Source organism: Rana temporaria, chromosome 2, assembly GCF_905171775.1.
Source record: "Rana temporaria chromosome 2, aRanTem1.1, whole genome shotgun sequence".
Classification (NCBI taxonomy): Eukaryota; Metazoa; Chordata; class Amphibia; order Anura; family Ranidae; genus Rana; species Rana temporaria.
This window is the reverse complement of record NC_053490.1, coordinates 220,075,572-220,147,660: the sequence shown is the minus strand read 5'-3', so window position 1 is coordinate 220,147,660 and position 72,089 is coordinate 220,075,572. Positions and strand designations below refer to the sequence as shown.

Here is a 72,089-nt window from a genome sequence, read left to right as displayed (position 1 = left end):
CTAAACTGAGGAAAAAAAATGTTTTTTATATATTTTTGGGGGATATTTATTATAGCAAAAAGTAAAAAAATATAATTTTTTTTCAAAATAGTCGCTCTATTTTTGTTTATAGCGCAAAAAATAAAAACCGCAGAGGTGATCAAATACCACCAAAAGAAAGCTCTATTTGTGGGAAAAAAAGGACGCCAATTTTGTTTGGGAGCCACGTCGCACGACCGCGCAATTGTCAGTTAAAGCGACGCAGTCCAGAATCGCAAAAAGTGCTCTGGTCTTTGGGCAGCAATATGGTCCGGGGGTTAAGTGGTTAAAGAGGTATCAATGGTAATACCAAGAAATTCAATGACCGAGCAAGGAAGGACAGTTTTCTCAATAGATAATGGTACCCCAAAATATTCTGACATCTCCTGAAATAATTTTAACAGGTTAAAACAGATATCAGAATCTTTTGGACCTATGAATAGAAAATTGTCCAAATAATGGACAATTCCCTCTTGGCCAAACCACACCGACAATACCCAATGCAGGAAAGATGAAAATTCCTCAAAATAGGCACAGGATAATGAACACCCCATTGGGAGGCATTTATCAAAGAAATAAAAATTTCCGAAGAAAAAACCTAATGAATTAAAAGCCTCTGGTGCTATTGGCAAAAGCAGAAAAGCCGATTTAATATCAGCCTTCGCCAATAAGGCCCCATGACCGAAAGACCTAATTTTTTTAATCGCATCTTCAAAAGAAGCATACAACACCGAACAAATGGAATCATCAATGTCATCATTTAGAGATTTTCCAAAAGGAAACGATAAATGGTGAATTAATCTATATTCATTAGGTTCCTTCTTTGGTACTAAACATAAGGGGGATATCCTAAAGTTTTTAAAAGGAGGCGTAGAGAAAAGAACCAGCTATACTTCCTTTAGCCAATTCAGATAGTAATTTAGTCCAAACCATTCCAGGATCCTCATAGACGGATTTAAAATTTCTTACTATTACACATCCTTCACCCTGAAAAGACGGTAAAGGAAAACCTGAATAAAAATCCTGAGCCAAAAAATTAGCTTTCTCCTTGTCTGGGTATTTGCCCAGCCACTGGAGCAAATTTCCACAGCAGCTGGTCCAGGTATGTCTTCAGACCTTCTCGCTTGCTCTTCAGCCCTAGTGCCATCTTCTTCACCTTCTTCTAGCTCCAGGCACCTTCGCAGCCAGTCATCTCCCCCACCACTCTCTGCTCTCTCTAAAATCATCCTCAGGAGAGTCTTGATGTTCAAGCCTTAAAGTGGAGGTGTAGTAGCTCTTAGTTGAAGGCTTGACTAACTGCAAAAATTCCTGTCAGACAGGGATATTTATAGGTTCCTGGGTTTTCCAGAACTTTCTGCTGCTTTTAATTGGATAAAAGCTCACCTCACAATTTTTAAAGAGACAGTAACCTAAAACTATCTCCATAATAACTCTCCTATAAAAATGTATTTAGCAGGAAAAAAGGGGGGCGGGGCTACAGCAAGCCCATGAAGTGGGCCCAAATAGCTGTTCCCTCCTTTTACATTCTATAGAGTCTGACTGCCATGCCAGGGCAGATGCGAACTGAACAAAGCAAACAGATACTTGCAGTTTAACAGATAGTGTGGTTCAAAGACAGTTCAGGTGAAGGCAGGCTGAGTTCAGGTGATAATCCAGTCCAATCCGGGTCATACATAGGAAATCCAGCAGCAAGCAAGGCAGACTAGCAGTAGACTTGATGTGGGACAATGCAGGTGAGTCTGTCTCTATCACAAGCAAGGGATAGTGCGTTCATTTTGCTTACATCAGGTGACTGAGCAGATCAATCACCTAACAGGTAAACACAGACAGGGAGGAAAGCAACAGCCATGAGGAACCGGGGCACGAAGTGATCATGACAATATATATCCATTGGGAGGGAAATATTACTATTAATACCGGATCCAAAGGGAACAGATCTGTGGCATCACACTGAGAGTATATCATCAGGATATAAGAAGCCAGCACTGTGAACACCATTGATTTCTGCCATTATATTTATATGCTGTTACCTTACACCCGTAAGGTAAGAGGCCATCTTCACTGACGTGTGTCGCACAAGAGGAGAAATCACTTTTGCACTTTGCACATTGCATTTATTTGCACAAATTGTTTGCAGTGAATAAAAGACAAGTCACTTTATATGTCATATTTGCACTCAGCTGGAGAGTGAACACAGCACTTTATAAACCCTTTTATGTATATAAGGCTGTTGGTATTTATTTATTCAGCATCATTTTGCACGTACAGTATATACCACCACTTTTAGCACTTTAGTGAATTATTCACTGTTTGGACATTCTAACAATAGATTGTTTAGTTAGCATGAGTCTTGTCATAGCTGTATATATTTGTTCATAACAGCGCAGCATCATTTATTTTATAAAAATTGCCATTACCACCAGTAAAAACAATAAAAAAAAAAAAAAAAGTCCCATAAATCTATCCCCTATTTTGTAGATGCTATAACTTTTGCGTAAACCAATCAATATACTCTTAAAGCGGGGGTTCACCCAAAATTTTTTTTTGAACATTAGATTCAGGCGAGTTGTTATAATCACAATCGGTGTTTTTTTTTTAAATCGTTGCCGTACATACAGTTTTATAGATATATGTTCACCGCGGCTTCCGGGTATAATCTGCGGGACTGGGCGTTCCTAATTGATTGACATGCTTCCGACCGTCGCATACAGCGCGTCACGAGTTGCCGAAAGAAGCCGTACGTCGGTGCGCAGGCGCCTTATAGAGCCGACTCGCAGTCCGGCTTCTTTCGGCAACTCGTGACGCGCTGTATGCGACGGTCGGAAGCATGTCAATCAATTAGGAACACCCAGTCCCGCAGATTATACCCGATTGTGATTCTAACAACTCGCCTGAATCTAATGTTAAAAAAACTTTTTTGGGTGAACCCCCGCTTTAATGGGATTTTTTACCAAAAATATGTAGCAGAATACACATTGGCCTGAATTGATGAAGAAATTCTTTTTTTTACAGTTTTTTTACCCTTAGGCAGCTAGCTACTTATGAATCCTTTTTTTTCTTCTATTATTGTTATTATTATAATTACATAGTAGGTGAGGTAGAAAAAAGACACAAGTCCATCAAGTCCAACCTATGTTTTTGATTATATGTCAGTATTATATTTTATATCCCTATATGTTGTTCAGGTGCTTATCTAATGTTTTTTTTAAACTATTGATGCTCCTTCTAAAACCACCACCTGTGAAAGTGAATTCCACATTCTTGCCGCTCTTACAGTAAAGAACCTTCTACGCAGTCCATACGATCATTTTTTTGGCATTAAAAAAAAAACGAAGTTTTTCTGCATTTAGAAAAAACATTGTTTTTTCCAACTTCATCATTAAAACGGCATTGCCCACACACGATCGTTTGTAAAAATGCTCTAGCAAAGCGCGGTGACGTACAACACGCACGATAAAGGGGAAGTTCCATGCGGATGACACGACCCTTGGGGCTGCTTTAGCTGACTTCCTCATAGTAAAAGACTGTCTGTCTGTTACAGTGTGATGAATGTGCTTACTCCATTACTCCATTACGAATGGTAGTTTTACCAGAACTCTCCCGTCTCATAACTTGCTTCTGAGCATGCGCGGGTTTTTAACGTCGTTTTAGGGCACACCCGATAATTTTTTACAATGTGAAAAACGACATTGTTTAAAACGTCGTTAAAAAATGCAGCATGTTCGAAAAAAAATTGTCGTTTTTCAGAACCCGAAAAATTATGTGAAGCCCACACACGATCATTTTAAATTACATTTTTTTTAAAAAGTCGTTTTTTCCATGCCGAAAAATGATCGTGTGTATGTGGCATAAGGCTCTATTTTTGTTGAGGCCTGAATATGGAGACAGTTTTTAATTTCTGGCTTGCCAGAGCATGAAGAGTAGTGGAGTGTGCTTTTGGCCTCCTTTGTAATGTAGGTGGTGTTTTCTGCACACTTCAATCAACCAGAGTGCAGTCACTGCAGTTAGGGAAGCATGTGTCCTGCACTATTTTGTATGCCAGTGTGATGGTTTACTTTTTTATGTCACTTTCACACACACAATGGAAAGGGCGCATTAGACTGGAAGCCAAGGCAGGGACATTTTGGATCATTCTTCATGTCTCCCACAGGAGAACTCTCATGGCAGCTTGACGCTATTAAACAAATGTGAGATAAAGACTTCAGCTCTGCAGACTTGTTATGAATTTTCAGCAATGTTGATATGGAAAATAAAATTATCTCATTATCTTCCTCTAGAGTCATTCCCGCTTCCCTGGCTTGGCACATGTTAGGTCCCTAGATTGACACTACACAAGTGTCACCTATGCTGTCCCGCTGGGTCCCTAACTTGCTGATGCTTTCCCACTTCTTCATCTTCCACGGTTGACGAGAAGTCTGCTCTGGCACTGGCCTCAGCTTACTCACAGTGGTCTCCGGTAACAAGGTGGGTGGTCCCTTAGTGGCGACAGCTTCTCCCCTACCTCCGACCATGACTGGTTCCCGTGCCGGAGGAACCGTTATTTCTGGTTGGACTAAAAGACCGCAGTCCCAAACCTACGCTACTTCTGGATAGGCTCTCAGATAGCCTAGCAGCCAGATGTCCCCGGAATAGGCCTTAGGTTTCTGGCCTAACAGCCCAGGGCAATACGGCACACATCCACCTAAACAGCCATCCAGGTGGCACAGAACCCCGATCACCTGACTCCACCCAAATAAATAGGTTCTCCCAGCAGGCTGAAGGGATCCAAGAAAATCCCTGCCCATTGGCTGAGACACCCCAATCATTCATAATCTATCCTTGCAATGCCCTCGTCTTATCTAATGTCACCAGATACCGGGCCATCTAGCGACAGAAGAGAGAAGTGCAGCATTTCTAGAATTAGGGTGAAATTAATTGACCTCCTAACAATTGGCCAAGGCAACTATCACTTGGCAAATAAATGTAATAGCAACCCTGCCTAAACATCAGGGTGCTACACACAAACATTACAGGCAGACTTACAACTAGCAAAGCATGAGGATACACGTTGTTGGAGAAAACCCATTTCTGGCATATGTCTGCCAAATCTACAGCTGCATTGTTGCTCAAAAGTTACAGGCAGGATTACAACTAGCAAAGCATGAGGATACACGTTGTTGAAGAAAACCCATTTCTGGCATATGTCTGCCAAATCTACAGCTGCATTGTTGCTCAAAAGTTAGAGGCAGGCTTACAACTAGCAAAGCATGATGATACACATTGCTGGAGAATACCCATGGCTGTCTCAGATGTCTGCAATAAAAGCAGCGCCACAAGCAACACCAACTAAAGATAGCTGGTGTACAGAGAGATAATTTACCATTTTCTTGTTTCTGTGAAGACCTATAGGTATCCAGGCAGGAAATATTTAGGATGTAATGTCTTCCTAGGCCTTCTTCACCTCCTTCTGTTTATAATAGGGGTCCATTGGGTCACAAAGGAATACCATACATCAAGGCATTGAAGCTCTCTTGGTCAGAGATGACGTGGGCTGTCCTCCATCTTGAAAATATGTGGACAGTGGTGGAGTTTTTCTGCTTATGGGTGGAGAGCTACTGTTTTGTGACAAAACAATCATAAATTGCTCATGTCGCGTGTTTTCAGGCATTTCCAATAAAGTCTATGGGAACAAAAATATTTTAATCTGGCCAGAAAGAAGCTCATGTCATTTTTTTCCGTGCCAGGAGTTTTGCTACAGAAGAGAAAACACTCAGATGTGAACAGAGGTCGTGGAAATAAATGGGATTTTGCTTGTCTAGTGTCTTGGAGCTTCGAGCTACAAAATAACGCACTGAAAGGAAAAGCAGCACACTGATGAATGAATGCATTTCTCTTCTCCTATCAGCGTGTCCCCCCCCCCCTTCTAATGGTCTTAGTGCAGTACAAGGTAGTTATAGCACTGTACAAGAGGTTATTATCAAGTCAAAATCAGGACTTTACACTGCTTGCATTAAAAAAAAAAAATTAAGAACGTATTAATGAATACAGGGGTGCATTGATTTGTGTTTTTTATATGTGCCTGGAGTTTAAATTTAAATGTTGAAAACACTTTGATGCTGTTATAAAAAAAAATCTTCTCCCAAAGACCGATAGCAACAATCCCTGAATGTGGCAAGATCCGAGTGGTGTGGATTGACTACCACACCAAGGTAATGCTGCAGTCATCAGATGAGTGATGAATTTGCAATTTTCAGTAAATAAAATGGCATGCATGAACAGCCTTTGTATGACCTAAGCTTTAACACATAAATAATTAAACAATTTCTGAGTCAAGACTGAATGTAAAAAAAGTTTAATGTCTATATTATTATACTAACACATAATATTTTGTTTAATCATAAAATAAATATAAACTTTTATATTACATAGTTATATTTTTAACCCATTGGCACTATTTAATACAGTACTAATAGAGTTTATATATGTATTTTATCCTATCTCTTATTTCTTATATAACATTTCTTGAACAAACAAAAATATATATTTTGTAACAACAAAATGAAATGTCTGTCGACTGACAGAAATACAGTAAATTCACCTCTGCATGTACAGAAGATTTAAATCACCAAGAGGACAACATGAAAGGTCTTCTTCTGCTTGAGAGCATACAGTACAAGAAAACAACACACTAATCACACATGGAACAAGTATAGTAACCAGATAGAGATCTCACAGCACGTCATTGGTCAGAAAGAGACAAAAGTACACTGAAATTTTGAATATTATATTGTTATCTATAAAGCTTGTTAATATTGCTTCCATTTTTACTGATTTTTGTAATGGTTTTATATCTTCCTGCATTAACTGTCATAATAAATGGTCAGCCCACCCAAAATTGATATTTTTGAAGATATAGAATTAAATTACCTAATGAACTCTTAGGGATTGCAATAGTAAAGTATGAATGTATTTTCTTTACCTGACCGGGGGATGGTGCCATAAGTGTCTGTTTGTGGGGGCAACACTTATGTTGTGAAAACGTTTCTATTTTTTTTTCTTTTTAGCCCCTCTTTTCCTGCAGCTGCTGGACATCTTTGTTCAATCCCATGCTTGAGCTGAGGGGGTGTAGGGTATTCAATACTGGCTCCAATTTCAGGGATTCTGTATGCCCCCTTGCTGTAAAAAAAACTCTATGTCCTGTATGGAGGTGCCCAAATGTATATTTTAATTGGGGAGTGTGTGACCAAGCATGGTATGGGCCAAGTAGATATTGCCCATTGAGTGGCCTAATGTAGCTTCAGAGGAAACTAGAGGGAACAGCTAAGAACCAGAAGAAGCCCACAGACATTATTCATACTGTTGCTTTTGATGACTTGTTTCTTTGCACTTAAACCACAGACCTGTTATTTGTTAGTGAAAAAAGAGACGCAATACAATACATGTTTTGATCACAACCACAATCCAGTGCAGCTCACTTTGCGTTGCCATTTTGCCCCATCTTGGTGCTTTAGCATTCCAAGTTAATCAATTAAATTTGAATGTATGAAGTGGTGTTATCACTCTAAATAGAGCCCTGGTGACGAAGTCTGTGTCCTTGAGTTTTCCGACCTGTATCATGAACATTATGAGGGAAACCCTTTGTCCTCTTTGGGTTTTAGTTTATTTTTTTTAAATCCAATGGAATGCAACAAGTAATGAGAAGTGAGAACACCCAAAACACTAACCTAAACAGTTACATGGTTTAGGAACGCTTGCAGAGCTTATCACTAATGTTCCCAACAGATATAAGAAGGTATTTGGTAATTCAACCCACTATATTACAGCTACAACTGAAATATCACTTTTGGGTGGACATGTTCTGATACTGTGGAAATGTGTATGAACAGTTATATATCTCTCTAGTTATGTTTTCCTCTTTTCATCTATTTTATATGTGATCAGCAGGATTCATATTATTTTAAATAAATAAACTGAAGCGCAAAAGGAGAATTCATACTGTTCACTTGAAAATACTTTTCTTCAGCTGACCCCGATGACCCTACATGTCTACAAAATAGGGTTAAGGGGTCCTATTTTTAACATTATGCTGACTATGTCACACAATTACAGCTGTTTCTTTAAACGTATAATTTGGGATCAGACTTGTTTCAAACTAATCCTGTTGTGTTAAAATTCAACTTTATCCAACATTAGCCACTTGCCGACCGCCTACCACATATTTACTGCGCGAAGGTCGGCTCTATTGCACAAAATTATGCACCAGTATGTCATTTTGGGTAATAGCCACTGGACACAGGGGATGCCAATTAGTGGGTCAGATGGACCCGATGTCCGTTGGCCACCCGCGATTATTTTCCATGAGAGACAGAACAGCGATCTGCCTATGTAAACAAGGCAGATCACTGTTCTGACAGGGGAGAAAATGGAGATCTTGTGTTCCTGCTAAGCAGCAACACTGATCTCTGTCTTCAACCAGTCAGACCATCCTCCACACAGTTAGCAAGCACCAGCTAGGCACTCATTTAATCCTTTGATCGCCCCTGTTAACCCCTTCTCTGCCAGTGTCATTAGTACAGTAACAGTGCATATTTTTAGCACTGATCACTGTATTAGTGTCACTGGTCTCCAAAAAAGGGTAAAAGTGTCAGTTAGGTGTCCAATTTGTCTGCCGCCAAAAAACGATGATCGCTGCTATCACTTGTAAAAAATAAATAAATACAAATTCCATAAAAATATCCCATCATTTGTAGATGCTATAACTTTTGCGCAAACCAATCAATATATGCTTATTGGGATTTTTTTTACCACAAATATGTAGCGGAATACATATTGGCCTAAATTGTTGAAGAAATTACTTTTTTTACATTTTTTTATTGGATATGTTTTATAGCAGAAAAAATAAAGTTTTTTGTTTATAGCGCAAAAAATAAAAACGACATAGGTGATCCAATACCACCAAAAGAAAGCTCTATTTGTGGGGGAAAAAGGACATAAATTTTATTTGGGTAGAGCATCGCACGTTCATGCACTTGTCAGTTAAAATAACACATTGCTGTATTGCAAAAAATGGCCTGGTCATTAGGGGGAAAAACCTTCCAGGGCTGAAGTGGTTTAAAGATAGCAGGGTACTAATATGTGCCCCCTTTCTTGCCCAAATTCTGCACCAGATTTCTCAAAAAGACCCTTTATAAGATCACAGTACTTAGGTAATGGTATACACCGCAGTATAATGCGGGCACCTCAGCAACCTGTAATTAAAAGGCTATCCCGGTGCATTGTTAGGTGTTGGGTGGGGTCTCTAAGCGCTTATTTTCAGCAAAATCAGTTGTTGCATTCCTTATGTGTCTTGAGTTCAGTGACATCTGGGGCATGCTAAAGCAGAGTTCTGACAGGAGGTAGATATGTAAAGGTACCTTATGGTACTTACTAAGGTCTGGTAATGTTAGTTTTTAAAACATTTTCTCTTGACAAGTTTACCCTAAGTCAATGATAACCATTGGCCTACAATAGATAACACTGGCTAATGGTGTTCAGGAGAAAAGTCTGTAAACTAGATAGTAGAAGTTAGTCATATTTACAGTTGGACCTGAATTAACGTGGATGAGTTTACCTTGTAAATGCTGGGGTATATTCCCAATACTTATTTAAACCAAGGAAACCAATTGTATGAGCTGTAAAACATCTTAAATTGATTGTAAAGCTAAAGGTTTTTTACCTTCATGCATTCTATGCACAAAGATAAAAAACCTTCAGTATGCAGCTCACCCAGCAGCCCCCATAATACTTACTCGAGCCTGATCTAAATCCAGCTCAGTCTCTGCCTCCTCATTGGCCCAAAGACAGCCAATAGCTCCCACTACTGTCAATCACAGCCAGTGAGGAGGGAGCAGAGGCGGGGCTGAGTTCTATTTCGTGTGTCTTATGAACACACAGAGCGGGGCTTGGGAGCGGCTTGTCATGGGGGCACTCAGTGGGATGGGGGGAGCCTAGAGCATTGGCAGGGGACCCAAGAAGAAGTGGACCAGAGCTGCAGGTAAGTATGGCATGTTTTTTTTTTTAATGAAGCCATTAGTATCATTTTAAAATATGATGGAGTTTTAGTATTGTTCTCTATTGTTTCCCTGATAAAATGACTAAATATGCTGGCACTGGGTTGTAGCGGATGAGTGGAAGCAGATGGGGATTTGCTCCATGGGCCACAACTAGTAAGATATGTTGGGCATGTGGCAATAATTGGAGATACTTCAGCATTCAGAGATCAACAAGAGCAGAACTTGCAGTCAGTGGCACACGCTGAGTATTTTATAGTTATCTGCTTCCTGTTCAGACCTGCAATCACAGCTACTTCTTCTAGCACCAACATCATTTGTGGCTCTGAGATCTCATGCTACCAGTTGTTAAAAATGGCAAAGGAAGCAAGCTGATGCTTATGTTCGGATCATGCCTGCGTGTCCAATTGCTAACCAATATGTTTGCCTAAATGAATGCCCTAGCATGTTAATTATGAACCTGTCACAAAAGTCCACATCTTACACCACTCTAGTGACCCCATGTGCCACTTAGTTTTAACTTATTGTTCCTGGGCCTCATTTGTTTATCATAAGGCTCCAAATAGTTCATCAAATGTTACTGCCAATGCTAAACCAGTGCAAGTTGAACATTAATTAAATGGTGCTAATTTATTAAGGAAAGCCTACCTTCGTATTGTGGTAAATTACCAAGCTAAATTAGGAAAGGTTAAACAAAAACGTAGTCAATCATTAATATGAAAATATGTCCCCTGTCACAATATCCCCAGTCATAATCTTTGACCAAATCCATTGTCATTATTTTCTGTAAGCATCAACAAATGCTTTTTAGTTCTAGATTTAAGCCTCCTTTTAATGTGGTCTACTGCAGCCTGTTCCTTTTACTATGACTGTAGTGTAGGAATAGCTAATGTCAGAAATGTTCTTCTATCAGCATTATATTGCTGTCTCCTATATATTTATGTGCCAGTGTATCCTATGTAATGCAATGTGCTGCTGCGAGACAACATGCTGTTAGCTAAAGTTTCTATTGATAGGACCCCATTAATAAGTGTATGCTGATTTTATACTATTATTTGCAAGTGTACAAAGTATTTAAAAAAAAATAAAAAATTTACCCAAGCAAAGTGAATCTGTCGTCACTCTACATACTGGACTGAGTGCAAAGAAACTGGTCATTCTTTGACCCACCTGTGCTGCATATTCATATTCATATTGTGCAGATGACAATAGGAGCAATAATACAAAACCTGTATACTATGACCATTGAGACCTTTCATCCATTCTGGTGGCTTGAGGACCCAACAAACATATGCTGTATGAAAACTTCAAGAACAATCCATATCTAAGATCAGGAGTCTTCAAACTTTGTAAACAAACGACCAGTTTACTGTACTTCAGGCTTTAGGAGGACCATACTATGGCCAGTGGGAGTAGAAAATGCCCCAGAGTCACTGGCAGTAAACAATGCCACACCATTGGTTTTAGTGAATGGAATAGTGTTCCATTGTTGGTATCAGTGGAGGGAATAGTGCCCCAAGGACCAGATAAAAGCAAGCAAATGGCCACATCTGGCCCCCAGACTGCAGTTTGGATACCACTATGTAAAATCCTAAGTGTTGGAAAAAAAATTGATATAATTGTCTTGTTTGTGGACACATTTAGTACTCTATAAAAAATGTAATTTGTACTGAACACAGGGGATGCCAATCAGTGGGTCCGGTGGACATGTAACATGTAAGCTATCAGCAACCTACCTTTTCTTCTAAGAATAAAGCCCAATGCATGATCTAGAATTACTATTTTATTTGGTTACACTGTTTGTACTTATAATACATTTTTTAACAAATACCTTTTTCTAAAACACCAAGAAGGTATTCTGCTAAAATTACTAAGCTCAATATGTGTTAATTGAATAACCAAAGGCATATAGACTGTGCACTTTGCAAGTGCAGTTGCTCCAGAGCTTTAGCCAAGTAAATTAAGTGAAACTTTACTTTGTGAAGAATACCCAACCACATGCCCGGAAAATAAAATAATTTTTTTTTGCCCGCACATGATTGGCTGATGGAAGTCAGCAGAGCTTCATCTAATTCACTAAGCTCGGGAGCAATGCACTTGGAGAATGCACAGTCTATTTGCCTTTAGTAAATTCACCCCCATGTTTTCAGTTCCGATCTCTGACTTGACTAATCAGAGAAAGCTTCGTATTGAAATTGGTTGTGACTCCCTGTGGCTTCACAGTGGGCTCCCCACTGTGCATGCACGAGCCCTGCTGCACTTTCTGAATGGTCCTGCAACCTATGATTCAACCAGTGGGTTGCGGGTAGTGGGGGGGGGGGGGACAACAACTTCTGCTTGGATCTTCTAGGTGATATACAATACAGCCAACGGAGGAGAGGGGAGGAGGTCAATCAGGGGAACTTCCTTATTCCACCACTAAAGATTTCACTAAACTATAATACACAACAAACTCTAATCTACAAAACAAACACACCAGGATATGAATTCTTCTTTTTTTTTTTAAACCCACAAATATTCTTTGCTGAGCCCAAAGTATTTTGAAAATAAAGCACTGTATCCTTGTGTTAAAGCTTTGTACATTTAGCCCAATGCCTGAACATAGGGTTGTAAGGCTGGAGGTGTACATTATTACTCTTCTACTAAAAAAAAAATAAAAAAAATTGCTGATCTACTGTAAAGATTGAATTATGTTTCAGCTGGTGGTTTTGTAAAAAATAATAATTGATAAATACTGCTGGTGGAGCCTTTAGACTATGCTGGTCATAAGTTGGTACTGATAACCATCAAGAAAAGTGATACTGGAAAATATAATGTCAGATGAAATGATGACACAAGAAAGTGATAGATTCCTTAGTGGCAATAAAGTAAATGCTAGGTTGCAAGACCTGGCCTTTCAAACCACAGAGCCTTCGTGATGAACCTACACATTGGAACTATTGCACAAAGAATGTCACACTGTGCATGAATATGTGGGACATATATAGAACAAGGTGCTTTGACCAAGAAAATTTGCTATATATCAATCCAAATTCTTGTTAGATTTCTCAATCTTGCAAGCAATCTTCAAACTATGGATACCAAAATGTACTTGCTATTTTCAGGGATTTATGGTTTGCTACACTTCTAAAGCCCTGTACACACGATCGGACCTTTGTCTGACCAAATTCACATCCTAATTCTGATGGAATTCCATCGGAGGAAAAGAGAACATGTTCTCTATGTAAACTCTGACGGAATTCCTCGGAATATCCGATGGATGGATGGCATACACACGGTCAGAATTTCCGATCGAAAAAGTCCGTCTGACTTTTTCCATCGTAAATTCCGATCGTGTGTACGAGGCATAAGGGGTCCATTCCTTATAATAATTGCAAAATAATTTTAAATAATAAAAGTATAATAACTTTTGTAGGAAATTAGAATAGTACTGGATTTTTGTGAAAATAAAAACCTAATGTAATGTCAACAAAAATAAGTAAAATATATTTAAACGTGATAGTAATGAAACAATTATATTTAAAAATGCCAAAATATAAAGTAAATTACATCATGTAAATACATACAAATTAGAAGACATATTATTTAAACAATGTACCATATTTGCATAGTTTAATGGCTTTTTTGAATCAACCTTGTGATTGTCACTAATTATTACTGTGATTTGCAGGTCATTTTCATTGGTGGTTTATTGCAGCTAACATTTAAATGATACACAGTGAAATTCAGAAATGCAGCTGCATAGTTCGTGTATGTGTGAGTGTGTGTGTGATTGAGGAACCCCTACTACAAACCAGGTTCAAGTCCTAGAACTCAACTGCTGCAGTAGCATAGTTTAGTCCAAACACAGCCGCAGCGTGCTAATTGGACAATTAAAGCGGGAGTTCACCCAAAAATCAACTTTCTGCAGTTAGATCCAGCATACTGCTGACATCTGCAGTATGCTGGTCTTTTTATTTTATTTTGGTACTTATCGTTATAGCAGTATTTCTTCTATGGCTCCGAGCGGGGATTACTTCCTGGTATAGGTGTTCCCGAAGACAAGCAAGTTGATTGACAGCCTTCGATAGCACGTCACGGCTTCCGAAAATCCACACGAGTGACACTCGGCAATTTACGGCGCCTGCGCAGTCAGCTCTACACGGCAGGCGCAGGCGCCGTAAACAGCCAAGTGTCACCTCGGCTGTTTTCGGAAGCCGTGACGCGCTATCGAAGACCGTCAATCAACTTTCTTGCCTTCGGGAACGCCCATTCCCCGCAGGATTCCCCGCTCGAAGCCATAGAAGAAATACTGCTATAACGATAAGTACCAAAATAAGAATAAAAAAGACCAGCATACTGCAGATGTCAGCAGTATGCTGGATCTAACTGCAGAAAGTTGATTTTTGGGTGAACTTCCGCTTTAAGGAACAGTGGCATATTGAGTTGTTCTTGAATGACTGCCTTTTATGCTGTCTGCTCCTGGGAGCAAGCTCCCAGGGTTATGGCCCGTACACACGATCCGAATATCTGACGAAAATGATCGTCCGAGGAAGAATCGTATGATTTTTGGATCGTGTGTACACTTTCGAGAGCCGATCACGACAGTTCATCCGATATTATTCGATCGGACAAGCACGAAAGATCGTACGATTTTCATTTAGTTAGTATAGTTGTCGTCCAAAAATACAATACAAATACATTACAACACATGACATCACTTTTTTTTTCTGTCGTACGAGAATTTTCGTGATTTTAATAACCTATTCAATTTCTACTTGCGACTATTAAGCGAAAAAATTAGTACAATCTGTCGTACGATATTCGGATCGTGTGTATGGGCCATTAGTGTGACAGCACTTTGCAATGCTGTAGAGCATGTTTGGCTCCCTGGGCTGCCTCTCAGGGGAATTTAAAGGAATTTTTTTACATTGTTTTTTTAAGAATATGTTTAATTAAGAATTTTTTAACGGAATAACTGTTGTAAGGTTCGGAATCGCCTTTATTAGTACCTTATTCTATGAACCACATTATAATAACAGTTTTTCTTGTATTCTTTTTGGTTTTCATATTCATTTTGATTCAAAAACTTTAGTCAAAGAGTGAGATAGTAGACAAGGACCATTTGTTGCCAACATCCCTATATATATCTAGCATGTATTCAAAAACTTCAATGGGAAATTTCTAGTATAGATACTATATACAAATATAATTTCTTTATGGCTACATCACAAAATCCTGGCTGTTGGGATTTATATTGGAACATCAACAATTTTAATTTGGTCCCTCACTGGGTTTATCTTGGGTAATGATGTAAGATTATATATCACCAGGATGTAATATTTTATCAGCAATGAGGTGATTTTAAGTGTATTTATATTTTATGATGTAACAATAAAGAGATTATATTTTTATATATTGTTAACACGTACGGTTGATTTACTAAAACTGGAGAGTGCAAAATCTGGTGTATCTGTGCATGGTAGCCAATCAGCTTCTAACTTCAGCATCAGATTTTGCACTCTCCAGCTTTAGTAATGCAAAACTAGTTCCCATTGGATTTTTTGAATACTTTAAGTAACTCTATGCTCTGCCCAGAGGAGGCAAGCAAACACATGGTTTCCACAGCAGGCATCATACAAATTTTTAGGTTTCAGGGTGGCAGAGTACAAGGATGATTTAACAGAGCTTGCAGCCACATGGTTCATCGTCATTAACTTTCCACCATACACCAAGTAACCGAAAAGTTTGTGAATTATCACTTGCGGTTGGGCAATTTAAACCATACATTTTGTGGACAAATGTTACTGTAAAAACTGTGCAAAATAATAAAGTTTTTACCTATTATAGAGAAAGGGTAACCGCTCAAAGAGAACCAGATAATCAAGTTCCTATGGTCCGAACCTAGGGTGCAGGCAATGCAATCAGGATGCAGGTTTGAATGAAAGAAAGGGCTGGGACAGCCGCACTCCAAAAAAACTTCTCCTTTTAATAAAAATGGATCACAAAATACATGCCACGGCCAAAGACAGAACAAAAAAGCTGACGCGTTTCACACTGCATCTCAGTGCTTATTCATAGCACATGAATAATGAATAAGCACTGAGATACAGTGCGAAACGCGTCAGATTTTTTGTTCTGTCTTTGGCCGTGGCATGTATTTTGTGATCCATTTTTATTAAAAGGAGAAGTTTTTTTGGAGTGCGGCTGTCCCAGCCCTTTCTTTCATTCAAACCTTTTTACCTATTATAGCGTGGAAACTAAATGAAAAAAGCTATACCAACATGTTAAAAAATAAGTGTGCACTTAATATTCTTAGACAATGCATGTATTGGTTTGGCTATCTTTGAATATCCCACTTGTTTGTGTTTCTTTATCCCTTTGAACATATCACTTATTGCTAAAATCTTCAAAAAATAAGATCAAAGCCTGCAAATACTAAGACATCACAAACATTTGGGTAATGAAGGATTCACATAATATCCATCAATTGCGGAAGGACGGAGAAGACATAATACAAGTTTCTTCATTATGAGAAGATGTTATGATGCTTGTGGTGAATTGTGCAATGACGGCTTTCTAAAACCATAACTCCGTAATAAATACTGCTTACCCTTTGTGTTTCAGTGTACAATGTTCATTGCTTACTATGCAAGTGCAGCAGTGTTTCTATGGCTATATCACAGGTTCTTGTTTTCTATGTCGGGAGACTCTGGGCTTGAGTCCAAGTCACTGATGGCCTCCTTATTTACAAATGTTGCACCCAGTGACAGGCTTTGTCTTGGCTTTACTGGAGCTAACTCAGATAAATTAATATTGTCACTCTTCACTAAAGTTGTCTTGTCCATGTTCTCCTCACTGTGCTTAGCCACCACAGCATTAAAGAAATCGAATTTTGGTGGCAATCTTCCCGTTTCAAACAGATACTTTGCAAAGTAAGAGATAGATAAGTTTGCTAGAAATGAAACCAGCATGGAAAGAGTTTTGAAAGGGAATCTTTGCATAACGATGTTATTCTTGTCCAGGTAGCAGTCTCCATAACAGATAAGTGCCTGCAGGTGGAGATATGGCTCTCCACCACTTATTCTGAGGAATAGACCAAACACATATCCTACAACAGACCCATAAGTGTTGGTTCCTTTGATAAACAGAACACAAAGAAGTTGTGGGAAGATGACAATATAGACCAGGTCAGAACTCAGGTACCAAAGTCCATAAACTGACTTTGCCAGTAATGCCATAGCTGTGGCAGCAGCTCCAAATATAAACACAGTAATCCGCATCACCCAGACAATTTCATTCTCTGATGCCTTTTAAAATAAAAAAGAAATACAGTAATGGTAGTTTTAAGATATTACATTTTAAAAACACTTCATAATCTTGGACATGTCTAAATGACAATGAACTGTAAATCACAGAATTCTGTTTAATAAACAATCGTACTGTATATCAAGATGGCCATGATGCTAATGTGATCTGATCTGATCAACAACATCTATTGTAAACTTAGAACTATAAAAAGTAAAATCATAACTACATGAAAATGCGTTCCTTTAACTATAGGGGTTCTAAATCAACATCCTGTTTCAGTTACTACTGATATAGTTATGTTTTTGTTAACTGACAACTACAATTGGCCTGTTGTCCCTATTTTTACTTCACTTCACAGCAACTAATATAGAATGGGACAGTGTGAAGTATAAAACATACAATCAAGTGTATAGATAGGGGTGGTTAGAATATAAAATGGACATAGTGAGGCAGTGTGAAATGGAGAATGTATAGCATGCGGTACAGAGTGAGACTGAATGAGATAACATGGAATATAGCATGTACAACAAGGGGTATAGAAAAAAGATGGTATGAAAAAGGGAACATACAGCACGGAATATGAAATGAGGGTGTCTGGAATAGCGAAATGCATGGCGTGGTGTATGGAGTGAGACACTGCGGACCAGGGAAAGTGCAGCATGGTCATAGGGAATGAGGCAGTGTGGTACAGGGGACATACATAATGGCATGCATAATGAACTGGTTGATTAGTTAATGTACAGTATGACATATACATTGATCCAGTGTAAAATAGAGATCATACTGCATGGCATATGGAGTAGACATGAGCAATTTGTTTTGTTATGAATTTAAATTCGGATGTATCTGAATGCCTGAATCACAATAATAATGAATTTCAATGCATCTGGAATTTTACCGAATACAACAAATTCATTTGTACTCATTTGTTTTATTCGGATGACATCATGCAATCATTTGGGCCTTTTGTCAATGTTTGAAGCATTCAAAATAAGGTAACGACATAACGAATTATCCAAAGTAATTTGAATCCACTAGTTTTTACTCTATTGAGCGTAGCGTTAATATTCTAATAAGATTCTTTTTGTATTGGGAGACCAATCGTTTAGTTTGTATGTGCGCATCAAACAAAGTCAATTGAGAAATAGGAAATTATTTTAACTCAATAACATAATGAATGAATATTTATGTTTCGGATGAGAGCGTCGTGGTAGTCTTTGACTCTTGGATAATCAGCTCATTCTTTTTGCATTTACAATTTTCCTAAGAGCCCATTCACACAGGGGCAACACGACTTCTAGCACGACTTTGGGAGGCAACTTGGACACGACTTGAATATGAATCATCAGGCAACTTACAAGGCAACTTCAAGTCGCCTCCAGGACAGTACAAGGCAACTTTAAGTCGCCTCCAGGACAGGAGGCTTTACAGTGGCCAATCAAACAACAATCAGCTCTGTGGGAGGGAGGGGGAGGGAGGGGTTTGCCTGAGAAATGTATGTTATCTTCCTGTATTGTTGCTTCAGTTAAGACAGTGATCCGACTTCTGAGTCGACTTCCATTGAAATCAATGGGTACAAGTTGCCTACAAGTAGCCTAGAAGTCAGATTGAAGTAGTACAGGAACCTTTTCTGAAGTCGGAGCGACTTCAGTAGTGTACATTAAGACGGCTCCCATTCACTTCCATTCATTTTCTCGACCGCGCGACTTGGGGCAACTTGGGGCGACTTGAAGTCGGATCCCAGGTCTCCCCAGTGTGAACCAGCTCTTATTATTAAAAATTCACTACATATGAACTGGACATATGTTGCAATAAATATAGTAAGGTATACAAGTGAAATAAGTGATTCCTACTTTTTGTGTTTGGGTTGGATGGAGGTAGATCAGAATCTCCAAATCATAACATAACAAATTAATCCAAAACAAGTTTTGTTCCATTTGTTACTTTTGGATATATTTGACTACAGTCAATATCGTCCTATCAGCTCATTCCATTTCTCTTTTGTGGGTTGGACTAGCAGGGATGACTCACATTGCACAAGTATTCTCGCAAAATAACAAATTTAACACAATAAAACTAATATAGCCAATCTTCTGAAATAATTTTTGAAAATATGAATCAATTCAGAACAACGAATATACAAAAGAATCCGAATACACAAAACTAATTCCGAAAAGGAATCATTCTAACGTAACGATCATGACTAAACAAAATAATTTACTTAACGAATAAAGCCAAAACAAAACAAATGTTTACGTCGTGGAATAAGACGCATAATGCAGAATAGTGAATATTTAGTGTGGTATATAGAATGAGCTGGTGCGGAATAGGAAAATTACAGCATGTCATATAGAATGAGCTGATGCAGAAGAGTGAATGTAAAGCATGGCATAGAGAGTACACTAGCAGAGATATTTTCCTACCTTAATAAAAATAACTTGTAGCTGCTGCTCAGGCATCTGACTATAAAATGATCCCAACACCATTCAGACTTCCATCAGTGTGGACTTGCTATTGATCGCAGTTATAGTTAGGCTGATCGCTGCTGCCAGCAAAGGAATTCCACTCCTCACACCCCCTGCACCACTCCTCACACCCTCTGCACCACTCCTCACACCCCCCTTACACCCTCTGCAGTGCTCTGCATTACATGATCAGATCAGCTAGAGCTACATACGAAGTGAGTAGCAGAATGCTTCCTCTGCTGGCTGCTTTTTTACAGTTAATCAATCAATAAATTGTAGGTGCGCACTGACAGGGGTCTGAATGAGGCGCAGATGTGCCCACCACTCCCCATCCCTGGGGCTCAAGCCAGGCTTCAAAGCTGCCATATGCGTGAAATGCATGACATGAGAAGGGCACAGTTTCCCATGCAGATCAATGGCTAAATAACATGAAAAGCATGAGCAGGGTGACGACACACACACTCAATGAAGATAACCGAAGGCTGATAAAAATATACCCTCACTAACCTTTCCCTTACTATAAAGCTACCTGTTTAACAGATGAGATTAAATGAAAAACACTTACATTTTGCCTGAATGAAAGTTGGTAAATATTCCTGGCAAACATTGAACTGGCTGATAGGATGGAAGAATCGGCTGATGACATTACTGCAGCAGATACTGCACCAAGTCCAAAGAAGGAGATGTAAGGTGGACACAAATATTGAAGTACAATGGGTAGAATCATGTCTGTTTCTTCTCTGGACTCCGGATCAGGTAAGCCATATGAGGTTTGATTCCAGTCTGAAAAATAAATAACTTTAATAGGTCAGGCAAAAGTGCTGTCATCTTATTTCTGTTTTAATTGCTGGATGTAACTAGTGCACCGGGACCCCAGGATTACTAAATCTTAGGCCCAGTACACACGACCAAACATGTCTGCTGAAACTGGTCCGCGGGCCAGTTTCAGCAGACATGTTCGGTCGTGTGTAGGCCCGAGCGGACAGGATTCCAGCAAACATTTGCCCACCGGGCCTTTTCCCAGCGGACAAATATTCCTGGACTTGTTTTAAAACCGTCCGCTGGAATCCTGCCCGCTCGGACATGTTCGGTCGTCTGTACAGACCTACCGTACATGTCCGAGCGCCCGCCATCCCTCGCATGCGTCGAATGACTTTGACGCATGCGTGGAAGCATTTAACTGGCAGGCCCGCCCATGTCGCCGCGTCATCGTCGCGGCGACACCGCGGACACGCCCCGCGTATTGTTTATGCGTGGATTTCTGTACGATGGTTAGTACAGCCATCGTACAGAAATCCCCGGCCAGACATGTACGGTGAAAACGGTCTGGCGGACCGCTTTCATTGTACATATTTGGTCATCTGTACACGGCCTAAGATTTAAAACGAAGTAGACAAATCGTATACATTTGTATATACTACACCAATCTTCTGTTTTTATGAGCTATGCTATCTTAAACATACAGAACAGAACCACAGACTGCACCAGGGAAACAGGCATCTGACACTTAGAATGTGCTTGATGCTGAAAACGTTTCAGCCAGCATAGTTTGGGAAGCCAGCACAAGTAGCTGGAGTGATAAGTACTAAAGTGGAAGTTCCCCTTTAAGTCCCCCACCCTACCACAATTGGCACCTAATTTTTTTTGAGGGGGAGCAGGTATCTAGTTTTGACAAGTACCTGCTCCCACCTCTGCTTGAATCGCCAAGGCATTACTAGCGGAAGTTCGACCCCTCTCTCTTTACCCACCGTTTTCTGGGACATGTAATGCTCCAGCCAACCCCTGGAAGGATGCACCCTGAAGGTGGTTGGAGGGGGGGGTGACATTTTTTTGGGAAGCCTAAGCAGAGTGTTCTTTTCTCTCCAGGGAGGGTTCCACTTCTCCTGGGGATGCCCCAAGACAAAAGATTGTAGTTTTGGCCTTAGCAGGAGCTGGGCTGGGAGCCTAGAGTAGATTGCTAATGGACTTTTAGCTGAAGAGTTCTGACCAGAGGTCATGGTCTAATGAAAGATCTGTTATGTTCCTCACAGAGGATCTACCTGTGGATGCTGAGTGGTAGACTAGACAGCTCCTGGGACATGAGAGTAAGACGGTAAGACTTGATTTGGGACTATGGTGTGTGCTGCTCTTGTAATGATTTTCTACTAGTAAATATGTTCTCCCATTGATTCATTTAGCATTTTTGAGTATCCTGTGAACGTAAAGTCCTCTCCCTTTAAACATTTTCAGCAATAAATATTAAAAGACATCCTCTAGATTGAGCCTGAATTGTCGATATCTGAGGAAATGTGCTTGTGACTGGCAGCCTCTTTACTATTGTGGGAGAACGAGGTATATTCTCAGCAGTCCCAAATATAGCCCAATTTTCAAACTATAGCCCAAAATCAACCATTTTTATCATGTCCAACACCTCTGACTACCAGGACCATGTAGATCCATCTTTGACTAGGAATTCCTGCACCATAAATTCTATAAGCTGTGACTAACTCCTAATAGACGAAGGGCAACACAAATTTGTATACATATCAGGTTCTGCAAATCCTTTTGGCTGCTCTGGCACTGCTACAAATAGGTTAATGGTGTTAGTTACAATTACAGTAGGTATTTCAGTGTCTGAGCAGAGTTCTACTTTAACTAGACTAGGTCAATGGGATACTCTACACTAATTCATAACAGTCTGGGAGAGAGGACAGTATTATTCTGTCAGTACCAGAGTAATTCTGTAACTACTATATGCCCTGGCCCCTGATGAAACTGTTGTAATCAACTGTGGGTATAGAATTGGGTATATGGGATTGTATGATATAATTTTTTATTTATTTATTTTTATGGTTGAACTAGATGGACTTGCGTCTTTTTTCAACCTGACTAACTATGTAACTATGTAATCCAGTTACCTGTGGAGGCTCCAATGGCTCCAATTAGAATGGAAGGAATTGCCATTATCAAACAACCAAAAGCAGCTAAGAAAGAGAGTACTTGAGCATATGTTGCAGACGAAACAGATAAGACCCTCTGAAAATAGGCCTGCCAGGGAATTCCTCCTAGCGTCTGTAAATAGAAAAGAATGAGGGTTTATTGCTATATTCAGGCATGTTTAATGAAAGTTAGACACAGACACTGTCATTTAAATTATAGTAGAGATAATTTACCAGGGTGAACATAATTTCATGGTTTGGCAACTTGTGGCCTCAAGCTAGTGGCCTCAAGTTAGCTCATAAACACCCTCAGTTCTTGTCACCTATTCCTATTTGTAGGAAGACTATTAAATTTTTTTCTTTTATATCATAAACTTTATTATGATCTTCTGTGTCTGGCATTAACTCTTCCCATTGAGCTATCTGGGATGCTGGACACCTCCCTGTCTCATCTTCTGGACAAACCTACCTGATCCATTGGAATACTCTGCCTTGTGTCTTGATTGTTGTTGAACATTGAACCCCTTGTTCCTCCCATGAACTTCCTATAAAAGCCTTGTCTCAGCACTTCCCTATTGCCAGGTTATTGTGCCTTCCCAGCCAGTGCCTAGCTATTTGTCTGCTCTGCTGTCATTTGTACCTGCAACCACCCGTGTTTGACCCTCGGCCTGTTCTTTGACTACTCTTCTGTTTGATCCCAACCTGCAGCCACTCGTGATTGATCCCTTGGCTTGTTTACTGACCACGCTTCTGTTTGTTCCTTATCTGCTACTGGACCCCGGCTTGCTCACCTCCTGGTGGGGTGATCCTGAGGACCGCGACCTGGTGCTAACGCGCAGCAAAATCCATCTCCACCATCAGGAGCTCTGGTGAACACCGGTTAGCACTTAGACTCCGCACCTCAGGTGAGCCTGTGTCATCTGCCAGAAGTGACAGTCTGTATACCTGTCTTCAACTGCTATTGTAATTGGTCTTCGAGCCCGATGCCTGATCGTGACACAGACTTCTGAGAAAATTGGTGAGCCAATCACACAAGCAGGAAATTATGTTTCTGGGGCATGGTCAGTACACACTCTGTGTACAGAAGATCTCCAGGCAGTCATATTGCATTGCATTTATAAAAAAATACAGCGGCTGTAGGTTAAAAAGGAAAGGTAATTTTTAATAACATTCAATTACAATATGACATGTATCGCAATTGTGCACGCTATATTATTTTTCTTTATCCCCACAAAAGTTGAGTTACCCTTTAAAATGTTATTTAAAAGAATTGAAAAAACGTGCTATACAGCATAGTGCTAGTCATAACACAAGGACGATTTGAAGAGATACCACGCTGGAAGACATGTGTTTGTTTCCTAAAATTAGCATGTATTTGTGAATTATGTGAATAGATAGATAGGCATGCATTTAACTCAAAACTCAAGCTGCTTGTCCCTCTGGGGAATAGTGACAGGTTTGTAGGTGAGGTGTAGCATAGTTTTGCAAAATAATAAAAACACAATATGCAATACAATAACTTGTATTGAAATAATTCAGAAACAGTTTACAAATAACCCAGTTCCAACAGCGTGTAGAGAGCAGAGTGCAGCCAAACTGTCAGCGTCTGTAGAGAGGGGAAGAATGCGGCCTTGCCATCTTGTGCCTAACATGTAGGTGTCCAGAGAAGTTGCAAGCCCTATGCTTTCCCTCTTCATTGGGAACCTTTCCCTGTCGCTAGTACTGTCTCTACCTGTCTGTACAATGCCAACTCTCAAATGTGCACCAAAACTGGGAGCAAGGGACTTTAATAGGCTCTGCCTGACCCAAGATGGCAGCCAAGGTCACATGGGGTGACAGCATGGCTACCATAGTCTCATGGGGTGGCAGCATCCAATTTGATGCTTCACCAGTGACCCAGGAAACAATAGAGGAACTGTGCTCCTCTTGACTTGCTCTCCAACTGCAGTAAAAAAGTAGACTGCCCCTGCCTACAAGATAGATGGATTAATGCATGGATATATGGGAATCAATCAGCCATGACACTACAAATTACAGCCACAACATGTGAGGCCATCATTACAAGTTACGACAAAAAAAAAAACAGGGATTATAACTATACTAACACTTAGTTAAAACCCAATTTTTTTTGAAAGTGCACAATGCCTTTAACAGTGTCACCCAGTCTCACAGTTACAGAAGTGAGTGGAGAAAGGTTAAAAGATAAGATGTATTGTTTACCAGAAGCATGAAACTGTCAATCCAAGACCAGATATCTCCATTCTTAATGCTGCCCATCCAAGGCTCCTTGTAGACTTCTTCCACAGCTGTCACTGTGATGTCTGTAACTGAGGGATGCATCATTGCAAAAGGTACACTGATCCACTGCAATATAAAGAGCCATATTATTTGATATTGCACAGATCTTAAAACATTATTAGCATATATTAAAAGTACATGAATGTCATATTCTATGGTAAATATGGGCTGTATTTTATGACCCTTGGACAACTACTATATATTGTTTCAAAGAAAATACTGAACCCAAATATACAGTAAACAGATGTCCTATATAAAGCCAAGCATATGCAGCACGATCTCTCCCCCTATCCTAGCAATGGCTGAGCTCAACATTGCTATTTGCTAGGATAGGTGAAGAGAGCGATCTGCACGTGCGTGGTTTTTGAATCAGGAAACGCATTCATTCCTGGGGGAATGTACCCAACATCTGCCATGTCCTGAATATAAGTCGAAAATCGAAAAGTCGTAAATATTGGGAGTATTTCAGCCAGGCTTTCTGAGTGACAGAAAGGACCTACAGGTGCATTCAACAATATTTCTTACAATTGGCACAGTGCATTTTAAACCACTAGGGCTCCTTGTCTGCATGGGCCAATATATTTAAAGGATGACCCTATGCCGGCCATACACTGTTCGAATTTCGAAATAATTTTTGTACGAAAATCGCAACTAAGAATTTTCGTACGAATTTCGCACCATTAGTGGGCTGCAGCAACAGCCGATTTTCGTGCGGTAATTAAATTTGAGGAATCGGACATGTTCGAATTTTTTTGAAAAACTAACGATTTTCTAATCAGAGATGGGAGAATAATGCGAGAAATGTAATAGAAAAAAAATGTGCATGTGCAAGAAAAGAAAATTCATGGAGAGAAAAGAAGATTCCCGGCCACGAAAATTGGTGAAATTGAAGGTTTGGTCGGCCGAATTTTGAAAATCAATGGTGGCGTCATCGGATCACAAAAAAAACCGAGCGTTCTGATTTTGAAAAGGAAATTTGTTCGAAATTCGACCGTGTATGGCCTGCTTTAGTCTTTAACTACGCTGAGCATACCTCCCAACTTTCTGAGATGGGAATGAGGGACACCTATTAGCAAAAGTATGTAGGCATAGGACACACCCCCTGCCACACCCCTCAAAGGAGAATTGTACAAAGAAAATGTGTGTTTAAACCCACGATTACTTTTTTTACCACTACTATTCCTTTACATTTGCTTTTGGAATTTACAAATGCAGCAATTTAGAAAATGGATGAAAGATTTAGCACTGGAAAACACTTTTTGATAGATAAGTAGTGCTTTTTTATACAAAACATATATATATACAGAACACATTGAGGGACATATGAGGAGGAAAGGGGGACAGAGGGATTTTGTTGAGGGACAGTCCCTTGAAATCAGGGACAGTTGGGAGCTATGAACTGAGGTCTTGGTATGTGGAAAATAAAGTGTGTTTGACCACACTATTGTTGTTTTGGAAATAAGGAATATCACTGTTCTAGGTGCTACAGTACCATATAGATAGGAACAACATACATTATAAAACATACATTTGCAGTGAAGGTATATCTATTATGCTTAGGAAGGGAGGGAAAGGTAAAAGTATTGCAGCAATAAAATCACTAAACACACAGGAAAAATGAATATTGCATTTTGCTAGGAAAAGCCCATGCCTGTCATTCTGAACTTGATAAGGTCAAGAGCTCAGACTGGGTTTTTGAAGCAGCATAATAGAGGCAGAAACAAATATAAGTGACAGTGACATAAATATTAAAAAATAAAAAAAAATACTGGAAAAAAGCCTGATGCAAATGTCAAGGATGGCAGAAAATTAAGTGTGTGAAAGCAATTAAAATACATTTGTTCATGTAATACTGTATACCTAATATAATAAAAATTTAGCAAAAAGACAAATATAAGAAATATTAATTTGAGGAACATGCAATGTGTAAAGCTAATGATATTAATCTTGTGTTTGTTGAGTTATCAGTCCAGCTCTGGATGTTATTTGCATATTTTGTTTCCCTTATATGTGAATTTTTAAATATGCCTGTGCAAGGGTATAACCAACAGCTGGAGCACTGTAATGTCTCCAGCTGTAAGATCAGGGTTTTTCTCTAATTATTCCTAGGTGGAACCCATTAAATAGGTCTACATAATTAGAAAAAAGAAAACAGTCGAAGAATATGTACCAGCTGACCACCTTCCTCTGCTCTTGGCTCACGTCAGACGGGCTTTTTTTCTCGGAAAGTCCGGCCGTGTGTAGCCTCCATCAGACTTTTTTGGTCGGAAGTCCGACAGGCCGTAGATAGAGAACCTGTTCTCTATCTTTCCGTCTGACTTCCGACAGACTCACGGTGGAATTTTGCATGGTCAAATGTCTGACCGTATGTACGAGGCATTACCCATACCTGTCCTGTTTTTCCTTCTCTGTATCTTCGCCCTGTCTCTTTCCTGAGCATCTAGTTATCTTCTCACAGGGATTTGCTTATTAAAGGAAGACTACGCGTTCATTTAACAATGCTATACAACTTACATAAAACAAGTGTGTAAGTGTAACATTTATAGGGTTTAAATTACTTCTCACAGAAATTACAATACTCATCCTGACTTTCATCCACTCGTCTCCTCAGAAGGACACTACTGTTTTTGCTCAGGCACTATTTAGTGTAATCATTTACCTGGACTGAGGTACTGTTTCAGATATAACACAGTTGTGTAAATTCTGATACCTATGCAGTTCTTGGATGTGTTCACAAATCTCTGATATTGATCATACCCCTACTGTAGCCTCTCGTCTTGTAACCTGCTCCAATTATGCAGTCTGGTCATGGGGGGGGGGGGGGGGGGGGACTGATAAAATACCTCCTAGTGTCTGTAGCAGACTGGTGACATGATCTCTGCCTAGGGAAAGTCACTTGACTGAAGCTCGAGGAGTGCATTTGAATCATAGAAGGTAGAACTTTTTTTTTTTGCATTCCAGTCTATAGACCATTACATTGAAAAATGTCTCTTCCTCACTAGCATGGTAAAACTACTGTACACTGTACTGTACTACTCAAATATTTGATTCTCTTGGTCATATAATTGTATCACTGCTATTCTTTGCCCTTAGGTTTACTGTATAGAGCCTTTATTCTTTGGTCAGATGATTTTGAAGGATTAATGTGATTTCACTTCAATTATATTGGAAGCAAATTTTCTGACTTCACATCCTTTCAGTTTTTTCAAATTATTTTATTGTTTTTTTTTTTTTTATTATTATTATTATTATTTACCTTTTGGCTATCATAACCACCCTAATATTGCCTGATTCATTTATAAACTGTACAATATGAACACATAGTACAAAACAAACAAAACAGTATTTCTGACAGCATAATAATTGTCATAGCAGCCTATATAACTGCCCTGGGGACCTGTTTCAGGTAGGGCCAGTTAGTGAGCAGGGCAGGGGTAGTATGTGACATCTGGCTGTGGGTGAAGGTATGCTGCTCTGTGTGTGGAAGTGTGAGATTGGTGGAGAGCTGGCCATAGGGCTATGGTGATCAGATTAGAAGGCTGCATCCTTGATTACCTGGACCCATACATGCAGGATCTACAGTGCATCCAGAAAGTATTTACTTTTTCCACATTTTGTTTATTAACAGTCTTTTTCCAAAATGGATTAAATTCATTATTTTCTTCAAAATTCTACAAACAATTCCCCACAATGACAAAGTGAAAGAAGTTTGTTTGAAATCTTTGCAAATGTATTAATAATAAAACAACAACAAAAAAATCACTTGCACATAATAAGTATTCACAGCCTTTGCCATGCCACTCAAAATTGAAAACAGGTGCGTCCTGTTTCCACTGATCATCCTTGAGATGTTTCTACAACTTTATTGGAGTCCATCTATGATAAATTCAGTTGATTGGACATGATTTGGAAAGGCACACACCTGTCTATATAAGGTCCCACAGTTAACAGTGCATGTCAGAGCCACCAGCGGATCCAGGGGGGCAACAGGGAAATTGCCCCCCCCCCCCGAGACAATCATGTCACATTGGCTTTTAAAAAAAAACTTTTTTTTTTAATCATTTTTCTTTAAAACTGCTTTGCGGTGCCTGCAGCTGCCGCTGCCGAGTCTCTCACTCTCTCTCATCACCAGGGCCGGACTGGCCCGGCCCGGTAGGCTGCCTGTCCTGAGGCTGCTTTGAGCTGTAGCTGACTGTAGCGCTCCCCCTCTCTCCTGCGTGTATGACACCGGGCATCTCTCGCTGTGTGTGAGAGCTGGGTCTGTGTTCGGCTGTGCTGCCTGTGCTAGACCTGCTTGTGTGATAGTAGATATAGTGTGATCGAGGCAATGCCATGGTGAGTGCCATGCACAGTGGGGCTGCATTAATATACAAAGTGGGGCTGCATTCATATACAAAGTGGGGCTGCATTCATATACAAAAGTGGGACTGAATTTATATACAAAAGTGGGACTGCATTTGTATACAAAAGTGGGGCTGCATTTATATACAAAAGTGGGACCGCATTAATATACAAAAGTGGGGATGCGTTCATATATACAGTGGGGCTGCATTCATATGTACAGTGAGGCTTCAATGATGGGCACTGATGAGGCTGCATTGATCTCTTGTACCATGTCTTCAGTCTCTGACCATCTCTTGTACCATGTCTGCAGTCTCTGACCATCCCTTGTACCATGTCTGCAGTCTCTGACCATCTCTTGTACCATGTCTGCAGTCTCTGACCATCTCTTGTACCATGTCTGCAGTCTCTGACCATCCCTTGTACCATGTCTGCAGTCTCTGACCATCTCTTGTACCATGTCTGCAGTCTCTGACCATCTCGTGCACCATGTTTGCAGTCCCTGACCATCTCTTGTACCATGTCTACAGTCTCTGACCATCTCTTGTACCACGTCTGCAGTCTCTGACCATCTCCTGTATCATGTCTGCATTCTCTGACCATCTCTTGTACCAAGTCTGCAGTCTCTGACCATCTCTTGTACCACGTCTGCAGTCTCTGACCATCTCTTGTACCATGTCTGCAGTCCCTGACAATCATCTACAAACTATAGGATAGATTTATGGCATTTATATTTAAATATTTTTTACTAGTAATGGTGGCGATCATTGATTTTTTAGCGGTGCTGCAACATTGTAGCGGACACACCGGACACCTAATTGAGTTCTGTAAGCAACACCTTATTTTCTGGCAGTGCCCCTCCCGAGACTAGACTCTGGATCCACCCTTGGTCAGAGCTCAAACAAAGCCATCAAGTCCAAGGAATTGCGTGTAGACCTCAGAGACTGAATTGTATTGAGGCACAGATCTAGGGAAGGATACAGAAAATTTTCCAGAAGGTCCCAATGAGCACAGTGGCCTCCATCATCCTTAAAAGGAAAACATTTGAAACCACCAGGACTGTTCCTAGAGAAGGCCGTCCGGCCAAACTGAGCAATTGGGGAGAAGAGCATTTAGTCAGGGAGGCTACCAATAACCCAATGATTACTCTTACAGAGCTCCAGCATTTCTCTGTGGAGAGAGAAGAACCTTCCAGAAGAACAACCATCTATGCAGCACTCCAACCAATCAGGCCTGTATGTTAGAGTGGCTAGGCAGAAGCCACTACTAGTAAAAAGCACATAACAGCCCGACTGGAGTTTGCCAAAAGGCACCTGAAGGACTCCCAGACCATGAAAAACAAAATTCTCTAGTGAAACAAAGATTGAAATCTTTGGTCCGAATGGCAAGCGTCATGTCTGGAGTAAACCAGGCACCGCTCATCACCTGACCAATACCATCCCTACAGAGAAGCCTGGTGGTGGCAGCATCATGCTGTGGGGATGTTTTTTTTTAGCAGAAGGAACTGGGAGAGTAGTTAGGATCAAGGGAAAGATGAATGCAGCAATGTACAGAGACATTCCTAATGAAAACCTGCTACGGAGCGCCCTGGACCTCGACTGGGGCGAAGGTTCATCGTCCATCAGGACAACGACCCTAAGCACACAGCCAAGATAATAAACGATTGTCTAATTTCCCTGAGTGGCCAAGCCTTATGCCGCGTACACACCATCACTTTATGTGATGAAAAAAAAACAAATTTTTAAAAACGTCAATTTAAATGACCGTGTGTGGGGGAAAACGTTGTTTTCTGTCTTGTGAAAAATGACAAAAAAAATTGAAGCATGCTTCAATTTTTTGTGTCGTTTTTCAAAATGTTGTTTTTTGTTTCACAAAAATTGACCGTGTGTAGCAAAAAACGACATTTAAAACGCGCATGCCCAGAAGCTAGTTATGAAGCAAGCTTCATTGGAAAAAAGTGGTGAACGTAACCTCGCTTTGCTAGAGCATTGTGAAAAAACGATGGTGTGTAGGCAACGTAGGCAACAGCGTTTTTGAAAATTGAAGTTTCAAAAACGTTGTTTTTTACTTCACAGAAAATGACATTTTTTTCCATCACATAAAGTGATGGTGTGTACGCGGCATTAGCCACGACTTGAACCCGATTAAACATCTCTGGAGAGATCTGAAAATGGCTGTGCACCGATGCTCCCCATCCAACTGATGGAGCTTCAGAGATCCTGCAAAGAAGAATGGCAGAAACTGCCCAAAAATAGGTGTACCAGGCTTGTAGCATCATACTTAAAAAGACTTGAGACTGTAATTGGTGCCAAAGGTGCTTCAAAGTATTGAGGAAAGGCTGTGAAAACTTATGTACATGTGATTTTGCAAACACACTTTTTTTACATTGTCATTGGGGTATTGTTTGTAGAATTGTTAAGAAAATAATTTTGGAATAGGGCTGTAACATAACAAAATGTGGAAAAAATGAAGCACTGCGAATACTTTCTGGATGAACTGTAGGTGATATACTATATACTGACTGGTTTGTACCCTTGCTTCCCCCATAACCAGCTGCAGAATATTATGTGCCCAGAAGGCACATGATGAGATTGGTACTTGAGCCAGCATGAAAGTGTTGAAAATCTTTGTGGAGGTAATTAGCACTTCTGATGCTGTATACAAAAAACTGTACAAAGAAAGACCATTGCAAATGATGCTCAGAATTGTCACATCACTCGTAATGAGCCCCTCTTACCATGATATTATTTTTCCCATTACATTTCTTGTCCAACAAACCTATACTCTGTAATCCCTCTCAGCAGCACCCACACTTTAGTGTACTGAGCAACCAGTCATTGACTGAAGCACTCTTTTAATAAAGATCAGCGATATGTATTGTTTTCCATGGAACAGTAAGTAAAACTATAGGGTGGTAGGTGGGTGGTGAGATGGGTGGTGAAATGAGTGGCATACCATCAAAATGTTGCAATGTGGTCAAGCACTTCAGACTGCAGACACAGTCTGCATACAGTGTTTGTATTGGATTCCTTTTACAATGCAGAAACACACAGGTATGTGAATTGATTCAACACAGGATATGTGTGTCTAGTATAGAATTAAATTGTGATGGATTTTTCCAGATATCCTTGCTACAGCTTGCTGAATACAGTAGAGTTGCTGGGCAGCCATGGTGTTTTTGAACCAATATAAACACAATTTTTTTTGCAAATGTTCTTTAGAAATTGCTTAGTTATATAAAGTTATAAAATATTAAAATACACTCATCACTAATTTTCTTGAATTACAGTCCAACAAAAAAATTATAACACAAACAGGTCTACTTACTATGGCTTTTTACACCACTCTCTGACACCTATCTGATGCTAGGCAGTACTCAAACTATCCTTTAAAAGCATAACATAGCATAGGCATAATGAAAATACATTTGTGAAAATATTATTAAATATTAATAAAACTATTTTACTTACCAATCCCACAAAGATGCAGAATAGTTGAACAACATCTGTATAAGCAACAGAGTACAGTCCACCAACAAGGGTATAGAAGATGGCAATCAAAGCAGACACTACTACAGAAATGTTGATGTCAATGTCCACTATAACACTTATGGTGGCACCTAATTTGAAAGCATAGTAAAAATGAATGAATGTGTGATTTGTTAAACACAAGATAACAAACATGTTTACAAATCTATTCTGAGAAGGATTAGGTATCATATTTATACCTCCTAAAGTTAACCATAATGGTTTAAATGTGATATGCTCCAGAAACAGACAAAATAGGGCGAATAAAAAAAAAAAACAGGATCAAATGGCTTATACCCACATATCTTTAAATATTTAAGCTCTGTTATCTCAAAAAACAATGCTTTGAATTGTTTGTGACTCGACAGGTTTGGTATCAATGGAGGGTTCAAGGCCAAAGTGGTGTCTATATTTAAATTGGGACAAAAGTCTTCATTCAATAACTGCAGGCCTGTAAGCTTAACCTAAGGCTTTATTTCCATGGATATTTTTATAACCAACTTTTCTGAGCGTTTTTTGCAGCTTAAAAACGGCTCTCCATGTTAGTCTATAACATTTTTGAGCTGTAGATGGCTGAGCCGTTTTTAAGCTGCAAAAAAAACAAAACAGGACCAGTGCATTCTGAAGCTCCAGCTTTAGAGCTGTAAAAACGCTCAAAAACGCGCAAAAACACTACCGCTTTGTTTTTGAGCTCCAGCTCAAACCTTTTTGAGCTGTAGATGGCTGAGCCGTTTTTAAGCTGCAAAAAAAAACCAGGACCAGTGCGTTCTGAAGCTCCAGCTTTAGAGCTGTAAAAACGCTCAAAAACATGCAAAAACGCTCAAAAACACTAAAAAAACACACAAAAACGCTACCGCTTTGTTTTTGAGCTCCAGCTCAAAAAAAAAAAAAAAAAAAACATGGACAGGCGTTTTTAAGCTGTTAAAAAACTGGCTGTAAAAACGTCCATGGAAATGAAGCCTTATAGGAGGTAAGATATTTGGGGTTTATTTGAGGACTGCATGGATGAGATTCTGCTATAAAACAATGTTAAAATTGATAACCAGCAAGAATTGGTGAAAGACTGAAGTGGTCAAACAGGTGTACTTTTTTTCACTAAGAAGTAAACCTGGCCATATACTGTAGCTGGACAAAAAAAAACAACAAACAAACAAAATAAAAAACTGATTCGGTAGCTAGATTAAGATAAGAAAAAAACTGAAAATCTGCTGAATATCCAATTACTTTAGGGGATCAGGAGAAGACATTTTTCCATGTTGGAGCAAATCAGACCACATTTATAAAGGTTTTTTTGTCTTTCTCCAGGTTATCTGTGGCCAACTTTTTTGGCCCATTGATTACGTTAAAAAGTAAATATGCCTGTTTATTATTCAATGTATTTCCTTTTCATATATGATTAAAAATATTTGTATTTGAACATCTTTGGGACCTATCACAAAAAAAATGTATGTTTTTACAATTTGTTACAAAATGAATTTGTTTGGTTTGACTGGTTTTACAAATAGAAATTCTCAAATCCTATTTAGAAAACCCCCCAAATCTAGTAACCTAATATTACTGTGATTACTGTCATCATTAACAGATAGAACGTAAATAAGTACCTTACTGTTTCACGTCTAATCAGGACACAGCTGGAAATTAGACTAGATGATGTTTGTTGCAACAAATTAAGCTTGGTCTGAAGGAAAGGGAAAAGACCAGGCCACCCGGGGCAATAGCACTTGAATCAAATACAAGTGGCTGCTTGCATAGACAAATGAGCTCAAATTAGTTTTATTTTTTTTCTACATTAATGATTCACAGTATGGAACAAATTGTTGGAAATAAAAAACAAAAAACAAAAAATTAATTTCTATTATAAAGTCTTAGCTGCAAACGTCCTCCACATTATATATGTAACCATAAGATGAAAGCTTATTTTAGAGACCCAGCTTTCGAGGAAGTTAAATCGGTTAAATCTCACTTTCACCCTAAGATGTAAAGGCTCTTATTTGCCTCCACTAAATTTCCATTCCTAATTTATAGCCACATGAAAGAGTTGTTATATAATGATTATTAATGTCTCTACATGATGTCTACCTTTAATGTCATACGTGATTGAAGCTAACATGACTTGCTGTACTAAAAATTATTATTCAGTATACAGTATATAGTATATGTATGCGTTTAAACATTTATATATACATTTACGGTATATACATATATATATATATATATATATATATATATATATATATATATATATATATATATATATATATATATATATATATATATATATATATAAAAAGGTTCCCAAAAAAACTACAATATCCACAATACAATAAACCACTGGTGTTACATTCAATGCGTAGAGGGCCATCTCCAAGATTTCTGCCTTGGGCCTTTTTTTTTTTAAAGCCGACATACAAATAATGGATGTGTTTACTTTGCTTGACTAAACCTCTGCAGCATGTTGTCTATTCTCCATTTGAGAAAGCAGGCATTGAAGAGGTAGGTGGTACTTTCTATCTGACCTCCTTTTTCAACTATCTGCTGGAATCAAAATTATTGTGTAGTGTCAGTAAGCATCACTTTAGTTTTAGTTAATGTATTTAGCTTTATTTTACATTGTGCCTGTAACTCGTTTTTTTTTTGTGAACTAGAGCTTTTCCACCAAACTTTGTAGAGATATCTCCTATTAGAGAGAAATTACTTTTTAGGGTATATTTGAGTTTAGGTTAACAGTTAAGAGTTAATTATAGGAAATGAGAAGAAATGTCCCCCAAATGAAGGGCATTCCATTATTAGACAGGTGTCTCCAGAACATTTGTTCTCATTGATGATGATTTAATCTTAGCTATTACTTTGATTACAATTTTAAAATGTTGGTGACAATGGTCACAAGGACAAACAGAGGGGGGAATTTTCCCATTGGAGAAACAGAGAGCAATAAAAATTTCACAGAGGGAAATTCATAGCTAGACACACACACACACACACACACACACACACACACACATGCACGCTAGCAAGCAAGCACACACACAAATCCATGCCAATACATGTAGTAGAATTAATAGAATATTAATGGGTTATTTAATCTAAAAGGGAAGGGTGTGCTAATTCAATCAGTGTACATAAATATATTTATATACATAAATCTTTTCACTCTGAGTAAATGTTGAAGAAGCTGTTCTGAGAACACTTAAGGAGACAAAAAGGACCAAAGACATAGCGGTATTACCTGTCAGGAATTTTAAAGGCCATTATACCAGAAGTGGGATTGGACCCGAGGGGTCTTCATATAAAGTGATTGGGCAAATCACCTGGAGGTGGCGGTGGTGGCTTTTATTATTGAATTTTAGCCATAAGTCACACTTATTGGAGCAAGGTGTCTAAGGAAGGATCCTAGGATTCAGCAATACTACATGGGACTTTCTTCACCTCCATAATATATCACATCACTATTATGTGTGTTTTATCACTATTGTTTAGGGTTTACATAATTTTTGCATATGTAGTTTAAGTTTATAATTTTTGGTGAAGTATATAGTGTTTTCGATATATACACTGATTGAATTAGCTCACCATTCCCTATTATATAACAAAAAGTGAATAGATCGCTATTTAAATGGTACAGCTGTTCTAGTTTCACATTATATAAATTTTGACATAGCAGCGCTCTATTACTTTATACCTATAGAATATTAATATATGGTCCTTTTCACCTGTGCTATAGGATTTATTCCAAAATTCTGGTCAAATTACTCTCACAGGATTATTTTTTTTTTTTTAAATACATGGTACCTGTAATCAGTGGCGTAGTGTAGGTTGTCAGTGCCCGGGGTAGGGCAAGAAATCTTTCATCACCTAACCTACGGACTTTTAGCACTCCCTGAGTCCCTTCCCTTCCTACAATAATACTAACTATCTATATTCCTAGACTGACTTACCTGATCACTACACTAACCTACCCGATTCCTACACTGACCTACCTGACCACTACACTAACCTACCTGATTCCCATACTGGCCACTACACTGACCTGCCTGTCCACTACCCTGCCCACTACACTGACCTTATACCAACCTACTTGATTCCTACACTGTCCACTACACTGACCTACCTGATTCCAACACTGACCTACATGATTCCTACACTGACCACTACACTAACCTCTACACTGACCTCTACACTAACCTACTTGATTCCTTCACTGACCACTACACTAACCTACCTGATTCCTAGACTGATCACTACACTAACCTCTACATTGACCTACATGATTCCTAGATTGACCACTACACTTACCTACCTGTCCACTGCACTGCACTGCCCTACCTGATTCCTATGCTGACCACTACACTGACCAACCTGATTCCTATACTGATCAGTACATTGACCTACCTGTCCACTACACTGACCTACCTGACCACTACACCATCCACTACATTGACCATTACACTGTCCACTACACAACACTACACTGACCACTCCGCTGTCTACTACACTACACTGTACACTACGATACCCACTACACTGTCCACTAAAATACCCACTACCCTGTCCACTACACTACACTACACTGACCAATACAATATCCACTACACTACACCGACCACTACAATATCCACTGCAATATCCACTACATTGTCCACTACAGTACCCACTACACTACACTGACCACTACAATATCCACTACAATACCCACTACACTGCCCACTACACTGACCACTACAATATCCACTACAATACCTCATTCAATGTCCACTACAATACCCACTACACTGCCCACTACACTACACTATACTGACCACTACAATAACCACTACACTACACTGTCCACTACACTACACTGACCACTACAACACCACTTACACTACACTGTCCAATGCACTACACTGACCACTACAATACCCACTACACTACACTGATTACTACAATACCCACTACAATACCCACTACACTACACTTACCACTACAATACCCACTACACTACACTGACCACTACACTACACTGACCACTACATTGTCCACTACACTACATTATCCACTACAATACCCACTAAAATACCCACTACACTGACCACTACAATGCCCACTACACTACACTGACCACTACAATGCCCACTACACTACACTGATTACTACAATACCCACTACACTGACCACTACACTGTCCACTACACTACACCATGGGTCTTCAAACTACGGTCCTCCAGGTGTTCAGGAACTACAATTCCCATCATGCCTAGTCATGTCTGTGAATGTCAGTGTGTTACAATGCCTCATGCGATGTGTAGTTCTACAACAGCTGGAGGGCCGTAGTTTGAGGATCCCTGCACTACACTATCCACTACAATACCCACTACACTGATTACTACAATACCCCTTAGACTACACTGACCACTACAGTACCCACTACATTGACCACTGGAAACCTACGGGCATGGAGGGGTTAACAACATCCGGAATGAAAGAGTGCCATGCTGGGGAGGATGGAAACCCGGTCTGGAGGTGTAGCACCCAATGTCTGCAGGCTATGGGCAGAGACACGACTGTGTCCAGAAGATGGTGGTACCTGCGGTGTGGGGGGATGTACAGCCAGCCTAGGCCAAGCTCAAGGTCAGCCAAACGGAAGGAAAGGGGGGAGCCAAGGACCAGAGGAGCCGAGCTGAGCCGAAGGTGTCCGGTGCACCGGGGACAGAGGAAATAGAATGTTTGGAGAACAGATCCGGGATTTTGTCTCCCTAAATGTTGCGCTTGGGGCCACGGCCCCCCTCGCACCCCCCACGCTACGCCACTGCCTGTAATAGTAGAGAGTAAATACTTACTATTCCTAGTGCCCATGCCACAAGTGATGCTTCATTCAGTAGAAATGGTTTGCCTTTAGTGGCACAGGCTGCGGGAAAGATGAAATCTCTTCTTTTACAGGTAACAGAGCCGAAATATTTGCTTTTCTTGACAAGCATTTACAGTGTTTGTGTAACAGGCGCTCTCTGCGCCATCGTAATGCATTCCGGCGTGAAGCGCATGCGACGACCATGCAATGACGTCATTGCGCAGCGCCGTGTGCGCTCCACCGTGGAACGCAGAAGTGCGCCACAACTAACGGCGGTTTCTTTGACTTAGTGCTTATGCACTGCAGCTGCCTTGATGCTATAAACAGAGCGGTGTGCTGACTGCACACCATTCTATTGGTGTCAGCCGTAGCTCGGCCACGCTATAATTATTGGTGCCATCGCTCCCCATGCTGCAAAACTTCACCAAGCTGCAACTCCAGCATTTCTGCTGTTACCTTGGCTACTTCACATTGCCATTGCTGGGGACAACCTTCAAGACCTTCCTTGCCGACACCCTACACTATGGAATTCCTTGTCGCTACACTCAAGCCCTGCAAACGGATAAGTAGCAATTGTTTCACTTGTAGTACTATAGGAAGAACTGCTGCATATATTCCACCTAAAACAATTGCTGTTATTTATTATGGCGTGTAGCTATTAAAATACCGCTTGGGACTAACTGTTATGTCTATGGCTTTTTGCTGAGGAACATCTTAAAGGGACATCTACTCTCAAAATTACCTGAGCTATATTTGCCTCTCACATGCAACTATTAGTTGTCTCTACAACTCCTATTTACTACGTGCTTGGCTTAAGTGTCATTTGTTTATGGGCCTTGCCCTAACTTGCTGAACATGTTCGCTCTAACTTTTCTATGCTAAGGGTTGATGGTATTTTCATACCAACTCCCTTAGTGGCCTAATGCTTTTCTATATGTTTAAGTGGTATGATGTAGAGAACCCCCAAACTCCTGTTTGCGTGGAGTGACACCTGGGGTCCCCTACTGATAATCACTTGCATATAGAAGTGCATCGGAATCTTCAAGTGTATGTTATAATTTTAAACGCTAAGCTCTGGTCGCATGTTGTAATGCGTCCAACCTTAGTAGATCAACGCTTTTCTTTATGTGAGAGAGACATGATGTAGAGAACCCCCAAACTCCTGTTTGCGTGGAGTGACGCCTGGGGCCCAATACTGAATTCTCACATAAAGAAGTGCATTGAAATCCTGGCTAGCCGCAGTTGTGGTTCACTCCGTTCACCAGAGCTGTTACAGTTTGTGATATATATATATATATATATATATATATATATACACAAAAGGCTTTTGGGGTATACAGAAATCAAGAACAGCTCCCTACCACCCTCAAGGAAACCATCAGCCAAAAAGGACTAATTACACCCTCTTACATATGCTTGGGGCTTTTACTTCAGAGCAGAAGTAGTTTTGGAGTAAGCATATTGCAGCCATCGCACATGCCTACATTACCAAAAATTATGCCACAGGCCACTCACTTTACAGGCTGATATTTGAAAGAAAAGCTCGACTGGCAGTTGACTTGGCATTCAACACATTCCTGGACCATACTTTGATGATGTTCCACAGATGATATGTTAACCTCTTAAGGAAAAGTCTAAAAGCAGCATATCAGAGAGTTCAGGCTGCCTCAGATGCCCGAGGGCAGCGAAACAAAATACAATTTGACTTGAAAGTGAGGGTACATGATCTGCATCCTGGTGACAGAGTGGTACTGAGGAACTTAGGTACCCCTGGGAAACACAAGCTGGCTGATCGCTGGACGTCAAAGCCTTATATTATCTGTAAGCAGCTGCCAGGACTACCAGTATATCAGATCCTCTCAGAACGAAGTACGGGCCCTCTAAAGACCTAGTACCATAATCACCTACCGCCCTATCAGAAGCAGTTCATGTGCCTCAACAACCAGATCCACAGCCTACTCAAAATATCAGAGATCATGTCCAATAACCAGGTCTCAGTTTGTGCCACTGAACACAGATGAAGAGGACAGTGAGGAAGCAGAACTGGGCATGGACTGGCTGTAGCAGTCTATGCTATCATAAACTGCCACTCTTCTTCCTTCTAGAAAGGCAGATACTGGAACAACCTCATTTTCCTTAGGCACATAAGACAGTATAGTTATTTATAGGTTGTACTGTTCATAAGGGTTATTCACGTTACTTATTGCCATTTCACTCGTTGACTATATTTAAAGTCAAAGAACTGATTACTGTTTACTGGAGTATAGTGAAATTCTGTATAGCGGACTATGTTTAATTTACTTGGGTGAGCCTATGTTAGATATATGTAAATGTATATATTTTGTATTCATACACGTATTTAGAAGCAGCCATATTTACTTTGTACATCTTCAAACTGTGCTTTCTACTTTACAAACTGTATTATAATTTTCCAAACGTGGTCATCCTAATTTGATTGTTTAAATCGGGGGTCTTTAAACTATGGCCCTCCAGGTGTTCAGGAACTACAATTCCCATAATGCCTAGTTATGTCTGTGAATGTCAGAGTTTTACAATGCCTCATGGGATGTGTAGTTCCGCAACAGCTGGAGGGCCATAGTTTGAGGATCCCTGGCTTAAATACCGAGCTTTTTAAAGTGACATGTACACTGGGTATTTAGCTCATGTGCATCCAATCCTGATGTTTTGATGTGTCGGGGAGGCACAGGTGCAGCGTCCAGCCCTGCGGCTTGCAGACTGTCAAAGTCTATGACAGGCTTAAACATGCTGCGATTTGATGCTGTACCAAGTGGTACTCGTGTTAAGGGCCATATGTGTTCAGGGCTGTATGCCTGAAACGCGGATATTCTACATTTCAGGCATCCCTAAATGGATATGGCCCTTAACACGAGTACCACTTGGTAGAGTGCCCAGCTGCCGCATACTTCAGCCTGTCATAGACTTTGACAGGCTGCAGGCAGTGGAGTAAGACACTGCATTAGTGTCTCCCAGATGCAAGAAAACATTGGGATTTGATGCACATGGTCCAAACATTTAGCGTGCATGTAGCCTTAAAACACAGTGTTAATTTTAATGATTTCAAATCTAGCATACGGTATATGCACATGTCAACAAATTTAGGAAAAATGCCTACTGATATTAAGCCTTTGTAGGAAATGTGTAGAATCTGTGTATTATTCTTACCTAAAGCAGAGAGTATGGCAGCAGCCCAGAACATCTCCCCCATCAGTGCAGGTATGAAAAGCAAACCTCCCATTCGTTTTCCATATATCTGCTGGAAAGGATCCAGCATGGTCACATATCCTTTGGACCGCATAGGCTTTGCAAAGAACAGACCACCTAAAGAAATACAATAGCTTAGCCATTTTGTAAACAAAACTATCTAACAAGATTTTGCCTTAGTAATAAAGTCTTGTAAATGAACCACACACACACAAAAAAAAAAAAAACAGTACATGGTGCATGTACTGTATGTAACAATTCCAATAATAAATTTCTTTGTCAAATAAAAATTTGTTTAATTTAACCACTTCAATACAGGGCATTTCCACTCCCTTCCTGCCCAGACTAATTTTCAGCTTTCAGCGCTGTTACATTTTGAATGACAATTGTGCGGTCATGCAAAACTGTACCCATATGAAATTTTGATAGTTTTTTTCCCCACAAATAGAGCTTTCTTTCGGTGGTATTTGATCACCTCTATTGTTTTTATTTTTTTGCGCTATAAACAAAAAAAGCGAAAATTTTGAAAAAGACACAATATTTTTTAATTTTTGTTATAATAAATATCCAACTAAAAAAAAAAAAAAACCTCAGTTTAGGTCGATATGTATTCTTCTACATATTTTTGGTAAAGGGGATAGATTTGTGGCATTTTTGTTGTTATTTTTTTTTTACTAGTAAGGCGGTGATCTGCGATTTTTATCGTGACTGTGTTATAGCGGTGGACACATCGGACACTTTTGACACTATTTTGGGACCATTCACATTTATACAGTGTTCAGAGCTGTAAACATGCACTGATTACTGTGTAAATGTGACTGGCTGGGAAGGGGTTAACACTAGGGGGGCGAGGAAGGGGTTAAATGTGTATCCTAGGGAATGATTTTAACTGGGGAGGAGACTGATCGGTGTTCCTCTGTACTGGGAACGCACGGATCGGTCTCCTCTCCTTTTACACACACAGATCCCCAGTCCTGCTGTGTTCACGGGCAAACGCGGGTGCCCGGCGGACATCGCACATTGGATGCCGAGTGATGGCACACGCCCCCTAGAGGCTCGGGAGGTAAAAGACGTCATAGGACGACGGCCTGGAGGGACAAAGGGTTCCTGCCGCCGTCATATGTCTATGCGTGGCAGGGAAGTGGTTAATACAGAATTTTAGAACATACATATACAGTGTTGTGAGAAAGTATTTGGCCCTTTCCTATTTTTTTTGCATATTTGTCACACTTAAATGTCTCAGATCATCAAACAAGTTTTACTATTATTCAAAGATAACCCGAGTAAATATACAGTTTTTAAATGATGATTTTTGTTTATTAAATATGTTCATGTGATACACAACCTCAGTCAGTCAGTAAGGTCACTGTTACTTCTAGGTTTAGCATTACAGATTTCGGGATCTGCTTTACTTTTTCGCTTAGCTTTATTGTATACTAGGTCAGCACCATGCTAACTGGATAGTGGTGATGATGCTGATTCACTGATCATTTAGGAAGCTGACAGGTGACAAAGTAGGGTGAAATGGAATTAGGAACTATAGTGTCACCTTTCTGTCTGTGCAACATGTAAATCAGTGCATATCACAAGACTGGCAGAACATTTGAACTATCTATATATCTGTTTGCTTTAATAGCCAATAAGACATACTTTGGCCTCATTCAATGTGCATTCTTACAGTGGTTGATGGATGTAAAAATGGAACACAAAGAGCTGAAAGTAGCTGAAAAAAACTAGTAGATTACTCACAACGTTAGTTTATAACGTGTAAATGTCTGTGAGCAGGACCCCTGTATATTTCCACTTCAATATCCTTTCATAGGCCACGGTGATCAGTTTGACAATCGCCTTGACAATGACCATTAAAAAGTTCAGATCCTGTCTTTAGATGGTGAATTGACCATTGGCCAATACTTTTTGCAACTGGGGACAAGGCTTACTGAAACGTTAAGGAAAGGGGACTGCTGTTGCCAAATAAGTCAGATAGAATGGTTACACTATCTAAGCTAGACCCATGCCTCATAACTAGGGATGAGCCGAACACCCCCCAGTTCGGTTCGCATCAGAACATGCGAACAGGCAATAGATTCGTTAGAACATCCGAACACCGTTAAAGTCTATGGGACTCGAACATGAAAAATCTCAAGTGCTAGTTTTAAAGGCTTTTATGCAAGTTATTGTCATAAAAAGTGTTTGGGGACCTGGGTCCTGCTCCAGGGGACATGTATCAATGCAAAAAAAAGTCTTAAAAATTGCTGTTTTTTCGGGAGCAGTGATTTTAATAATGCTTAAAGTGAAACAATAAAAGTGAAATATTGCTTTAAATTTCGTACCTAGGGGATGTGTATAGTATGCCTGTAAAGTAGCGTTTGTTTCCCGTGCTTAGAACTGTCCCTGCAAAAAGTGTAATTTCTGAAGGAAAAAAAGTAATTTAAAAGTACTCGCGGCTATAATGAATTGTCGGCTCCCGGCAATACAGAGAAAAGCCATTGAAAGTCCTTGATAAAAAAAAAAAAAAAGTACGTGGGGGTCCCCCTAAATTCAATTAAACGGGCCCTTCAGGTCTGGTATGGATATTAAGGGGAAACCTGCGTCAAAATAAAAAAAAGAAATGATGTGGGGTTCCCCCCAAATATCCATACCAGACCCTTCAGGTCTGGTATGGATTTTAAGGGTAACTCCACCCAAAAAAATAAATGGCGTCAATGGGGACAAGGGCCTCATCCTCACAACCCTTGCCCGGTGGTTGTGGGGGTCTGCGGGCGGGGGGGGGTTTATCGGAATCTGGAAGACTCCTTTAACAAAGGGGACTCCCAGATCCCGGCACCCCCAATGTGAATTGGTAATGGGGTACATTGTAACCCTACCAGAAAGTGTAAAAAAAAACACACAGACCCCGTTGGGATAAGTCCTTTATTAAAAATAAAAAAAAGATCCCAGCGGTGGTAATCCACTCCCTGTCTCCACTCCAACGCTGTCGGTACGATGGATGCTCTCCTCTCCGGGGTCCAGCGATGGATGATCTCCTCTCTATCCAGGTCCAGGCTCCAGGGATGTCCAGCGTAGCGCATCCTGTCTCCACCAGAGCCCCCCTGGGAATATTGTCGCCGCAGCCGCCTGACAGGTCTTATGTAGCTGAGGGCGGGCCACCCGTCACGTGACTCCGTCCCCCTCTGACGCAAGGGGAAACCCAGGATTTCTCAGTCACGTGACGGGTGACCCCGCCCCCCTCTGATGTAAGCAGGTTTCCCATAACACAGGTTTTATCCATACTAGAACTGAAGGGTCTGGTATGGATATTTGGGGGAACCCCAAGTCATTTTTTTTATTTGATGCAGGGTTCCCCTTAATATCCATACCAGACCTGAAGGGCCTGGTAATTGAATTTGGGGGACCCCCACGCATTTTTTTTTATCAATGACTATCAATGACTTTTCTCTGTATTGCCGGGAGCCGACAATTCATTATAGCTGCGAGTACTTTTAAATTACTTTTTTCCCTTCAGAAATGACAGTTTGTGCAGGGACAGTTCTAAGCACGGGAAACAAGTGCTACTTAACAGGCATACTATACACACCCCCTAGGTACGAAATTTAAAGAAATATTTGACTTTTATTGTTTCACTTTAAGCATTATTAAAATCACTGCTCCTGAAAAAACTTCAGTTTTTAAAACTTTTTTGCATTCATACATGTCCCCTGGGGCAGGACCCAGGTCCCCAAACACTTTTTATGACAATAACTTGCATATAAGCCTTTAAAATTATCACTTGAGATTTCTCCCATAGACTTTTACAGGGTGTTCCGTGGCTTTTCGAATTTGCCGGGAACACCCCAAATTGTTTGCTGTTCACCGAACGAGCGAACAGGCTCATCCCTACTCATAACATACCAAATCCTAAACTCCACCCTCACTGCTGATAAGTATTGCAAAATGCAATAACCTTATAGTGTAGTAATTCATGGAGATCATTGAGTTCACTGCAGTTTTGGTGATCACCACTCCTATCTGCAAAGAGTAAAATAAATCCTAATTGTATTGAGTCACTGCACTCTGCAATTCATCTGTGAGCATTTGTTTCCCCACAACTTCCTCCACTTATTTTTCTTGTGGTCTTTTTTTTACAGCAACAGTTTAGTTATTGAACACATAGTTGATTGAATTAGCATTAAAATGATTAACAAAACATTTGTTATGCCAATAACTTAAAGTATTGCTGTGCTATTAAACGTAAACCTATATAATATATTTATACAAATTACATATCTCTTATTGTGTAGATCAAATAAAACATGTGCCAATAATAGTTAATTTAGTTAGAATCCTTCTTATAGTAGTCCAAATAAACACATCCAGTGCTTCAGTGCAATCAAGTTAAAGTTTAAATGAAACTCAAAAATAAAGATGTGGCTTGCTGAATCTTTACAAATCCTCAATCGTGCTTTATATTAATTTACCACAGTGCTCCCACATTAGGTATGCACTCACCTAATGAAGTGTGACCTCACATTTAAGTTTGGTCAAAAAAAGCTTTTTAGTCACCCTGGACGAACAAATCGTGTTTTCCTCCTTACCATTTTGTCAGTTTTCCTCCACCATTGCTCGATATATATGAAAAGAAAAGGAGCTCCAAATAGTGCTTACATCTTTTAAAACCAGTAACGTTTATTAAAATGATGTTATCAAACTCACATTTATAAGGTGCTCTAGTACACCACCTTTATACAGCATGTAAAAGTGTAGAGTCCAAGGCACCAACAAATTTGTGCTGATCAGAGGGAATTTAAAGCATCTCATCAGAACATCTGCCCCTCCCCTACACGTTACATCACAGGGTCACGTGACTCAGCAGGGGATTCCTATTGTTAGACAAGACGCTCTCCTTTTATCCTATTCCCGCTCCGCCAATTCAATTTTTTGTCTGTATTGCGGCAATATGTTAATACTACAGCCTGCTTGTCACATAGAGCAGACCCACACCCAGGACTAATGAGGTCAATCAACACAATTTCAATATGTTTGCATATGTGGAGATGAATATATCACAATACATAAACTAGAATAGAATAAATAGATCTACACCTACAACCATTTGTATTGAAGACAAGAGCTTTGTTTAAAGACACTAAACATGTGTTATTACAGGAATTGGATGTGGGTGCGGTACCAGTGATGGGGACAGCAGATGTGTTATCGCTTTATACTAATATAGACCATGAAGGGGCCATTAAAGCAGTAAGATGGGCACTTAAAAATATGGAGAACACACTAAAAAAAGAAAATAAGTTTATCCTAAAGAGTTTAAAATGTTGTTTGGAACACAACAATTTTTGATATGGGGGCACATATTACAAATTAAGTTTTTTTTTATATGGCAAAATGGGAGGAGGAGAGCCTATTGTTGAAATATAATAATAATTTAACTCTTTATAAATGTTATATAGACAATATAATTATCATATGGAAGGATGAAATGATAGAGCTTAGATCCCTTCTATAGAACCTCAATCTCAATGACAGAAATATCACATTGACCTAGGAAATTAGCAATACAAATATACAATTTTTAGAATTGGTAATAGAAAAGAAGAATAACATTTTGATTACAAATAACGTTCTTTAAGGAAACTGATTCATATATACCCATAACCAGCCATAGAAGTTGGCTAAGTAATATCCCTAGAGGTCAATCAATACATGAGGGTCAAGAGAAATTGTTCTAGGGAAATAGATTTCCATGACCAGACAGCCAAAATAACTGATATGTTTCTGGAAAAGGGTTATGATAAAGATTTCCTTTACAAAGAATGGGCTAAGATTAAAAATATATATCGAGAGAAATTAATAAAAAATAAAGAAACACATGAGAATGAAAAGATGTAGTACACTGTTGTGATAGATTGTAATATTCAACACAAGGTAGTAGAGAAAATTATAAATAGACATTGGGATATTTTAAAACAAGACACTCATATAGGCTCCTCCCTTCCAAACCTACCTAGCTACTTTACAAAAAAAGTCCCTAAACATGGTTGTTAAGAATATAGTACATTTGCCCACAAATGGCAAACCCATGTTTTGGGATATGAAAGGTTTTTATGGATGTGGTAGGTGATATTGCTGCACAAAGGTCCCCAAAAATATTTAAAATAAGAAAGGAATTTATTAACCCCAACAATCAAAGAACATATTTTATAAGGTATTTTATTTTATAAGGTATTAGGGGGTAATTTATGCCCTAAAATACACATGCGATCTCATCTACATAGTGTGACAGTAGGCAGGTTAAATCCCCTGGTTGCATACAAGATGCTGTATATATTTTTCCTAGGTTCAGGCTTTATGCCAGTTTGTACCTCTAGGGGGAGTGCTGGGAGTCCTGCTGGGAGGACTTGATGAGCCCAGCTGTATCAGGTGGGCTCGTTAGATCCTCTACAAAAACTCCCAGCATGCTAAGAGATATGCTCCAACCTGGAACCAGACCTGTGTGAATAGTCTGGGGAGTGTTCTCTGTGCGGTGAGACAAAGCCTGTGTGGCTACTATTACCAAAACTCTAACCAGCAGGGAGTTAGGGACTGGGGCAGTACTAGGCTGTACCCAGGCGTTAGTTAGGGACACCGATGTGTTTAGTAAGCGGTCAAGTGACCAGGGTTTATTTTTGTATTTCTTTTGTTTCTGTCACATTTGTTTTGTATATAGTTCAAATAAAATCTGCACCATTTTGTTTTCCTCCTACTACCGTCTGCTGTGCCTAATTGTTTTTGTGTGCTGAACCCATCCAGGGGGTCACACACACCCGCTGAGGGGCTAACCCCCTCACAGTTGGTGGAGAACCAGTGGCAGTTTTTTTAAAAGGCCAGCATGGAGGAGATACTGAAACAGCTGGCTCTAGCAAATGCCAATCAGCAGCAGACAAATGCAAGTTTGCAAAAGAGCCTTGCAGCTCAACAACAGAGCCTTGCAGCCCAGCAGCAGACAAATGCAACTTTGCAACAGAGACTCGAAGCCCAGCAGCAAGCTCACCAACAAGCTCAGCAGCAATCTGAGGCCCGCTTTATAGACCTGTTGCAGAAGCAAAAGCAGAGACTACAACAAATGGAGACTTTAATGCAGCAACGTCCGCAGACTAAGTGAGGCAAGTGGTCCCACTAATACCGCATCCTTTGGGGTGAGTCGTTTACTGACAAAAATTACTGGAGAGGATGATCCAGAGGTGTTTTTGACCACATTTGAAAGGACTGCTGAAAGGGAAAAATGGTCCAAGGAGTAGTGGGCTGGACTAGTGGCCCCTCTGTTAACTGGGGAATCGCAGAAGGCTTATTATGACTTATAGTCTGACCAAACAAAATACTATGTGGTGCTAAAAACTGAAATTTTGGCGCGGGTGGGTGTCACCCTGGCTGTCAGTGCTCAGCGTGTGCATAACTGGACTTTCCGGCTTGAAAAACCCCCAGATCTCAAATGTATGATCTCATTCACCTGAGCAGGAAGTGGCTACAGCCAGAAAGTTTGTCTGCACCAAAGATTGTGGACTGTGTTGTGATGGATCGCTTCCTTAGAGCTCTTCCTACTCCCATCCAAAAGTGGGTAAGCCATGGAGACCCAGAAACGGGCGATAAGCTTGTGTATCTTGTTGAGAGGTACTTGGCTACAGAGAACCTGACTGCCTCTTCCAGAGACTCACGGATTTTCCACCCTAAGACCAGACCATCCCCAGTGGCGGGTAAGATGATTCCAAGGGGTGAGGGTGGAGAGAGTGAGAGGGTGGGGGTTCTCCCTAGTGTCTGGTGAGAACAGCCCAGGAAGTCAAGACCTCAAGAGGCAGCAAAAAGGATTTTTTGCTATCGCTGCCGGCAAGAGCGACACATTGCAGCAAATTGTCCGGTTCTGGATGAACCCACGCAATGCGACTTTCTAAGGGACAGACGTCAGTCGCTGTTTGCGACAGACGCATGCACTGCTATTCGGGGAACTGAGAAACATTTATGCAAGATGTGTATTAATGGTAAAAATGTTGTTGTGTTGCTGGATTCAGGTAGTCTGGTGACACCAGGGCTGTCTTAATGAGAGGGCACACCTGGGCACTGCCCGGGGGCCCCAGCTGCATGGGGGCCCCTGAACTTTCCCCAAAGCAGGGTGTATAGGGGTCAGAGTGCTGGGGGGATATCTGGGGTGTAGAGGGATCAGAGTGCTGGGGGGATATCTGGGGTGTAGAGGGATCAGAGTGCTGGGGGGATATCTAGGGTGTAGAGGGATCAGAGTGGTGGTGGGGGATATCTGGGGTGTAGTGGGATTAGAGTGCTGGGGGGATATCTGGGGTGTTGTGGGGTCAGAGTGCTGGGGGGATATCGGGGGTGTAGAGGGGTCAGAGTGCTGGGGGGATATCTGAGGTATAGAGGGGTCAGAGTGCTGGGGGGGATATCTGGGGTGTAGAGGGGTCAGAGTGCTGGGGGGATATCTGGGGTGTAGATGTATCAGAGTGCTGGGGTGATATCTGGGGTGTAGTGGGATTAGAGTGCTGGGGGGATTTCTGGGGTGTAGTAGGGTCAGAATGCTGGGGGATATCTGGGGTGTAGAGGGGTCAGAGTGCTGGGGGGATATCTGGAGTGTAGAGGGGTCAGAGTGCTGGGGGGATATCTGGGGTGTAGAGGGGTCAGAGTGCTGGGGGGATATCTGGGGTGTAGAGGGATAAGAGTGCTGGGGGATATCTGGGGTGTAGAGGGGTCAGAGTGCTGGGGGGGTTATCTGGTCTGTTTACCTGCGCTGTCTCCATTGTAGGGGCCCCAGAGCATTACTTTGCCCAGTGGCCTATGATGCTATTAAGATGGCCCTGGGTGACACTGATAAAGGCTGAATTAGTTACTACAGGGGTCTCTGGGAATAACAAGGTAGCTGTTATTTGTGTGCATGGGGACACCCGAGAGTATCCTGTGACTACAGTGTGTTTTGAGACCTCCAAAGGTACCCTCTCTCATCTGGTAGGGTTAGTGTCTCACTCTCACTTACCACATGATGCCTTTGTGGGATGGGATTTTTCAAAGTTCTGGGAACTGTGGGATTATCCTGAGCCCCCCACTGGTGCCTCTACATACCAGGAATCTGATAACCAGAATTCCTCTGAGAGTGGTGAGGACTCTACAGAATTCCCCTTGTCGGTATTGGCAGAGGAGACTTAAGAAACTGGGGAGGAGCCAACATCCTCAGATGAAAACATGCCGTCTGTAGAGTTTTCTGATCTCAAGGTTCACAGGGAAACTTTGCCACCAAACAGTTAATGGACCTCACCCTAATAAAGGCACGGGAAAACGTAGTGAAAATAGATGGCGAGTTAGTGAGCCCAGATACGACCTGCACTTACCCGTACTTCATCATGGAAAGGGACCTACTCTATCGGGTGGCTCAAAGGGCAGAAGAAACCATTGAGCAACTTGTGGTGCCCAAACCTTACAGGAAGTTGGTGTTAGAGTTGGTCCATGGGCACATTCTTGGAGGTCATCTAGGGACAGAGAAAACCCGAGAGAGAGTGTTGCAGAGATTTTATTGACCTGGGGTCATTAAGGAAACAGAAAATTATTGTTTCTCCTGCCCTGTGTGTCAGAAGTCGACACCTATGCCACATTTCCGTAACCTGCTAGTACCCCTTCCCATCATTGAGGTTCCCTTTGAGAGGATCGCCATGGATTTGGTAGGTCCAATAGTGAAGTCCGCTAGGGGGCATCAGTACATTTTGGTTATATTGGACTATGTCACCCGTTATCCGGAGGCGATTCCTCTCCAAAATACCTCGGCCAAAACCATAGCCAAAGAGCTATCTCTTGTTTTTAGCCGCGTGGCTATTTGTAAGGAACTGCTTACGGACCAAGGTACACCCTTTATGTCCTGGGTTATGAAAGAACTGTGCAAGTTGTTCAAAGTGACACAATTGCGTACATCTGTATATCACCCCCAAACAGATGGGTTGGTTGAACAAAACCCTTAAACAAATGTTAAAGATGGTCGTGGATACAGATGAAAAGGATTGGGACTGTCTTATTACCTATTTAAAGTTTGCCATTAGGGAGGTACCCCAATCCTCTACGGGTTTCTCACCCTTCGAGTTGCTCTATGGGAGACACCCAAAAGGGCTGTTGGATATCGCCAGGGAAACTTGGGAAAGTGAGAGTTCTCCCCACAGGAGTGTGATTGAGCATGTCGCCCTAATGCAAGATAGAATTGCACAGGTAATGCCAATTGTAAGGGAACATTTGGCCCAAGCACAGTTGGCACAACAGAGAGTGTATAACCGTGGGGCCAAGACCTGCACCTTCTCCCCAGGGGATAGGGTATTGGTACTTATCCCTACAGTTGAAAGCAAGTTCCTCGCCAAATGGCAAGGCCCCTACGAGATAATGGAAAAAGTGAGCAAAGTGAATTACAAGGTCAGACAACCAGAAAAGGCGAAAGCCCGAACAGATCTATCACATCAATCTGTTGAAAGCTTGGAGGGATAGGGAATCCCTAGTCGCAGAAACTTTGTCACCAGCTCAGTCTGATTGCGTGATTCCTGAGGTTGGAATAGCAGTCACCTTGTCAAAGCTCCAACAACAGGAGGTTAAGGAGTTTGTGCTTCGCAACAAAGAGGTTTTCACTGAGCTGCCGGGACAAACGTCTGGGGTAGAGCATGATATTATTACCCCACCCGGTGAAAGGGTGAAGCTAAAACCCTATCGCATCCCAGAGGCCCGACGGGAGGCAATACCGGAGGAAGTACAGAAAATGTTGGTGGTGATAGAGAAATCCCAAAGTGATTGGTCCAGTCCTATAGTCTTAGTGCCTAAACCGGATGGGAACTGGCGTTTTTGTAGCGATTTTCGACAACTGAACAAAGTTACAAAATTTGACACCTACTCCATGCCACCTATCGATGAGTTAATCGACCAGCTGGGAACAGCCCGGTACATGACAACTCTCGATCTCACAAAAGGGTATTGGCAAATTCCCCAGGCTAAATCGGCCAAGGAGAAAACCGCGTTTGTAACCCCAGATGGGGCATTCCAGTATAAAAGAATGCCGTTTGGGTTACAGAATGCCCCGGCAACCTTTCAGCGGAAAATGGACCAGATTCTGAGGCCTCATCAGAAGTATGCTTCAGCTTACCTGGATGATGTAGTTATCCATAGCCCAGATTGGGCCTCACATCTGCCAAAAGTGCAAGCAGTCCTAGACTCTATCCGGAAAACTGGGTTTACGGCCAACCCAAAGAACTGTACCATTGGACAGGAAGAGGCCAAATATCTTGGGTACACCATTGAGAGGGGAGTGATAAAACCCCAAGTCTATAAAGTCGAGGCCATACAGAATTGGCCACGTCCTAACAGCAAGAAGCAGATACGAGCCTTTCTGGGAATCGCTGGTTATTATCGACGATTTATTCCCCACTTTGCCTCTCAGGCTGTGCCCTTAACCAACCTGACCAAGAGGAAAGACTCGGTCATGGTTAAGTGGACCCCAGACACAGAAGCAGCCTTCCAGGCCTTAAAAAAAGCCTTATGTAGCCAGCCGGTCTTGTACTCACCAGATTTCTCCAGGGACTTTGTGGTACAAATGGATGCTACGGACCTGGGGTTGGGAGTAGTTTTGTCCCAGGTCTGGAATGGGGAAGAACAAACGGGCATTTATCTCAGTAGGGAATTAAAGTCCCGTGAGGTAAATTATGCCACCATTGAGAAGGAGTTTTTAGTGGTGAAATGGGCTCTAGATTCCCTTAGATACTACCTGCTGGGTCGGCACTTTGACCTAGTTACGGACCACGCTCCCTTAAAGTGGATGGCCCAAGACAAGGAAACAAACAGAAGAGTAAACAGATGATTTCTGGCCCTACAAGAATTGAACTTTACTGTAAAACATCGCCCTGGCATCCAAATGGGGAATGTGGACGCACTGTCTTGGGTGCATGCATGCCTGAATGCTGGTGTTCCAACCCCAAGGTTGAAACAAGAGGGGAGGGTGTATGTGACAGTAGGCAGGTTAAATCCCCTGGTTGCATCCAAGATGCTGTATATATTTCTCCTAGGTTCAGGCTTTATGTCAGTTTGTACCTCTAGGGGGAGTGCTGGGAGTCCTGCTGATAGGACATGATGAGCCCAGCTGTATCAGGTGGGCTCGTTAGGTCCTCTACAAACACTCCCAGCATGCTAAGATATATGCTCCAACCTGAAACCAGACCTGTGTGAATAGTCTGGGGAGTGATCTTTGTGCGGTGAGACAAAGCCTGTGTGGCTACTATTACCAAAATTCTAACCAGCAGTGAGTTAGGGACTGGGGCAGCACTAGGTTGTACCCAGGCGTTAGTTAGGGACACCGATGTGTTTAGTAAGCGGTCAAGTGACCAGGGTTTATTTTTGTATTTCTTTTGTTTCTGTCACATTTGTTTTGTATATAGTTCAAATAAAATCTGCACCTTTTAAAAAACGAATAAAAGAGCACATCTATAATAACATACATTTTAAAAATTTTCAAAAGAGAGCCTATAGGGGGCTACAATTTGTGTTATAGAAGCCCCAAAAAAACATTGTAGGGGACAAAATGGGGTTAGGGAGATAAGTAAAAGGGAATCATGGCGGATCCATGAATTATCTGTTATGGTGCTAAAGGGGTTAAAGAAGCAATTTGATTTAGGCTGTTTTCTGAGTAATTATTAACAACCAGGTTAAATGGTCAGTAGGGGGTTATTTAATATAATAATTGTATACAATTTTTTAAGTACTGTGACATAAAAAAAGGAGGTATAGGGTTGGGACTTTAGATGAGGCATTCGATAGGACTACCACAAGCCTCCATCCCTGTAAATAGATAGAAGGGGGGGAGGTTTTGGGACTTTAAATGAGATGCATTTTTAGCAGTATGCGATTAAATATATATATATGGAATATAAAAAATGTTTCCATAATAGCCAGGCTCAAAATTACCAACCAAAAAAGCACTAAACCAAATTAATCTGTCTAGCTGTATGCATTAAAAACAGAGGTTTGGTTGCATGTATTTGCAAATACCTGTGTGAGCTGCAGGCTGCGTCAAGCCTGGCTATTATGGAAACATTTTTTATATTCCATATATATATTTAATCGCATACTGCTAAAAACGCATCTCATTTAAAGTCCCAAAACCTTCTATCCATTTACAGGGATGGAGGCCTGTGGTAGTCCTATCATATGCCTCAGTCCCAAGGGATGGAGATGCGTTTCAGGAGTAGAATAAAGTGCCTCCACAGATCTACCACCGACAGTTAATTATGCATTGTCATTTTTTTTGACTAGCTGACCCAGGTTGATGTGGTCCGCCTTTAGTTTGGTGGTGATTTATATGGAAGCCTCTCAGTGCAAAAAGTAAACCAAAAAATATTATAGTACCATCATCCTAAACATCAATTTGAATAGAAATAAGGGTTAATGGGACCCCAGAGGCCCAAAAAGACCAAAAGGTAAGTAGGGGCAAGTGTACTATAGCGGTACTAAGTAAGAAAATTTGAGAAAAAGATGTAGTAGAGGTAAAAAATAAGTCAATTTATTGAACATAACATCATGAAAAACAGGAAATACACAAAATGTATAAAATACATCAACAGCAGTATAAAATAGACGTATTATACGACCAGCCGTCCAATCACCGAGTTGGTATATAACCCTATCCAGAGGGTGGCGGTGAAGCAAGGGGGGTCATATAAGTCAAGATCTCTTCTGTACTAGTCAGGAGAATTGTTATGTGTACAAGTTGTCCACTCGCCAGGGGAGCAGGGGCCCCACGTGGAGAGGGGTTCTCACACGGTGGCCAAGTTGGAAGATTGCCCAGGCGCAGAGGAATCCTGTATTGGCTGTATGAAGGTATTAAAAGTAAAGGGCCCTGGGACCTATCTGGTAAGTGGCAGCAATTACAATAAGAGCCGCCCGAGAAGCTGGAGGTGACCGGTTAGGATATACCAGCAGCAAGGGAGTTATTTAGACAAGAAACGCTTAAAGTTTGGTAAAACGCCAAAGCATGTCCCAGGGCCAGGTGTGTATTAGTTTGGTGGTGTTTTGGTTTGGTAGGCATGTTTGGTTCCACTCTTGCATTTCTTTTGTTTTTCCAGTGCTCTTGTTTTCTAGACCAACTATAGGTAGGCGCGGGTTTAGGTGATCACCTGCCCCCTATCTATTGATTAGCACTCCTGTGCTCCTTTTTAGGAGACTTTAAAATTCATAGTTAGGACTGCAGTACACTGAGTGCCTTGACGCGGCCTGCAGCTCACACAGGTATTTGCAAATACATGCAACCAAACCTCTGTTTTTAATGCATACAGCTAGACAGATTAATTTGGTTTAGTGCTTTTTTGGTTGGTAATTTTGAGCCTGGCTATTATGGAAACATTTTTTATATTGCATATATATATATATATATACAGTGAGGAAAATAAGTATTTGAACACCCTGCTATTTTGCAAGTTCTCCCACTTGGAAATCATGGAGGGGTCTGAAATTGTCATCGTAGGTGCATGTCCACTGTGAGAGACATAATCAAAAAAAAAAAATCCAGAAATCACAATTTATGATTTTTTAACTATTTATTTGTATGATACAGCTGCAAATAAGTATTTGAACACCTGTCTATCAGCTAGAATTCTGACCCTCAAAGACCTGTTAGTCTGCCTTTAAAATGTCCACCTCCACTCCATTTATTATCCTAAATTAGATGCACCTGTTTGAGGTCATTAGCTGCATAAAGACACCTGTCCACCCCATACAATCAGTAAGAATCCAACTACTAACATGGCCAAGACCAAAGAGCTGTCCAAAGACACTAGAGACAAAATTGTACACCTCCACAAGGCTGGAAAGGGCTACGGGGAAATTGCCTAGCAGCTTGGTGAAAAAAGGTCCACTGTTGGAGCAATCATTAGAAAATGGAAGAAGCTAAACATGACTGTCAATCTCCCTCGGACTGGGGCTCCATGCAAAATCTCACCTCGTGGGGTCTCAATGATCCTAAGAAAGGTGAGAAATCAGCCCAGGACTACACGGGAGGAGCTGGTCAATGACCTGAAAAGAGCTGGGACCACCGTTTCCAAGGTTACTGTTGGTAATACACTAAGACGTCATGGTTTGAAATCATGCATGGCACGGAAGGTTCCCCTGCTTAAACCAGCACATGTCAAGGCCCGTCTTAAGTTTGCCAATGACCATTTGGATGATCCAGAGGAGTCATGGGAGAAAGTCATGTGGTCAGATGAGACCAAAATAGAACTCATAATTCCACTAACCGTGTTTGGAGGAAGAAGAATGATGAGTACCATCCCAAGAACACCATCCCTACTGTGAAGCATGGGGGTGGTAGCATCATGCTTTGGGGGTGTTTTTCTGCACATGGGACAGGGCGACTGCACTGTATTAAGGAGAGGATGACCGGGGCCATGTATTGCGAGATTTTGGGCAACAACCTCCTTCCCTCAGTTAGAGCTTTGAAGATGGGTCGAGGCTGGGTCTTCCAACATGACAATGACCCGAAGCACACAGCCAGGATAACCAAGGAGTGGCTCTGTAAGAAGCATATCAAGGTTCTGGCGTGGCCTAGCCAGTCTCCAGACCTAAACCTAATAGAGAATCTTTGGAGGGAGCTCAAACTCCGTGTTTCTCAGCGACAGCCCAGAAACCTGACTGATCTAGAGAAGATCTGTGTGGAGGAGTGGGCCAAAATCCCTCCTCCAGTGTGTGCAAACCTGGTGAAAAAATACAAGAAACGTTTGACCTCTGTAATTGCAAACAAAGGCTACTGTACCAAATATTAACATTGATTTTCTCAGGTGTTCAAATACTTATTTGCAGCTGTATCATACAAATAAATAGTTTAAAAAAATCATACATTGTGATTTCTGGATTTTTTTTTTTGATTATGTCTCTCACAGTGGACATGCACCTACGATAACAATTTCAGACCCCTCCATGATTTCCAAGTGGGAGAACTTGCAAAATAGCAGGGTGTTCAAATACTTATTTTCCTCACTGTATATATATATATTTAATCGCATACTGCTAAAAACGCATCTCATTTAAAGTCCCAACCCCCCTCCCTTCTAAGTATTGTGACATAATCATTTTATTTAGTATTATATTTTATGTTTTTTCGCTATAACATATTGGAATGGTTTAGCATTGTATTATGTTAACCTACTGCACAGCAGCAACATCAGGGAAACATCTTTATTAATTACCACATACACAAACAGATTGAAATTGGGTTGATTGACCTCATTAGTCTTGGGTGTGGGTCTGCTCTATGTGAGAAGCAGTCTGTAGTATTTACACATTGCCACAACACGGACAAAAAAATCGAATTGGCAGAGAGGAGATATAGGATAAATGAGAGAGTGTTTTGTCTAACAATAGGAATCCCCCTGATGAGTCATGTGACCCTGTGACGCAACACATAGGGGAGGGCCAGATGTTCTGATGAGACGCTTTGTATTCCCTCTGATCGTCACAAAATTGTTGCAGTGTCGTGGACGCTACACTTTTACATACTGTATAAAGTTGGTGCACTGGAGCAGAAATGTGAGTTTGATATCATCATTGTAATAAATGTTACAGGTTTTAAAAGAAGTAAGCACTATTTGGAGCTCCTTTTCTTTTCATATATATCGAGCGATGGTGGAGAAAAACTGACAGGACGGAAAGGAGGAAAACACGATTTGTTAGTCCAGGGTGACTAAAAAGCTGTTTTTGACCAAACTTAAATGTGAGGTCACTCTTTATAAGGTGAGTGCATACCTAATGTGGGAGCACTGTGGTGAATTAATATAAAGCATGATTAAGGATTTGTAAAGATTCAGCAAGCCACATCTTTATTTTTGAGTTTAATTTAAACTTTCACTTGATTGCACTGAAGCACTGGATGTGTTTATTCAGACTACTACAAGAAGAATTCTAACCAAATTAAAGGGGTTGTAAACCTACATGTTTTTTCACCTTAATGCATCCTATGCATTAAGGTGAAAAAATACCTTGCAGTGTCCGGCCCCCCAGCCTTCCCCCCTTTAACTTACCTGAGCCCCGAATTTCTGTGGGCGCGTCCCCACCGTCTTTCTCTCCACTGACTCCCGGATTTGATTGGATAGATTGATAGCAGCGCAGCCATTGGCTCCCGCTGCTGTCAATCAAATCCAATGATGCAGGTGGCAGGGGGCGGGCCTGAGTCATACACTCTGCGTCTATGGATGCAGTGTATGACTCAGGAGCGTGCCCGCAAAGTAACCCCCTTGGGAGAGAGCTTCCCAGAGGGGGTCATATAATACAGGGAGGAGCCACAAGAGCCACCGTGGGACCCCAGAACAGGTGGATCGGGGCCACTCTGTGCAAAGCGAACTGCACAGTGGAGGTAAGTATGACATGTTTGTTATTTAAAAAAACAAACAAAAACCTTTTAGTGTCACTTTAACTATTATTTGCACATGTTTTATTTGATCTACACAATAAGAGATATGTTATTTGTATAAATATATTATATAGGTTTATGTTTAATAGCACAGCAATACTTTAAGTTATTATGTTTTGCAAATTTATATTGGGAGTGTGTTCCTTGCTGCCTGCTTAATATAGTGAAATAGACATTTTAGTTGCTTGCAAGGTTTTATTTGATTTGTTATGCCAATGAAGCTGTGCAACATGAGGACAGACGACTCCTCTGTGCCTCAGACTTTATAACAGGGATGGATTATAGCAGAACTGGGCTGAAAGGAAGCAGCTTTGCTCCCACCACCCCTTGGATTGACACTGATAGGGATTGCAATAGACACAGAGAACCCACCCCATTTTCACTATCTGTACTAGTATAGCCTGCAAGTGCATCCTACTTTGTAAAGTCAAGGCAGGTACATAGCTTTGACCAATTGCGCTATTTCCTAGTTTATTGTGGTGCGTGAAACTGGTAATTTGTTGCCTTGTAGATGATCCAACTCTGGTTTAGAAGTTTAATTTTGTAATAAAGGAAATAATGTAATTTGCAAACCCTCTGCAATCTCACACACCAATGAGTAGGCTGCTTGCTGATCATTTGGTAATTTCAGTGTGGCAGAACTCGAATTTCATAATAAAGATGAATGGTTACAGTGTTTCTACAAGCTATTAGGTGATTTATTATTCAATACGTTTTCAATGTGTTATTTACTGTTAACTATAAATTCAACATATTCTTTTTGGACACAAAAATGTTGGATACTCAATATTTTTCAAAACAGCATTAAATGCTTTGATTCTAGAAAACTTATATTATAGGGTTATGAAATAAGTTGAACAGAAAGGTTTTGTATATCATGGTTTAGCACTTTTTTTTTACAGATGGTAACCCAGTTGTATACCAACCAATAAAATGTTTAGAGACTCTGCCATGAAAAGATGATAAAAAAAACTGCCATTGGCACAAAATCTAGACACCTACCTACAGTGGCCTCTAAAATTGTTGTGTTACAGCCAAATCCCTGCCAGTTCTAACAGGCAAATCTCCAACATTTTTGAGCTGACAAGTCCCCCACATCCCTTCTGCCCCATCACTATAATGGGTTTCCTTACTGGCCAATAAAAATGTGCAGGAAGCAGGAGGGGCAAGTTTTGGCACTGAGAGATTTGGCTGTGATAATGAGTGTTTGGAAATCTGCTGCAGGTGTGTGCAAGCACCTCCACGTGACTGCAAATTTGTGAAAAAACCTACATTATTATTTCTTACATGTTCCCATTCACATAGCATAACCTAAAGATATTTAAATTGCTGCTTACCTTTTCACTGGATGAATACTCCTACCTAGGCTTTTCCCTTCTAGTAATGTTAAGGAGGGGGCTGGGGAGTTATGTCTACACTAATTAACCCTGTCTGTGCTGTGCTTGCAGATGTTCATATTTAGGGATGAGCTCAGTGTTTATTTGGAACAAAAGTAATGTTTATGGTGTTTGGCGTGGATGAAAATGACAGTTTCTGGCTGTCAATGGTTGCTAAGGAACCAAAAGGTTCTTACACCTGCCACATCTTTACCAATCACTGACGTCACAGAGTCCATTCACTCAAATGGCTGGGAATTCCCAGCCATGTAACCAAATGAGCGGGGATTGCATAAATATGCCCATGGCGAAATCAACCCCTATCTCCGCCCCTTCCCTTATATATCTGATGACAGCTTGGGGAGAAGTCATTTGGCTAGTGGTGCTGTTGAGATCAGTCATATGCACTGGGTCCTCATTTTTTTTTCTTCAGTAAGTCGGAGGGTAGTGGGCAACATGATTAATGAAGGACTTACAACAAGGGATCTTTTTAGGATTTGTTTTTAAATAAAAGGCTTTCCAAACATTTTGGTTTCTTTATTCATTGGGTGATTTTTATTTTGTGAATGAGTAGAAGGATTACTGGCTTTGCTGGTGTATCAGACTACATTTTACACTTAAAAAAAACTGGCCAAAAAGCAGGGGTCGTCTTATACGCCGGGTCAGCTGCTCGGATGCCTACTGGATGTGTGGTAATACTGTATGTAGCTTTGGCTACATACAGTATATATCGCTTAGCCAATCCCGGTGAGCGATGTATTCAAATGAATACAGAACCTGCTTGTATTGGAGTAACAACCTCTGCCAATCCAAGCAGGCTACATACAGTAGCCTGCTCGGATTGGCTTTGAGAGTCAGAGAGGCGTGTGCTGATGATGTTACAGCCTCTGTCAATCCAAGCAGGCTTTGTATTTATTAATAGAATACATCGCTCGCCGTGATTGGCTCCAGCTCCAGCAAGAATGACGAAAAATATGGCTCCAGCTCCAGCAAGAATGAGGAACATGGCTCCAGAAGGAAGAAATATGAAGCGTCGGAAGCCTCATAAGGGGGGGGGGGGGCGTCTTATACGGTGAGTACAGGCAAAAAATCTTAAAAAACTGTAAAATTAGGGGGTCGTCTTATACGCCCGGTCGCCTTATGTGAAGGGGGCTTCCAGATTCTGATAATCCCCTAGTAAGCAGACTCCGTTACAACCATTGACCAGGATTGTGTGGAAGAGGTCCTTTTTTTCATCAATATGGAACCCCCCCCTCCCCCATGTTGGAAGCATGTTGAGGGTATGTGGACTGGCATTTTTTGAAAAGGGGGGGGGTGTCTAGCATTTTTAGGATTTTACTCATTTTTTTTGCATGAAGTACCCTCTTAAAATCTATACCTGTCTCAAAAGGTTTTCTTGCTGTAGGACATGCTAAAGCAAAAATTACATTTACAAAGAAAAAAACAGCACACAGCCCCCCTCCCAAAATATATGGCAGACCTTTGAATGGGTCTGTGTGCTGCTTTTCGCTTTTTTACAAAAAGAAGCTGGCAATGAAATGTATTTTGCCCAAAAACAAGTTTTTTCTTTGTAAATGTCAGTGCTGCTGCAGCACTTTCTGCACATCACATTTGTAACACTTCACAGGCAGGATTAGGGCATTCCCCAGGAATATTATTTAAAGGAATTGAGAATTTATAATGTTTCACTTTAAGCATTAAAAAAATCACTGCTCATGGCAAAATAGTTTTTTTTTGTTCAATGGTACACGTTCCCCAGGGCAGTGTCCACCCCCCATGCTATTTTTTGACACACACTTGTTTATTAAGCCAATTAAATTGGCATTTTTAAATTGACAGTTTGGTTCCAACTGATTTCAATGGGGGTTGGATTTAACATCCAAACCCTTTTGAAGTTCACCAAACCTGATTGAACTGAACTCAGGTCAGTTCAGCTCATTCACATTCATGATCAGTTGTAAATTGGGTTAAAGATATTAAGGCTTGCATGGTGCATTTTATGTTAATGCACGTTTAAACAAATCTGTCCATAAAATATATCCCCTAATTGCACATTACAAGTTAGTCTAAAAAATAACAGCGGTTTCTAGAGTGCTATGTATAAACCTGTTCCAAAAAAACAACTAGAACGTTAAATAAAATGATTTTAATTATTTTTAGGTCCACTGTATGAATGGGAACACATAACAAACATACAGTATAATAGGGATTTTTCAGATTTGACTTCAACGGCTTAAATACATTTTAAGGCTAGAAGAGGAAGAGCATGCTTGGGCTGCTTAGAGGAGTCATTGGACTCTCTGTATTTTAAGTAACATATGGAAATTTCTTCATTCTCTGCAGGCTTTTAAAGAGTATTTAATGCAGTGAAATGACAGCATACAAGGTTTTTTACATTAAATAATGGAGCACATTCTGGCTTAACTGGAAATAGTAATGATTTATTATGGACAGTAAGAAATGGGTGGAGTCTACAGGATATTATTACTGTATGCCTAAGCAGCATTATTTTTACATACAGTGCCGCATGCTTCACCATACTGCAGTGTGCCCATTCTCTGTGGCATAGTTGCACACTTGTATTGTGGGTGCATTTATGTCTCTTGCTTTTCAGTCAAGATAAGCCAATTGTGAAAGTCCAAAGTCCATCTTCAAATAATAGTTTATTAAACATTAAGCTTCTAATGGAATGGCACTGTATTATCTTACATATAACATACTAGAGCTGAAATACTGCGGGACACCGCCTTAGATGTTTAAAGAGATTATTTAGTGCAATGTCTTAGTGGAACATAGATTAGATATGTCTCCTTATTAAATTATCCATGCATTAACCTTCCCATCTCCCTGGTATTTGTATTCCTGAGCTTTTATCTAATTTGAAGATAACCACTGCAAGTTTTGACTGAAACAAATATCAATACATGTACGGTAATTTGATTGCGACTTACCTACAATGAGGCTGAGGGCATAGCCAATTGGTGCTTGAGCCCAAGCCAGACCATAGCCTGTCACATACACGGCTTCTGCTGTTCCATTGATATAGCCTCCACCAACCCATGTTGCTAATGAAAGAGATTAGATATAACAATTTGAATCAAATATCATTAAACACAATTATGAACTCATCTGAAATGTAATAGCATAGTTAGTAACAGACAATTACAATTTTTTTTTTTTAAAGGAAATCTTTTCTTATTTGAATGTTTAGGAATAATATTTTTGCAACATGATAAACACATAGCTGATCATTGAATATAGTCATACATTTCTAAAAAGAGCAATACTTTAACATCACTAACTTAAAAGCAACAGGTATGTAATATATTTTAATAGATTACTTGCACTGTAACTATGTAACTAGCGATTAAAACTTAAGCCAGACCTAACACTGGCACAACAAACACGGTCACAGTTAGCTTATTTTTACTTATGTCACTGTTGTCACCTAAGCAAATATTCTGAGAATATTAAATAAATTTACTAACGATAATTAACAAAAGATATTTTGGCTGTAAAGGCGAACATACACACACAGTACCACATACTAACACAGCAAAACACACAAAGATTCACATCATTCCTTGGAGACACACATAAGCACAGCAACAAACAAGTTCAGTGATACACTAAAAACACAAATAGAGAAATATACTGAAACTGTAGCCCTCAGAATCTGGTGCAGCTGTGCATGGTAGCTAATCAGCTTCTAACTTCAGATTGTTTAACCACTTAGGCTGCATACACACGGTCGGTCAAAATCGATGGAAACAGACTGAAGGACTGTTTCATCGGTCCAAACCGATGGTGTGTGGGTCCCATCGGTCAGTTATCCTTCGGTCCAAAATTTTAAAACTTGCTTTACAATTGAACCGATGGACGCCTAACCGATAGGTCAAAACCGACGGTTAGTATGCAAAAGCATCGGTTAAAAACCCACGCATGCTCAGAATCAAGTCGACACATGCTTGGAAGCATTGAACTTCATTTTTCTCTGCACGTCGTTGTGTTTTACGTCACTGCATTGGACTCGATCGTTTTTTTAACTGATGGTGTGTAGGCACATCAGACAGCTTCATCGGTTAACCGATGAGAACCCTTCTTCGGACCGTTCTCATCGGATGGACTGATCGTGTGTACAGGGCTTAAGAGACCCGCCTCCGCAGTTGTACTGGGGCAGGTTGGCTCTCCTGCGCAAAACGCTGTCATTGCACGTCAGCTCATGCAGACGCAGTGGCACACTCTCACGCCGGCACACTCTCGCGCCTGCTGCACGCTGCGGGAGCATGCCCGCAGGTTGGGCGGACTCGAGTTTTCGCTGGCGACCCACATTCGCCTAGTACAGAGGCAGAATTGGGATCTGCCTTTGTAAACAAGGCAGATCCCCATTCTGACAGGAGACATGACAGGGATCTTCTTTTCCCAGTGATCGGGAACAGTGCTCTCTATCATGTCCCAGGCAGCCCATCCCCCCTACAGTTAGAACACATCTAGGGAACACAGTTAACCCCTTGATCGACCCCTAGTGTTAACCTCTTCCCTGCCAGTGTAATTTTTACATTGAACACTGCATTTTAATAGTACTGATCAATTAAATCATGTCACTGGTCCCCAAAAAGTGTAATTTGGGGTCAGATTTGTCCGCCGCAATGTCGCAGTCCCGCTAAAAATCACAGATCGCCGCCATTGCCAGTAAAAACAATAAAAAAAATTAAAGTCCCTAAATCTATCCCATAGTTTACGTAGACGTGATAACTTTTGCGCAACCCAATCAATGTAAGCCTATCGCGATTTTTTTTAAACCAAAAATATGAAGAAGAATATATCGGCCTAAACCGATGAATAAATTAGTATTTTTATATATATTTTTTTATATGTATTATAGCAAAAAGTAAGAAAAATATATATTGTTTGTTTGTTTATAGCGCAAACAATAAAAACTGCAGAGATGATAAAATACCATCAAAAGAAAGCTCTATTTGTGGGGAAAAAAAGAACGCAAATTTAGTTTAGGTACAATGTCGCATGACCGCGCAATTGTCAGTTAAAGCAACGCAGTGCCGTATTACAAAAAATGGCCTGGTCATTAAGGGGCAAATCTTTCCGGTCCTTAAGTGGTAAATTAAGCTTTGACAATAAATCCTGGGAGCCCATGGAGCTGATTGGTTTCTATGCAGAGCTGCACCAGATTTTTCTTAGCAAATGCCTCCAAAGGCACACACAAAGATTTAAAGTGCAACACACTGGGGGTTATTTACGAAAGGCAAATAGACTTTGCACTACAAGTGTATTTTTTTCCGTTTTATATCGTCTGTTTGGTATATTAAAATATGTCTTTACTCGGTAGTCATCTTATCCTTATGATGCATACTCCACTTTAGGAAGCCATTTATTTAGTTTTTACACTAGTACAGCACTCCAGTGTTCAGCAAACCAATCAATTAAGAAAGTATTTATATATTTTTTATATGTCTTTAATTGATGTCTCCATTGAGCAAAAAAATTAAAAAGGCTCTTTCGTAAATTGTGTCTTTAATATTAATATTCAGACATAAAAATTTGTATTTCTAAGTGCCATATTTAGTAAATGCCTCACCTGACAGTAAGTAATGTACAGAGCATGTAACAAGTTTAAGCCAAGGAATGTTTTCTTACCAGTCATAGTAAAAGCACCAACTAGCAATCCAATGTCTCTGCCACCCACAAAAATTCCTTCTCTAGGATCTCCATCCCCACGAGAGTTCTTAGTTCTCCAGGCAGCCCAGATACCAACAAATAGAATAGCCAAATAAAACAAGATTATAGCAATTAGCCCCTCCACGTGGAAAGCCATCTTCTTCCAGAGCCTTGTCTGGCTATTTCATTAATAACTGTGAGAAGGTGCAGTACATTTGTCCTCCATACATTTAGAACTGCGAACAAAAAAAGCACAGATATCATCCACTTAAAAGAAATTTGTTCCTTTCTTTGCTTTTCTGAAATGTCACTGATGAATATCAACAAGTCAGTCACCTGTAGCCGCAGACCTGTAGACAAATGCCCTACTTGACAGATATGCTTTTTCTCTATCATTCATTCACAAGCAAAAGAAATCCTATCCCCTTTAATAGTGTGTATCAGCAGGGACTAATATTTTAACTGTGGTTTGCATATTACTTCATTCAAATGAATAGGACAAGCTGTTTTATACATTTTAAATTCCATAGAAATACATACGTGTAACTAAACGATTATTCTATTTCCACTCATTCCTCATTTATCTCTGTCTATTCCTTTTGAAGAAGGATTTTGTTTTATCAAAGACTAGAATTTACAATGATCATTTTGTATGATCGATTTCTAATGTAATAAGGATAATTCAAAATCTAGACATATATAACATTTTAAGAGCATCGTTATTCACATCCTGGAATAGCTAACTATTTTGCTTTTGTATTTAGATTGTTGCATATGCCCCTATAAAAGTTTAACCTATCATCTTAATTTAAATATGACAGAAATGAAGAGAAAAACAGTAGATAATGCATTAATAGAGTACTTACATCACACATAGGCTTTCTCATACAGTTGGTTAAAGGGCTCTTGAAAGCAGCATCATCCACCTGCAGCCTTAGAGTCACAAGGCTGTTCTATTTGCCTGCTCTCCCTCTCATTGTACACACCCTGCTTCACAGGCAAGCGCACAATCCCCCTGCTGCTTCTCTGCTCCACAATCCACTTCTCAGTGAAGTAAAACAAGAAATCCACCCCCTATGAGCTGCAGACAGCTTCACTCTGTCAACTCATGCTGTCAAGGGCCCAGAGCAAAAATGCAATCCTTTCTGTTTTTATCTTTCAAAAATGCAAAAGCGAACATGCACAAATGCAGCATGAAATGATTTTAAAATCTTATGGGAATGCTTAAAGTCAGCATCGTTGTTATGCTGATTGGGTTTTGGCATTGGAACTGTCCTGGGTGCTGTTCTCTTAAGTGGAAGTCACTTAATCAAAGCATCTAGTTAATTAAGGGGAAGGGAGCTAGAATAATGATATTCTATCAGTTTCATAGCAGAAACAGGCATAGTCATATGACCTAGGGTATCCCATGCTTTACAAGATTATATAGATACCTCTAGTTGGTTACCGCTTACTACCAAAATGTTGAATAAACAAGTTACGCCCATTATTTAAGAATTGTCCAAGTTTGCTTTCTTACCTGCGGAGCTTTAACATACAACTGTTCCTCCAGCAAAATGATTCTTGGTCTTGGGTATCTTCTTGACCTTCCTCAAAGTCCTTAGCTCACCTTTTGGTGATTATTAGAGAGCACTTAGATAAAGATTACATCTGTGTTTTTGCTTACTGGACATGCTACTGATAACTGGAACACGCTTGCAAGGGTCTTGGCTTTATTAAAATACATTTCTTTTAAAGCTGGACCTTAGTTCGTCAGAGCGTTCATAGTGGACGTCAGAAGGTGCTATATGGAATTGCAGTGGAATAAATTAATGGTTATGGGGGAAGGGGTGCATATAGGACAGGGGCAGTGAAAATAAAAAAAAATAGATGCAAATAGAGAGGAACATCGTCATAAGCTTAAAATAACTCTGGCACACCTCAGGAAATGTACGTCCACTCCTCCATGACTTTTAATGAATCTACTTTAGATGACGCACTGCAGAATCTCCCCACCTCTTGAGTCATTTAACTGATTGATAAGCGGAGGGTCTTCTCTGAATGGTTCTTCTGTGGATGCACTTTTGAGACTCAGCTGCTTTATACAAGTGACTGATTTATTGCATGCTGTAATAAAATGAACTAGAGGAATAGATCAACACATCTTGTAGCCAGAATTGCCATGTACGAACTGGGAGATGTCATTTATTAACTTTGCAATGGAAAAGTGTTAACAAGCCTTAGAAAATTGTTCTATATGGAGTCAAATATTTTTTTACTTTCAGTTCAACCAGGACATGTTTAATGCATTAATTTGTCTATGAGTAAATGAAAAATGGGACATTAGTGGTTTGATGGTACATGCCAGCCCTTGATAGAAAATTAGCTTAAGGCATGACTAAACTTATACAATCGAGTGAAATGTCAGTTGTACATACATTTCATCAAGCTATAAACTAGACATGTGCGTTCCCGTTCGTAACAAATGGATTTTTTTACGTACTTGTTAGTTTTCGTACATTCGTATCAATTCGAACATCCGAAAAGCTGAAAGAACCAAAATACGAAAATTACGGAATTACGAATAAGCAAAATAACGAACAATGATTGGACAATCTTACTGAAATACAAAACACCGAAAAAGCAAAAGAACAAAAATGACATCTATAACAAACGATTTGCATTCCGTATTTTAAATCCTTTGTCTGTTCGTATTTTCATTCGTATGTTCGTATTTTAATTTGTGTGTTTTGTAAATCCGTTTTTTTGTCTGTTCGTAAATTTGTGTACTTGTATCGTTCTTTCGAATGGGCACTGGGCAGTGTAGTTAGTGAGTGATTACTTAATATCTTAGCCAATCAGCTTATCTCTTTTGTGCTGAGTCACATTGTACAGTGTAAAGCCTCGTACACACGATCGGACTGCAAACAAACTTTTCCGTGGATTTTTGTCTGAAGGGAGTTGGCCGGACTTTTGAAACCAAAAAAGTTTGTCCGATAGAGCGTACACACGGTCGGATTTTTTTGAAAACGCTCATTTTGACGTTTGTTGGCAAAAAGTCCGACCGTGTGTACGGGCCTAAGAGAAAGTATATCTTAATATGGATTAGCCGCGTGTTGCTATGTATTTACGAAGGAACAAAATTACGAATTTCGAATCAACGAAATCAACGAAAATAAATTAGACAGAATTACGAATCATTCAGTATAAACGAAAATAAAACTGTTACGAAACAGGAACGGGCCCGAATAGGAAAACTTGAGTCTTACGAAATTACGAATCTTTACGAACCTACGGAATGAGATGAAACGGAACAAAAAAATACGAAAATTTTTGTTGTGCACATGTCTACTATAAACACCGCCCTTTTTGCATCAAACATTTTACACACTAATTTCACCCTAAATGTGTATAATTTAATTGCAGTTTGTATGCAGATATTCAGACTTTTTCATGACAATATTTTATCAGCAGGTAAATATGTGTATAAAATTTTGTAGCAAAACATATGGAAAATAAATAAGGTAGTATACCAACTTACATTAACAGGCCCCATAATGTAGAAATTATGCCGCGTACACACGGTCGTTTTTCGGCATGAAAAAAACTAAGTTTTTAAAAACGTAATTTAAAATCATCGTGTGTGGGCTTCACATCGTTTTTTCGGCTTCTGAAAAACGACAACAAAAAAAATTCGAACATGCTGCATTTCTTAATGTCGTTTTTTAAAATGTCGTTTTTCGGGTTGTAAAAAATTATCGTGTGTGGGCTAAAACGACGCTTTAAACCCGCGCATGCCCAGAAGCGAATTATGAGACGGGAGTGCTCGTTCAGGTAAAACTATCATTCATAATGGAGTAAGCACATTCATCACGCTGTAACAGACAAAAAAGCGCAAATCGTCTTTTACTAACAAGGGGTCAGCTAAAAGCAGCCCAATAGAACTTCCCCTTCAGAGTGCCGTCGTACGTGTTGTACGTCACTGCGCTTTGTTCATAATTTTTTTAAAACGATGGTGTGTGGGCAACATCGTTTTTAATGATGAAGTTGGAAAAACTTCGTTTTTTTTCCATGATGAAAAATTTCATTTTTTTTTCATGCCGAAAAACGTCCGTGTTTACGCGGCATAAGAGCTTCTAACACAGCACTAAATTGTTTTTGAATTATTTATTGCCCCTTTATACTGTATATATCATATTCTAACAACATATTTTTTCTTCAAACAGCTATCTGTGTCTCTTAAGTATATCTTGTTCTTATGAATAGGCAACCATGCCAACTGTACTTTAGTTTACCTATTGATATTGAAAATACAGTAGGTGCACGCGATATTGTGTCAATCTCGCTCCGTTTCTCGGCGAGATTGAGCACCTACGAGCCCCATCGCGGGAGCCAGCGCCGAGCTGGCTTGCCGCGATGGAGACAGAGCCGTCATAGAAGCGACGGGAGTTCCGACTTGGATTCCCGCCAATTCTACACGTGTGCGGCGTTTGTTATGAATCCTGAGGGGGAAGTCCCCGCCGGATTTTAAATAAAAATCCGGCATGGGTTCCCCCCTCAGGAGCATACCGGGCCCTTAGGTCTGTTATGGGTTGTAAGGAGAGCCCCCTTACGCCGAAAAAAACGGCGTAGGAGGTCCCCCTACAATCCATACCAGACCCGTATCCAAAGCACGCTACCCGGCCGGCCAGGAAGGGAGTGGGGACGAGCGAGCGCCTCCCCCCCCTCCTGAGCCGTACCAGGCTGCATGCCCTCAACACGTGGGTAGGTATCACATGGGTAGGTACAGAGCATGATGGGACTGTGAGGCCTATATAGGTCCGATGCAAGCCGCGCACACGTCATTGCAGCGAGCAAAGGCGACGTGTCAACATCGGGAGAAGGAGAGAAGTGAAGAACATGACGTCACAGCACGGAAGAAGAACTCACAGCACGGAAGGAGAAGAAGACGTACAGCACGGAAGAAGAAGGCACCGGACAGCGAGAGGAAGAACCGGGGTGCGCCGAGTCAACAGCGGAGAGCGGCGAACATAGAAGGAGACCCCCGGAGAGTTGAGAAGACCCCCCGGACAGCGGAGAAGACCGGTCGGGATAGCGGAAGAAGAAGCCCCCCCGCCGAAGACGCCGGAGGAAACCCGCCGGGGGGTGGGGGCTTTTTTAAAAGCGACCCCCCCCGGCGGTGGAAGAGAACCAGACGGCGGCCCCCACCCACCCGAAGACGTCAAAGAAGAAGCTCCCCCTGGTAAAAGAGCTAATAAAGAAGACAGGGGGAGCCTCCGGAGCAGAAAAATAAATTATTTTAAAAACCCTTGTGTGGTGTGTTTATTAACTTTGACATTTTTCCTACAGGTGAATAGTTAGGGGTACGATGTACCCCATATCCATTCACTTAGGGTGGGGGGGCCGGTATCTGGGGACCCCCTTATTAAAGGGGGCTCCCAGATTCTGATAAGCCTCCCGCCCGCATACCCCGACAACCAACGGTCAGGGTTGTCGGGAAGGGGCCCTGTCCTCATCAACATGGGGACAGGGTGCTCTGAGGTGGGGGGGGCCGCAGTGCGCCCCCTGCCCCAGAGCACCCAACCCCCCCATGTTGAGGGCATGCAGCCTGGTACGGCTCGGGAGGGGGGGGGGCGATCGCTCGTCCCCACTCCCTTCCTGGCCGGCCGGGTAGCGTGCTTTGGATA

The 72,089-nt window shown here is 40.7% G+C and overlaps 1 protein-coding gene across 2 annotated transcripts; it reads right to left on the bottom strand.

The window, feature by feature from the left end:
• Positions 1–15,536: 15,536 nt before the first annotated feature.
• On the bottom strand, positions 15,537–68,353 carry SLC5A7 (solute carrier family 5 member 7). Of its 2 annotated transcripts, none has more exons than XM_040336460.1 (10): positions 67,943–68,353; positions 66,403–66,659; positions 63,699–63,812; positions 41,893–42,048; positions 32,829–32,977; positions 24,940–25,083; positions 22,699–22,852; positions 20,367–20,584; positions 16,269–17,335; positions 15,537–15,866 (listed from the first exon to the last, which is right to left on the bottom strand). In XM_040336460.1, the coding sequence occupies exons 2-9, from the start codon at positions 66,578–66,580 to the stop codon at positions 16,706–16,708; spliced, it is 1,743 nt and encodes a 580-aa protein (XP_040192394.1). In that variant the 5' UTR covers positions 66,581–66,659; positions 67,943–68,353; the 3' UTR covers positions 15,537–15,866; positions 16,269–16,705. The 2 variants fall into 2 exon arrangements, with proteins under 2 accessions (XP_040192394.1, XP_040192393.1); XM_040336459.1 differs by lacking the exon at positions 67,943–68,353 and adding an exon at positions 67,290–67,540.
• Between the last annotated feature and the right edge of the window lie 3,736 nt (positions 68,354–72,089).

Coding starts and splice junctions, on each gene's coding strand:
- SLC5A7 (XM_040336460.1), bottom strand. CDS start 66,580: ATGGCTTTCCACGTGGAGGGGCTAATTGCTATAATCTTGTTTTATTTG. Junction 25,084..32,828: donor TCTGCATCTTTGTGGGATTG/GTAAGTAAAATA, acceptor TTTATATTGCAG/TGGATCAGTGTACCTTTTGC. Junction 20,585..22,698: donor AGCCATTGGAGCCTCCACAG/GTAACTGGATTA, acceptor TTTATTTTTCAG/ACTGGAATCAAACCTCATAT.